The following is a 72,089-nucleotide window of genomic DNA, read 5'->3' on the forward strand; positions in this document are numbered from 1 at the left end:
AATGTAGTGTCAAACTTGACTGATTTGGATCAAACTGGTTTATTAAACTTCAGTCCCAGACTCCTTCCTGGTTCAGGTTAAATCACAGTCTCCCAGCATTGCAGCCTTGGGCTGGGCTGTGCTGTCTGCTCCAGAGAACAAGGCTGGCCCCACTCCTCTGCTCCCTAGCTGGAGCAGTGAGGGCTGGCTGACAAGGGGGTAAGGGAGGGGGAAACCTGACTGGGGATGCAGCCCAGTCTGCAGTGGGGGGACTGCCACTCCCCCCAGGAAAACCCCATCCAGGGTCTGGGAGGGAGGTTAAACACCCTTGCCCCTGCTCACATTTACTGCTGGCTGCAACTGTGGACTACAAATCCCAAAGGCACCTGGAAGCACGAAGGGGAAGTGATGAGCAACCCTGACGAGTCCTGCTGCTATAATTCTGGACTGCAAATCCCAAAGACCTTCCAGGGCAGCAGGAAGAGGAAGTAAACACGCAGCCAGAGAGAGCTGTGCTCTAGCATCTCCTGGCTTCTGGCCTGAGCCACTACAGGCATGTGACTGCATTTCCTGAATCAAAGGTAAATGTGTGTTCACTTCTGTTTCATTTTAATTTGTGCAGTTTAGACTAACCCGCAAAAACTGAATTGATTCAGCCTCAGGCTTTTTGACTGTCTGTACTTAGACATGCACATGCACACGCACATGTGCACAATCAAGTATGCATGGAAGTGAACGGAGAGAAAAGGAAACAAATCTGTCTCCTCTAGCCATGAAATGGAACCGCTATGACATACTAGCATTTGCAGTGGCAGAGGGACTTTTAATAGCGTGTCCTCTGAGCTATGCATCCCGGGTGCACTGAGCAAGAGAGAGATTTTCTCTGCCTGCCTGCCTGAGTATCCTGACGTCAAACCTGTGCAGGTGCAGTAATAATGACACCACGTAAGCAGAAAGCCTTTACCTTTTTTCTGAGCTGTGTGTACTCAGGCCTATTGTCATTACTACTGCTCCCCTCACATGGCTATGACACAGGAAAGGAAATAAAACCTGGTGAGATCAGACTGTAAATCAACCCCTTAAACCTCTCTTTGAGTCTAAATGAAGGTCAATAAAGGACAACAAGACTGCTGATGCCCTCAGACATGCAGCTAACAGCAGCTCTATGTGAAGCAATACACAGAAAGCCGGCAAAGTCTCATAGACAACAAACTCGACCCTGGAGTCTGTAGCATAATCCCTTTGATCAGCAAGACTGGGGTTACTGTAGGGTCAGCGTCGACATAAAACCAACCAATCAAGCAAGACCACCTACGTATTTAAATTAATCTTTTTCTTTGGGGGAATACAATTTTCTTCAAGCTATTTTTTCCTGCATGGAGCTCCATGTGCTCTGTGTTTGCTTCCTCTCATATTGCTGCTGCTACAGAGGCAGGCATTGTTATTCAGGTACTTTAGTTCTCTAATATCCTATGCAACAAAAAAGTGAGGTGCTCATTGTTTTTAAATTTACCAAAAGCTTCTCAACCAAGAAAACTTTCTGATGGTCAGTATATGCTGCTCTTGATTTTTTTTTAACCGACTACGTTTAAATCTTACATGTGGTTAAAAATCCACAAATATTCTTTCATTTCTTTTTGCAGAGGGGTAGCAGAATCAATTTGCCATGGTTATGCCTCCTGCCAATTGTTTAGAATTTCCAGGATTTAATCTTTCATCCGTGTGTGTATCCACTATTTACCTTTGAATGAGAGAATGCATAATACATTGGGCTTTATGGAAATGAACCATGAAAGCCTACTTTTTGAAGACCAGAAAGTTGCGCTGTCTCTTTATGGCCTAGAAAAATAAGTACCCATGTTACAGCAACTTCCACCAATGACAAAGCCGGTAGAGTGTAGAGGCTAGTTTAGAGGGGGTAGGAGTTTTCCCCACCAGGCCCAGAGCAGGTTCCTAATAATGGCTCGGAGTCCTGTCTGGCCTCGTGGATTAGTGCCAGTGATGCTGCACCATTGCTGTAATACAGGTATTAATTTTTCAAGTACAGAGGCACCCTTTTTTGTTACAAAGAATGAGGAGGAGCTGTACTATCACTAAAACACCTTTGTGCTACAAGCGCGTTGTGTTGTAAGGAAGAAGCTGTAAGACGGGACAGCTGAAACCTTTACGCTTTCATTAGTATAGCATTTCCCACTCTGCTGGTTTGGCTTTAGCAGTGCCAGAATCAGTGAGAGCTTCAGTATAGACAAGGTTCTGTGCAGCACCTGGCATTTTAAGGAGTCTCATCTAACCCACTTGAGAGTTGGCCTCCCCAGACCAATGGGAGACAGGCCAGTGGCTACTGATACTTTGTTAACACAAGTATTCCTGGTCTTGGAGAACTGGGGGGGATAACAGCTTGTGGCATGGTGGTGAAACTCCTGAGCTTTTCACTGTGGTGAAAACTCTCTCTAAACTAGCATTTGCACCTCAGGCAGCACTGGAAGTCATATGGATACTAATTTGTCTAGGCTGTAAAGAAAGATTGCAAAATTCTAGGCTGGACTTTGAAGGCATTAGAATGAAAAACAAGACACTTTAGAAGCAAGACCACGGTATGGGAAACAGCGACACCAGACACAGATAAACTGGAAACCTGTAGCTGGTAGTTTTCTGGACTTTTATCCTTTTAATAAACATGCCTCCTATGTTGAATACCCATGTGCTTTGGTGGAAGTAAATATGCAAGGTCATTATCATTCCTATGCATGCTAACCAGCTATAATAAAAGTAACATTTGGCAGCACATGCTTGTTTTTTCCCTCTCTGACATGGATTATTCAATGTACTCCAGTTCTAAACTGGGCTAGATGCTTACCAACATTTAAGGACTGCAAATAACATGATAGCAATGTAGGAGGAGGGTGAAGAAGGCTGCAAATAAAGAACTGATGTCAGTAATAGAGCAGAGGCATTGTGAGTTAGCATGAGGTTGTAAAATGTGATAGGATCAGCTTGAACTACAAGGAGCCATATGCATTTTCTGGCTATGGTTATCCTCTGGCTGAATGCAATTTTCTGCTGTACCTACAGAATTAAGTCAGTGAAATGTTTTTTGTAAAGAAGAGGTAACGGTAGCTTTGATGCAAATCCTGCATGATGCTATCTCTTGTTCTGAGTGACAGGTCTGTCTGCAGCTGTTAGTGGAGATACAGCAACACTTCGACAAGCTCCCCCCTACCTCAACACCTCAAAGAACCAGAAGCAGCAGAAGCTTTTTAAGAGGTTTTCCTGTTTAAGGAGTGGTGGGTGCAAGTGATGGCAAGCATATGCTGGGGAGTTTTCTCTCTGCTTTCCTTTCCTCGTGCTACGTTTTTTTTCTGACACTGACTGTTTCTTTCAAAAGCCTTTTGCCAGTGAACGCAGGTGTTGGACCCTTAGCAAAACCTGTCCATAAGAAAATTGTTAACCTCTGCCCTACCTGGTGATATGTTGACTAATTGTGATAGAAGCACAAAGGAAAAACAAACAGGTCAAGGACAGGAAACAGTGCACAGAATAAACTAAAACCTAGCATGTTGCAGTGAATGCAGGTATGAAAACACATTAGTGATATGCCTCCAATATTTTTAAAATGGGGTTCTTAGCCACTTATCCCCATTCCCCTGGGATAATGCTAAACCTGTCCTATTTATTCATGCAAGGACATTGCTGGCCCCAGGGAACCTGATTTCTCTGTTTTCACATTTTAACAACTTCACTTTCTAATAGCCAGAATGGAGGAAAAAGGCCCTCATCCATCCTGCAGTGAGAACCACTTGGGCCCAGAAAGACATCTTCCTGGCTCTCACTGTAAAATCAAGGATGCATTTTGTTTACTTTGCTGGACATTTTACTCTTTTGTTCCTTAAAAAGTACAGTCTGCTTGGCCTCTTACCCTAGTGTCAATCAGGGGTAACTATTCAAGACCTTGGAGGTACATGGTGGTAAAAATGGTGTCAAGGAAACTTCAGACAGAGTGAATTAATAGTTGTGGAGTGTGGGAGTACCATCCATTGAGAAATCAGTTGTTAAAAAATATAGTAGGTTTTACTTAATGCCATCCAGTCTCTTCCAAATGTGAAGACACTCCATTCAAAGTTTTTCTGGATTCCCAGTGGTAAGTGACCCGCAGCAAGATTCAGAGGGGAGAGGGGATTTCACAAGAAGCAGGGAAGTCACCCCATCCCTGCTCAGTGATCTTAGGCAAGTCACTCTGCCTCTCCTATTTCCCTTCCTATCTATAAAAGGGGAATTCCAGTCCCCAGAGCAAGCCAACAAAACCTATGAACAAGGAGAGATCAACTATATGACAGCATGTAAAAAGAGAACAATCCAAAATCTACCACAAACCCCTTAGCTCCTCTGTACTACCACCCAAAGGTTGTGCTGCTCAACTGATAGACTCCAGGCTCTAAGCATGATCCATTGGTCCACTGGTCAGGGCATACATAGATTCATAGATTCATAGGTGTTAGGGTCAGAAGGGACCTCAATAGATCATCAAGTCCGACCCCCTGCATAAGCAGGAAAGAGTGCTGGGTCTAGATGACCCCAGCTAGATACACATCTAACCTCCTCTTGAAGACCCCCAGGGTAGGGGAGAGCACCACCTCCCTTGGGAGCCCGTTCCAGACCTTGGCCACTTGAACTGTGAAGAATTTCTTCCTAATGTCCAATCTAAATCTGCTCTCTGCTAGCTTGTGGCCATTATTTCTTGTAACCCCCGGGGGCGCCTTGGTGAATAAATACTCACCAATTCCCTTCTGTGCCCCCGTGATGAACTTATAGGCAGCCACAAGGTCGCCTCTCAACCTTCTCTTGCGGAGGCTGAAAAGGTCCAGTTTCTCTAGTCTCTCCTCGTAGGGCTTGGTCTGCAGGCCCTTGACCATACGAGTTGCCCTTCTCTGGACCCTCTCCAGGTTATCCGCATCCTTCTTGAAGTGTGGCGTCCAGAATTGCACGCAGTACTCCAACTGTAGACCTCAGTCATCACAATGTATGTATGGGTTTGGGTATTACCCAGTCCTATCCAAAGGAACCCCTGAAACAAATCAAAACCAACTATGTATTATATGCCAGATCATATGATACAAGGTGTTACAATACCTATACAATATGTATAACTGAGACTAGACTAAGCTGTTTGTACATAGACACGTACACACATTTTAGTTGTATATTTATGTAGATGTTTATAAACCCAGTCATTAAATGTATACATTGTATCAGATTAAAATGTGTGTGTCTGCCAACATGTTAGAAAACTGTGCATCTGATCTACACCCGCTTTGGGGAGGTGTTCTTGGCACTCGGAGACAGGTATCGTACACTAGGGAACAATGACTGGGGGGAACATTGTGCATAGACAAACAGAAGTAGGTGGCACAAGATTAATTGCTAATGTAGGGGGAACAAGGCCATTTGCAGCATGGCTGGACCCATCTACATGAAAGAATTTTTAAAAAATATCCCTCTGTTGCTGACACTGGTAAAGTTCCACTGATAACAAAACTGGGAGCCAGTGGGTGGAAAAGATGCCAACTCCAGGCACAGTCACTGCAGTGTTGTGTGATATATCTAAGCTATCTCTATACAAGCCAACTTGGCTAGTAAGAGCAGCCTAGCTGCAGAAGCATGGAGCTCAGCATGTGCTGCAAAACCCATCCAGAAATGAGGGTAAATTAGCCCACACTGCTGAATTAGCGTATGCTGCTGCAGCTGTATTGCTACGGATACTGAGCTCACTCATGTAAAACCAACTTGAGTATGTCTTCTCTACACTGCAGTCGCACAGACCTATATCCACAATTATTACAACGGTGGCAGCTGCCAGCAACCTTTGTAAACAAGGCTTCTCAAAGCCCTTGGAACATAATCATTGCCAGCAATGACAGTCAGGAGATAGGGAGAAGAGGGGAGAGGAGATTTTTTGCAAAATTTTACTGTGCAGACAGAGCTTTAAAAGAAAACATGATTGTGACCATGATCCATCTGGTCTCTACCCAGCTTCCCATACCAGTGTTGAAAACATTTTTATTTAAAGAGTTCTGTCAGCCCAATCACTTTTCAGCACGAGCAGCCATAGGTCAGTTGCCAGTTAAAGAAAAGTCCTGTACCCAAACTTCTTTCAAGAGTGAAGTCCCCCAGTTTTGGTCTACTGCCTGAAATCTGTGGTACAAATCTAAGGTTTGTCCTGCATTGGCCAGGAAATATGTGTTATCACCTCTTCAGCCAGCCAAACTTAGACAGTCCTTGCTAGAAAGAAGATAGTACATGTAGTAAACTACTAGACTGATGTTTAAACCTCTCTTTAAAATGGTAAAACTGTCTTATACCAACAATTTTAAAGCAGATTTGGGTCTTGTCTACAGCATCCAAGAGAAATGGTTATCATCTCTCTGGCAAGAAAAGTGTTTATAAGCAGGGTTTCCTTGAAAGGTGTTAACACTGATGCCTTGGCTAATGTAGACAGAGTGTCTGGGCTGAATTTGGCACTGTTTTAAAATGATGGTGTTAGCTTGGATGCTGGTAGAGTCTGACGTGCCCCTTCTCCTCTCCCCTTTAAAACAAAACAAAACAAAACAAAACAAACAGTGATATTTTTCCATTAACCAGAATGTACAGGGACATCAATGCATATCTAGGATTCTTAAGTAATAGTAAGTAAGCAAGCAAGCTGTTGTGGCTGTGATGGAAGGTTGTTGGCCATAAGTATACTGTACTGGTGCATTGTTAATCTTCTTTAGCACTCTAAAATTACTATATGAGAGGAAGCTCACTTCAGCATTAAATCGCTCAATGGTATCTGTTGATTAAGCAGAATCTTTTTTTTTTTTTTTAAAAAGGAAGAAAATGCAAAGGAGAGCAACTCATATCCTGATTCTGGGTCAGTGGGTATAGGGTGATTCAAATTCAGTACCTTCCTCCCAGCTACGTGGTACACAAGGGACAATATCTTACTCTGCTCCTTCCTATCACTCCATGCACTTGTAGGGGCTTATGGTATTACTGCAAAACACTCTGGACATGCACAGCATGAAGAAACAAGTTGAAAGGTACATTTGGATGCACCAGACTCAAATCAGATAAACTCGCAGGCTTCACGGGGCCTCTGACACCAGGTGATTGCAAATGGGAATAAATACAATCCAAATTTAGGTTGGCACATGCTTTCCTATCAAGGGGAAAAATAACTGAATTTTAACAGACTAAGTGGTTAGAGAACTTTGTTAATTCAGACATAAACCTGTTAGCATAAAATATTGCCAGAGGTCTGAAATGGCCTCAGACAGTTTACATTTTTCATCAGCATAGCAGCACGAGACAACTAACCCTTTCCTTCCCTAGAACAGTATTGCTGTTTCACACATCAGCACAGAAACCAGTCTCTTTGTATGGGAGAGGTGCCTCTAATCTAGGCTTTATTAGACTGATAATTATAGAATGGCTTTAGAAGCTCTGGACAAAATAAAGCATTGGGTTTAGCTGACAGTCATGTCAAATCCATGTCAATAAACTCCAGAAGATACAAATGTATAACCCTTTTCTCCTTAATTTTTGAATATTTAATTTAATCTTATATTGTTAATAAGGTTTATTGCTACTCAAAGAACTGATATCACATGACTTCCTCTTTCTGAATCACAACAAAACCAGAAGCATTGCAATGTGGACTAAGAAATTCACCGCCTGTCATGTCTTGTTGTTTAATGATAATGTGTAGCACACCGTTTTCTGTTCCCTTCTGACTGTATTTCTTTATCTGGAGTTCTCATCAAATTCAGTAAAAAAAGAAAAGAAAAGAAAAGAAAGGCCAAGAGGCTGTGGAAATCTGGGGCTTTGGCACATGGGGCACAAAAATAGGTACTAATTTTAAGACGGAATTTGATGAATTTAAGGATTACAGTATGCAGTTGCCTGCAATAGCAGAGGCCTGGACTGGATCAGATGATTCAGGAAGTTCTTTCCAATTTTCTGCATAAATACTCCTAATCTTAGGAAGCAACCGCTTGAACCTGGTGAAAGACAAATGCAATTATTAATATCCACCTCCCCTGGAACAAAATGAGCCCCATCCAAGTACATTTAAGACAGGTTGGAATCAAAGCTAAACAAACAGACCTGGCACACCCTCTGGGACTGACTGAGCCAGGCCCTCACAGTCAAAAACTGCTTGCTTTGGATCCAGATTTGAACGGTGCTCAGACACCCTTTTGTCTGAGGGCAGAGGTGAAGGGGAAAGTGTAAGAACTTGGATTAGACGGAGACAGGGAAATCAGTTTGATTCAGGTGCCTTGGCTATGGCTGTGCAGTCCCTTGTGCAGGCTAACTGGACCTTGAGTTCAAACACACAGGAGGAAATGCAGTACCTAAAGCCCTGGCCAGCTCAGCTGACAGAGGGTGAAAGAGGGTGTGCTAATGCAGGACTGTCTAACTGGTGGCCTGTGGGCCACAGGGATCAATCTGCAGCCCAAGGGCTCCTACTCAGTCACCTCTCCCCCTATTGCTTTATCTACAGCAGTGACCAGGGTCTCTAGGCTACTTCCTACATTGACCTAGGAGGCAGAGCTGTGGTACTGGAGAAACCTGCAGTGTGATGCTGTGGGGGAGTCCTAAGCTGGTGCCCAAGTGCATGATGCAGCAGTGCTGGGGAAGGGGCTTTCTTTCCCTGGGAGGGTGTAGCTTATGCATCAACACTTGGTCAGGGCTGTGCTGAAAGGGGCAAGCTAGCCCAGTTTGTTCTTGGTTCAGTGCCTAATATAAATAGGAATCTGGACAGGACTAAGAGACCATTGTCACTACCCTTCCAAAAAAGTAAGTGTGGGTGGGAAATATACCACTAGGAACACAAAAACCAAAAACAACCTCCATAAAACTTTCATGCATTTTCCCATGACATTAGAGGCCAGACTCTGAAACCAGTATAAATACAGAGTTCTTCCATTGGAATGAGCAGGACTAATTGTGGAGTAAGGTACTAGTCATAAGGCTCAAGAGAAAGGGCAGAATCTGGCCCTAGCTTTGCACTGGTATGTTGACGATGGATGTAATACAAAGCCCCCTAAGTCCTGTCTGTGCCGGAAGTTTCTGAACACAAGTATTTTATACCCATGTGAAACAGGGAAAGGAAGTACTGTAATAGTAATTTTTTATTTTGTTACACATTTCAGCAGAGTGTGCCAGCTCTCTACATATCCAAGACCATTCACTTTTGCAGGTTTGTTAAGGAGACCTGTGGGAATGAGGTTTCGGTTTTCCACTGTGTTAAGTGGACTGTGGGAAAAAAATCACCAAAGGGAAAAGCTATTTGCAGACTACTACTTTATCTTTTAAATTTTTTTTAATGCAAAATGGAAATGTGGAATAGACAACTGCTTTGAAGATCAGACATTCTGGGTTCTTGACAGGGTCCGGCAGAGATTCTAGAACTTGTGTGGTTAATTTCATGTATACTTGTGTTTCTGTTTTTTCACAGGTTTTTTTTTAACACAGTGTTTTATGTGATCAAAATAACAAACAAGCCGATCTCCTGCTGGCATTTCAGTTTCTGAGCAGTAAAAAAATTATGATGCTTTGTTTTTCACTCAGTGACACACTAGCAAAATGAGTCTTACAAAATACCTGTGAGCTAGATACAGTTACCCCTATTCTGGTAATGTCAAAACTAAGTCCTGGTCTATAATCAGTTTTCTGGCAATGAAACTATTTTGATTATGGCTGTGATGTTTTATTGGCTAGTTAAAACAGTACAGCACCCTGTGTGGAAGCAGTTATACTTATTATAAAGGTAACTTATATTCATGTGGCTATTCCCCAAATAGCCATACTGGTATAAGCATCTTTACTCTGGTAGACCAGGCCTCACACCAGGGCAGACCAGGCCTTCAATTTCCCATTCATCACAAAATGTAGTTCAATATCATATGTAGATGCTCTGAGATGAAGTGGGTAAAACCTTGGCTCCAATGAAATCAACATTCCCATGAAATGAAACAGGGGAAAGATTTTGTTTGTAGAGATTTTGATTCCACGTACAATATACAGACAGGGGCCCAGTAACAACAGGATCATTCTCTTGACCTAGGAACAAGATGGTCAAAAGTTTTCACTCAGACACTGCCTAATCATGCCTTTAGCTTAAAACTTTACATTGTAGTTTCAAACTTTTTCATGTGGTGGGCAGAACAGAAGAGTTGTCTCAGGACCACCACTGCTATTATTTATGACCCCACAAGCCTCCTCTTTTTCTCATTTGTAATCCCATTTACGGCCACCACTTAAATGAGCAAGTGTTTGATGTAATTTAGCATTTTTTAATGTGGTCTAGCTACTAGAAAGGAGGAGAGCTAGTACCTCCTTAGTGTTCTGTTTGGCTCTTTGCAGACTGTCAAGCAAATATGATGTGTACCATAGACTTCAAGAGCCCTTGCTCAATACTGCCTAGGGTTTTAACCTGGCAGCCAGTCCAAAGTAATCATATGCTAATTACATTGGGGTGCTCAACTTCTGTCTCACGCTCCAAATCTGACCCATGGAGACATGTGGCCTCCCATGAGTCTGGAAATTTGCTGGTAGGGGAGCAATAGCTATTAACAATTCCACTGCTCCCTCCCTGACAAATTTTCAAGCCATGTGCACCTGCATGAGGCCCTGGGCCAGGTCCATCCTGCATACCCAAATCAGGCCCATGGACCAGATCCAGCTCACGGATGGATCTGGCACTACTTATCTGGTCTGCTGGGCAGAAAGTTGGGCACCACTGCACTACACCATTTTGTGTACATGTTGTATGCATGTTATAACTGGACTAAAAAATTGCCTGTCAAGAATGATGGCGAGGGTGGGGCAGCCAGGGATGGAGTGCCGTCACCCACCACCCCGTGCTGTGAATTGCCATCAAGAGTGACAGCGGGGATGGAGGGGATGGGGGGGAGAAGGGAGCAGGCGAGGCCAGTGCTATGCTGCCATCACCCTGTGCCACCGCCACTGTTGGCCTCACCCCCTGCTCCATCCCCCCTGTCTCCACCATCATGGTGGCGCTCTATCCCCACCGTCATTTTCCCCTCTGCTCCATGTCCGGCCCCATTCCACCCCCCACCCCCAGCTCTGTCCCCTCCATCCCTGCCATCGTGGCAGTGCTCCGTCCCCACCATCATTCTTGATGGGCAATTTGCTCCGCGTGCAGCACTGGCTGGAGCTACGACCTGCCAGGAGCCATGCCCCCAGTAGTGTTAGGGACAGACAGAAACACACACAGACAGATGGAATAAGCCCTTTATATATATATAGAATCATGGGCAACCATGTTGTAATCACAGCCCTTCATTCAGAGTTGAATGCAAGATCCGTAGGACCTCACTGATTTAAGGACACCAAGGAAGGCTGCTGCAGAGGTGAAAGTAAAACCCTCTCCCTCTTTTGTACTTCCATTTGAAGGCCAACAATGGGTATGTCTACACTGCACAGACACTCCTGCAGACCTAGATACCAGCAGCAGTCTAGCTAGGGCAAAAGAAAACTCTGAGGCCATAGGCAGATGTGCAGGCACGTTCAGTCTGTGACACTGGAAACCTCTTTGTGGCACTACAAACTGCACGTTACACCTTAAAAACCATGCTCAGCACTGCTGATTTGCTACCAAGATTTCCTGGGAGCAAAAAAAAAAAAACCCTGGAGAAAAAAAAGCAGTGCAAAGCATGCCAAAGTGCCATGTGCCAGGACAAATTTGGAGATCGGGGAGCAGGCAGTCCAGGGCTGCCTGCTCCCCTATTTCAAGGCACACTGTGGCCCAGTCAGCCAGGGAGCAGCTGGCTGGTGTGCCGGGTGTCTCAGTCCAGGGGCTTTGCAGCATGCAGAGATAGGGCAGGAAGCAGCCCTGGGCCACCTGCTCCCCCTTCTCCATGTGCCACTCCCCAGCTGGCTGGGGCACAGGGTGCCTCACAACAGGGGTTGCCTGCCAGCTAGACCTATGCTGAGGCACCCTGTGCCCCAGCCAATGCCCCCCTACAGCAGGGTGTGCACTGCCGCACAAAGTAGTAGCATAAATTTGTGCCACTACTATTTGTGCCGCTGCAGATGCATGCCCCTACTCATGTGGATGCAGCCTGTGAGGGCTAATTTCGCCTGTTTCTCAGCTGAACTCTGTGCTGGTGCAGCTGCACAGCCTCTAATATCTGGCTAGTTTGCTCTTAGCTAGCTTGGGTATGTCAATTATCTGCAGTACAGGCATGAATGTACTCTCCCACACCCTACCTGCCATGATTACCCATGCTATTACAACAAACCTACCAAGCCAATGAAGCACAATGACAGACACCTAGGTGTTTAGTTCAATTAAGTTTTCGTAAGGATCTGAATGCACAGCCTTACTCTAAGTAACACCTTACTCCTCAGTCAGTCCTCTACATTTCAATGGGAGCGTACACATGACTGAACATACAGCAATATGAATACAGGTTTCCCTTGCTTTATGCTGTACATGCATTCCTGGAAAACGGCACATAACTCAAATTCACATAAAGGGAACCCACTTAACAATGTAACAAATAGGGATATGTTCCAAGACCTCAACTGTACTGACCTCCAGATCCATTTCTACCTCTTTTACAAGACAATTTTGGTAATCACCAACAGCAGACAGTACACATAAACACAGGGTGGTGGTGAATGCTATCATAATGGGGATGGCAACTACAGAAACATGTCACAGACGAGCGAGGAGCACAGATCCACACAGGAGACTATATTTTGGTGCACATCACTACCACAATGCACTGCACAAAGCAGCTGACTGCGGGCTTCCACCACACTGATCGCATAAGAGTGAATTTACCTCACATATAACAAATTTTGGTATAAAAAAAGGGTCAGCACATGAGAGTGAATTTGCACATACAGAACCCACATAAAGAGCGGGAAACCTGTAGAGGTTGCACAGTCCAACTCCAGGGTTTTTCAGAGGCACTCATTAGCAATGATGATTTCTGGTAAATAAGGGAAAGAAGAAAACACTGAAACAGAGAGATCTGAATTTCCTGGTAAGCGGGGCATCAGCAAAGCATATGCATTTCAATACAATCAAACATTAAGTTGCACATCTAGAAATAATGCACACAGGCATATGCAAAGGATGGGAGACTGTCCAGGGAGGCAGTGACTCTAGAAAAGAGTTTTGGGGGTCACATTGCATAATCAGGTGAACATGAGCATCTAGTATGATGCTGTGGTCATAATGGCCAATGTGCCCTGTAGGTAGATCCAGCAGGAGACTCTTGAGCCAAGGTTATCCAATTACCTCATAACGACCATGAGTGCAACTGCTGTTGAAATACTCTGTTCAGTTCTTGGGTTCACAATTCAAGAAGGACATGGGAAAGTTGGAGAGTGTTTAGAAGAGAGCCATGAGAATGATGAATAGTTTTAAAAACAAGCCTCCAGGAGCTCAGTTTGCTCAGTTTAACAAAAAAGAAAGTCAAGAGGGCTGCTTGATCAAGGAAAGATAGGATAATAGAAAGCTTTTCAGTATAGCTGACAACAGTATAACAAAACTGAGTTGGAAGTTTTAAGCTAGACAAATTTAAACTAACGCTTGTTTAAGTTTAATCATCTTTGCCTTGATCTTGGTTGGTGTATTATTTAAAAGCAATTCAGCATGACCACGGTGTTTAACCTATTGGCCAAAATGGGGATGCATTGGCAGGGCCATGTGGGGAATGTCTCACTATAGCTGCAGTGCAACCAGAAGCCCAGGACTGTCTAATCATAGAATTATAGAAAATTAGGGTTGAAAGGGACCTCAAGAGGTCATCTAGTCCAACCCCCTGCTCAAAGCAGGACCAGCCCCAGTCATATTGTCCCAGCCATGGCTTTGTTAGCCAGATCTTAAAAACCTCCAAGGATGGAGATTCCACCACCTCTCTGGTGATCCTGTTCCAGTGCTTTATTACCCTCCTAGTGAGAAAATTTTTCCTAATATCTGACCTAAACTTCCCTTGCTGTAAACTTGAGGCCATTGCTCCTTGCTCTGTCATCTGCCACCACTGAGAACAGTCCAGCTCCATCCTCTTTGTAACCACCTTCAGATAGTTGAAAGCTACTATTAAATCCCGCCTCAGTCTTCTGTTCTGCAGGCTAATAAGGCCAGTTCCCTCAGCCTCTTTTCGGAAGATGTAAGTCAAGACTTAGACCCTGGGTTAGATGATTCATGGAGCCAGACCTCTGCTTATTGTAGCTGAAGCAAGGGATGTGAATTACTGTGTGTGGGCCAGTTAGCCTCTGGAATAATTTAGGGAGTACAGAAAAGGGGCCATAGAATAAGACAGAATACAGATCTCAGTGAAGTGACGTAAGGTAGCACCGACTGTGTTTAGTTTGGGAACTAGAGAGCCAGAGCCTGCTCAGAGGTTCTGCCTGTGCCCAGAAGCTTGAATAAAGCTCTCTCTCTTAATTCATTATAAGACAGATGTCTCTTCTGTACCACACCTTTACTGCCTCTCCTCAGTTTATACTGCAGCAATAGGGTATTCTGTCTTACTTCTAAGACCATAAGCCCTACCCACCTGAATTAGACATGTTGACCCCACAGATGAGATGGTGAGGACACCAAATGAGACTGAACTGTCTGCTACCAAGATGCCCCACTGATATCCAGTTGTAGTGCTACAGCTATTTGGTTTCAGTCAGTCGGATACAACCCTTATCATCATGTGCATTAAACTAGAAAATGTTAAGAGAAAAAGAATAAAAAGTGGCTTGTGCTTTTGTTTAGAAACTGTTTTCCATCACTACCCATTAAGATGAAATGTCAGAGAGCAGCGTATGAAGAAAATCACGTGATTGGTCTTGTGGTATCTCCTGGAGGTCGTGGCATCATTGTGCTAAACACTGTACAAACATAACCCACAGGTGGACCTTGCCTGAAAGAGCCCCTCTCCCCCTCCTTCCTGCTACACTCTCTCTCTCTCTCTTCCAAGCTTCTAATCTTAACACAGATTTAGCCATGGTGTGAACCTCTTATAGACAGATGGGCTGAGTCCACATGACCAGGGGCATGCCCACAAATAGTAGCTGCACAAATTTGTGCTGCTACTTTGTGCTGCAGCGCACTTCCCTTCCTGTGTGCTTTGCAGTGGGAAATATTGTCCCTGGGTCTGCCTGCTCCCCCACCTTTCATAGATTTCATAGAAATTAGGGCTGGAAGGGACCTCGGAAGATCATCGAGTCCAGCCCCCTGCCCAAAGGGCAGGAAGTCAGCTGGGGTCATAGGATCCCAGCAAGATAAGCATCCAGTTTGCTCTTGAAGGTATTCAATGTAGGAGGAATCTTCACGTTCAATGTAGGAGCAATCTTCACGTTCTGCAGAGCCCACATGCTGAGGCACCCTGCACCCCAGCTAGCCACTCCCTGCCTGGTTGGGGCACAGTGTGGCTTGACATGGGGGAGCAGGCAGCCTTGGGCTGGGTGCTCCCCTGTCTCTATGCCTCAGCATGGGAGCTTCACTGTGGAGCCCCTGCACTGAGGCATGTGTAGCCTCCATGCTGGGGTGCAGTGTGCCTTGAGACAAGGAAGCAGGCAGCCTGCTCCCCTATCTCAAGGGACACTGTGCCCCAGCCAGGCAGGGAGCGGTGGCTGTGGCGCAGGGTGCCTCAGTGCAGGGGCTCCATGTGCCTCATACCAGTGGAGACCCCATGCTGAGGCATGTGGAGACAGGAGAGTAGACAGCCCAGGGCATCCTGCTTCCCCGTCTTGAGGCACCCTGTGCCCCAACCAGCCTGAGCTGCCTGTTCTCCTGTGTTTGCATTTGTTCTGGTGCTCACCACTTTGGAATGGGTTGCACTGCTTTGTTTCCAGGACTTTTTTTTGTTACCGGGAAATCCCGGTAGCAAAATTTGCCCTGGCCTGCAAATTGGCAGTGCTGTGCATTGATTAATGTGCAACTTGTACCGTTTGTAACACTGCAAAGAGGTTTACAGTACCACAACCCATGTGTCTGCATGTCTGGGCTGCATCCAGATGTGCAGGCACATGTGGTTTGTGTGTCAAATATCTCTTTGTGGCACCAAAAACTGCACGCCTGAAACTTTAAAGCATGCCCCGCACTGCGTATTGAAAGTGCAGGGGCAAATTTTGCTACCGGGAAATCCTGGTAACAAAAAAACACGATGAGAAAAGGAGTAGTGTGGCGCACGCAATAGAAGAATGAGCCAGCAGACAAAAAGGCTTGGTCCTGCAGGGAGATGCTTTGGTTGCTGGCCAGAGTGTCTCCACTCCTTCAGTTACCCCCTGGCTCCTTCAGCATGCTGGGAGTCAGCAGGAGTGGCGAAAGGGCAGTTTGCTTGAAGTGGGGCAATTTGCAACCACAGCAAAGTGCACATGCAGGGGCACGTACTATGGCAAAAAGTAGTGGCACAAATTTGTTTAGCTACTATTTTTGCTGCTGCAAATGCACACCCCTGCATGTGGGGACGTGCCATAAAGGGCCACCTCAAGAGCCGATTCTTTTATCCCCTTCTGTGTGGAAGGAGAAGTCCACAGCCTCTGGTGAAAGTTAATATATCACCTGTAAAAAGAAATGGGTGAACAGATTTTCTACAAAACCCCACCTCCCTCCAGACTTCACCAGGTGTTGGGACTCATCAAGTCATAAGTTTAAAGAGGCCTTAACCTGCCCTCTGCTGGGTGAAAGTGATTGGAGAAGGGGGGGAGAGTAAAGCACAGCTTGTTGTCAGCCTTCTACCTGCTTTCACCTGCTATTTATTGCAACTGCGGTGAGCTGTACAGAACAGAACTTGGACTGAGACACCCTTCAGAATCTAACCTTGTGAGTTTCATTCCCAAGAAAAACTGGTTTCTGTATGTTTGTTAAATGAATAAGTCCATGCTGCCTTTTTTGGTGTGTGGCAGTGGGGGGGTTTTTTAACCCTTTTTTAAAAGCAAGACTCAGGTTTTTCTGCTCAGTAACTCTGTAGAGGTTGATTTTTAAAACTCTGGTTTTAGTGCATGGTCTGTTCTCAGTTGAGGAACCTTTCATAGAAAAATAAATGCTTAAGCCAGGGCTGTCCAACTTCCAGGAAGCTGGGGGCCACATGCTTCACCTGGACCAGGTGAGACATGGGCTGCAGACTGCACCCCCCAGGCTTTCACCCACTGTGTGGGCAGCCTAGCATGCTCAGCCTCCCATTGCCCCCCACCACACATACAATATGGACATCCTGATGCCCCCAACAGCAGAGGAAGTCCAGTTCCTACATGCTGCACACAGAGCAGCCCCCTCTCCTCCCAGCCATATGCATCACCCACCTGCATTGTGGGTAGCCTTAGTTGCATGCAGCATGAGACATCCCTGGCCTACTGCCAATCACTTAGCTCAGGCACGGCAACCTTCTCCTGCTGTGTTGCCCTGCCCCCAGGAGTGAGGGCAAGAAGTAGAAGCCAGAGGAGGGAGGGGGACCCTAAGGAACCTGGCTCCAGTTCAGGAGTAAAGGTGAAGGGGGTGATGGCAGTCAGATGGGAGCCTGCAGGCTGTATTCTAACCCTTTGGGGGCTGTGTGTGGCCCATGAGCTGCCAGTTGGAGAGCCCCTGTACAGCCTGGACCACTCCTTATTGATCAGATACAAAACACCTCTGGGAAGATGCTTAGTGCTGTCAGAGCCATGTGACTTCAGCAGCACTTGGGAAGGTTCATAATGTCAGAGGATCATGTCCTTACCTCAATGGGGATAAATAGGGTCCATGGGTATAATTTCAGGGCTGGATTGTGACTCAGACCACATGGTTGTGCTAGGGAATGAAGGGGGAGAACCACCTTACACTGTCCCTGAGTCTGGGCAGGTGGGAGGAAGCAGGACACTTACTTGCTTCCTTTCCCCCCCACAGCAGATAGGCAAGGGGCAGGTGGGTGAGCTGGGAATAGGTGAAGCCTTGGCTTCACCTTCCTTCCTCCTTGCCAGAGGAGCAGAGCAAGCCTGACTCAGGGAATAGTTGGGGGTGGGTGTCAGTCAGCAGCGAATTTCTGCCCTACAGAGGGAGGAGGAAGCAGGTGAGGGAACCTGACTAAGAGGAGTGTCTCTGCATCACAGTGTCTCCTGTGGGGTGACTCATGGAGGGTGTAGGACTGACTGTGCCAGTAGTTACACCCCACACACAATGAGTCCTTTGCAGGGCATTTAAGCAGCATGCATTTTTATTGATATTATGACCACTTTATAAAAATCCTTAACTTAATAGGCAGAAGCGTTCTTTTTTCCCCTGGGTCATGGGGAACATAGCCTGCATGCCATGATAGACATCTCCTGTCCAGAAGCCAGGCATATTTTCCCTTTCTGAGATTTGGATTCTTACAATTGTAATTCTTTTTTTGTCTCCTCTTATCCCAGTTCATTTCCTTATTTGCTACTAGCAGTGCGATAGCACATAGAGCCCCTCTCAGGGACTGGGACTCCTTGTGCCAAGGGCTGTACACACACAAACATTTTGTTGTGTACAAACACCTTTTTTCATCATGCATTTCATTCCCTGAACCTTTTGGTCAGCTTTTCCTGGCCATTTTTTCTCTGGCAACAAGCCTCTGGTCCTTTCCTCCTCCATTTCCCTCCTTTCCCTTGTTTCTCACTCATCCTTACCCATTTTAACTGATTTTTATTAAAACCTCCAGTCTAAAGAGGCTGCTGCTGCCCCAAGCCTGATGGTCTTTAGCACTGCAGAATCAGTCCTTCTGAAGGTAGAGCAGCCCTCTAAGTGACTGACAGAAGGCGCTGATTCTGGCTGCACTGATTCAATAGCGTGTGTGGGATACAGCAGCAACCGTATTAAGAGGATTTAGAAAAAAGATAAGACACAGCACTGTGCTTCGCTTGGTAATCACACGGCATACAATTCGGGGCTGTACTGGGAATTTCAGGCCAGTTGACAGGTACACAGCTCTGATTCAATTGTCCTTATAGCCCCTTATTAGCTAAAATAAGGGGCAACTGGAATTACAGATGATTTCTGGGTAAATGCTTAGCTCTGATTTTGAATGATCTCTCAGCAATAATCCAAACCTAATCCTCAATATAAAGAGGATGTTTTAAAGACAGCTCCATTTTGAGCAGGCCTCAATAATACATGGAGGTCCTGATTCACAAAATAGAGGAGAAGGGCAAAAAAAGCCATATGGCTCTGCAGTGTCTTTTCAGGGATGAATAAAATTAGGGAAAGTACCTGATCACATGCGTGTAGTTTCTTACGAGAAGATTAGCTACTTGGTAATTATTTCTTGAGGAGAATAATTTTACACTACGCTGACCAAACCATATATGAAAGTTTCCAACAGGTTTGATGTATCTCGAAATTAAACAAATCAAAAAAAAAAAAATCCTTATTATGAATCAGGTCATGTGATATTTAGTTAAAAAAAAAAACAATATTTTTTTCCCTAGAAGAAAAAGGTGCAAACTGGGGAGCAATGGGAGGGAGTTTAGAAGCAAGGAAGCAAGCTAAGAGCTAGTGCCTTCACAGTTATGTGTGTGTGTGTGTGTGTGTGTGTGTATGTGTGTATCTCTCTGTGAAGGTACTAGTTCTTAGCTTGCTTACTTCCTTGCTTATTTCCTTCCTTCATATATATAGTTATCATAGGCAACTGGTAGGGAGGGCATGGGGGGGGGCATGTGCCCCCCCTTGATAGGGCCATCCTCACCACTGGTGGTGTTTGTGGGTGCTCGCCATCTCGACCGCCATCGCCACTGCTGGCGGGTGCCCCCCAGACTCAGGAGGCACCAGTCACCCATCCATCCATCTATCCATCTATCTTAATTTTTACCATCCATTGGGGTACTCAGATGTCCCCTACAGTGCAGCTCTAAGTGCATCCCAATCTATGATGGATATATCTTCACAGCACTGTTGTGAAAGAAGAAAGTACTATTTTCCCTCCGAGCTCAAATGGGAAACTGAGGCACAGAGATACTGAGGGTTTATAGAGTACAAGTCTATAGGGTACAGGCTAATGGTATGCAGGGAGAACCCCCTGCCATGTCTGAGCTCCAGAATTGGCAGTGGTATAAGCTGTGTCAGCACAGCACAGCACAGCACAGCACAGCACTGTACAAGTATATTAGCTTTGCTGAGAATCGTGGCATATTAGCTCAGTGCAGCACAGTGCTAATGCAGATATATTGCTTCCAGTTCCAGAGCTAGCATAGGTGTCAATGTAGCCACTGGCTCTGTGGCATATATACCTGGCTCAGATTATCACTGCACAACACTGACTTGAGTCACAGGGTCACAAAGGAAGGCTGTGCTGAAACAGAAAAGTGAACCCAAGTCTCTTGAATTCCAGGCTTCCACCTTTACTACAGTCCTGCTTTTCCTCAGAGTTCAGCATTATGAGAGCCAACATATTAACACTTGCACTTCCCAACCCAAAATTCTCATGTTCTTTATATAAATGAGTCAATTAAACCTCCCAATTCCCATGTGAGACAGTTAGGTATCATGATTACCATGTTACAGATTGAATAACATGCATACTGCATCTAATTCTGGTCTTATTTCCAGAAGTGGTTATCTTAAAGTAACTTCATTGAATTACTTCTAATAAGTGAGACCAGAGATGTTCAGGGACACTAAGGCCAATTGTGCTCAAAAGAGTCCAGCTGAATTCTGGGTGTCTCATTTTGGTATGAGACCTACAGCCGGATTTTCAGGGGCTGATCACTCCTAGCATCTACTTTGTCTAATGAGCACTCAGGTTTCACAATTTATCTCCTTCTACTAGTGCTTCAAATATGGGGACTTCATAATCAGAGAGAACACATGAGAGTTCAATCCTGCAAAAATTCCTTGTGGTAGTAATCCTTATATAAGACTATTGAGGTCTTACTCTTCTAAATGAGGAAACTCAGGGGAGTGAGGGCTACATCACCTTGCCCTTCAATACACTGTATGAAAATATGTTTATAGGTCTGATCCTTTCTTTTTAACTTAAAAAAGAAAAGGGTCAGGCCCTATCTTTTTGGACATTTGCTACTATCTCACAGCTACACCTTACTTAACTGCTCTGAAACTTACAGGGATAGGGATTTTTTTAGCTATGCAGTGGAAAAATGTGTGAAGTATAATGTTATTTGTGGATCATAATCAAGTTTTTCCAAACTACCAGGCAGAAATGGACCTGCTGCCAGGTGCCACTAAGGAAAATGTAATCCTCTTTCCCAGCAAATTCTGAGAAATCAAATAGAATTTCCATAGTTTTTTTACTCATTTGTTCCTTAAAAGAGGCAAAGGAATCTGTGAATCAAAAGGATTTCCATCTCAAAATTGCTTTGGCAACCGGTGGTTTGTAATTTAAGATTAAGTGATTGAATTTCATGCAGTCTTACTTAAAATTTACTACCCCTCGTGCCATCACCACATGGTTGCTTTTTTTTTTTAATTTGAACATCTTTAACATCAAGTACAAGTCAGTTAAAATGCCCAATCAGCTAGGAGGTCACAAAATGTACTTAATAAAGACGTCTTCACAACAACTAGATTTTCTTCTCATAGCCTCAGGAAGCTACCAGGGAATTTCAGCTTCTATGCAATGCCAGTGCCTAAGCTCATACTTCCATCAAGCTGTACAACTGACTGGAGCCAAAATGCCTCTTTTTCTCAGTCACCTGAAGCCAGTGCTGATTCACCTGCTCAAACCAACATTGTCTCTCTCTTATCTGAAACTACCTATTGCAGAATCAGAGTAGTTTGAAAGCTGTCATCTCGCCCCCTCCTTTACTAAATGTCTCATATGGAATGTGGTAAAATCAGATTTCACAATTCTAGCTCAACAGGAATATGGAAATTAACAGAGCTAAGCAGTAAATGACCTTTACAAACATCTGGAGTATATTAGAGGTTTCTCATCCACCTGAGGTGTAATGCGACCACTTTTTCATAATATCATTATACTAGAACTTTGAGCAATCATCTCTTTCTCAGTGTCACACAACCACAGATACTATCAGCAGGGGTACTCAAGCTGGAATCCTCTTCACTGTTAGATTAGAAAGGGGGTAGCTGCCACTATGGATGTCAGGGAGGGCTCCAGGAACTCAAACTTGTGGTCCTCACTTTATCTGAAATAGCCCAAATTTGGTGACTTCTTGTGCATGCTGCAAATAACATCTGCTTGTCAGGACTTTTGAAACTGCTGAGGGTATGCTTCCTCTAACGTAACAGAATTCCTGTTGAAACAAAAACGTTGCTGCAGCTGGAATTTTAGCAGTATTAAACACCAAGAACTTAATCCAGAGAGGTGTTTAGGTGCCTAATTCCCATGGGCTTCAAAATGGGTTCTCTTTAGAGGCTTCCTACTCCTATTCAGTGATTTCATTGTGAAGTTGCCCCCTTTATCTGTGAAGTTGCCCCACTTATCTGTTGCTGCCCCAGCTGTTATTGTAGTAATTATTCAGTGACCCAGGTGTAACACTGTAGAAGAGAGAGGCCTTGTCCCAAGGAGCTTACCAGCTCAATAGAAAAGACAGACACAGGGCATAAGAAAGAAAGTATTAGCTTCATTTTAGAGATGAAGTGCACACCAGGGAAATCATTTGTGCTAGGCCATACAAGAAGCCCATGGCAGAGCTAGGGACAGAACCCAGTTGTGAAGCCACAGCTCAGTTGTCTAACCCCAAAGCCAGCTCTTCTCATTATATCGCCTGAAGTCAGTGTCAGTTCCACTCCCTGGTGTCCCTAGGCTCTTTCACATGTGGAATCAAACCAAGCACCTAGCACAAGTGGGCCCTGGTCCTTGTGTTGGCCTCCTAGACAATACAGGACAATCATAAGTCACTAGTGAAAATTATAAATCAGATACATTGGTACTGTAGCATCATTCATAGGGACAATATGAGAAACCCTTCTTACTGGACATTGAAACCCAATAAGAGTCTTTTCTTCCCGTTCGAATCAATTACTCCAAGAACCACTAAGGCTTAAACTTTGGAAAATTCAAGGATGGAGAATCATATCATGATATTTTCATTCTAATGTGATTTACTCTAAAGTTAGAATGCAAGCCTATACATACTCCCCTCCAAGTAATTTCCATGACAGTATCTATTAACCATAAAAATACCATTTGCTAGGAAGTATCAGCCTTCTTATATGCTCTGCAGTCATTGCTACCAGATGCACACTTACTGTACTGAATAAATAATAGTAGTTTATAATTAGCAATGGATACAGGACATGGTCTGTCTGTCTCAGAGACAGAGTGAATTTCTCAAACTGAGACACATATGCATATAGGTATGAGATCTATTGTGATTATTTGTCTTCTGAAGTTGGAATTCACTAACACTTCACAGAAAGAAGAACAGAGCTGTTATTAGGCTAATGGGTTCATTGTATGCCTTATTAGAGACTGCAGTAAGTCTAAAAAGAGATAAAATATCAGTTTTCTTTTGCTGTGATCCAATAGAAAATACTTTGTGTCTATTCTGTGGTTTATAATGGATTTTGAAGTACATTGTTGGTACCGTGGAATTTCCTGCCATTATAGAATCACAGAAAACCTTGCACTTTGTGTACATTCCCACCTCTGCAAGGAAATAACATGTTCACCTCCTTTAACCAGATCACTGCTGATGACTACAGACTCCTGTGGGACAAGGTGGCAGCATTCAGATGTGGAACATGTTTAGTTTGGGGGTGCAGGTCTGAGGCTGAATCAATTGTAGCTTTTCAATTTTCAATCAGCTGCAGCACAAACTTCACATGGTAAAAACAGACATAGCATTTGAGTTGGTTCTGACTGATCCAAGTCAAGACCTGGAAGCAACATAGCTTTTAGATTCAAAACAGATGTTGGATTTCTCCCAGGACAAAGCCTTTAATTCTGAGATCCTACAGACATAGAAACTTACTCTCCCATTTTAAGTATCTGTGAAGTGCTGAGATAGCACTGTCCACTTCCCCTCCAAGACTAATTTGTGTTAATTGTCACTCAAGCTGCATTTGTAACTGTCCCGTGACTGTTTTGATGTGAATTAAGGTCCCGGACAATCACACCCAGGATAAACTTGATGTCTATTTTGGGTATTTCACTGGTATTTAAAGTGGGACAATGGGCTTGTACCTCTTTAGGATCCTAGAATAAAAGACTTTGTTTTAGGAGAAATTTGGCCTATGTTTTGACCTACAAGCTTCTCTCAAGAGACTTCTTATTTTGGTAGGATACTCTACTTGACCACTGGAAATGGTGTCAGGCCACCTGTTCCTATGAAATATTCACCATTTAAGCCACATCAGAAACAGAACTGGAAAGAAGCATGCACCCAGAACTGCAGGGCTCTATTGGGTTTATGGATCTGCTGCTATAGTTTGATGAGGTTCAGAGGTTTGGGCTGTACCACCTCTCTATTTTTGCGTGTATATGTCTGCTGGATTCACAATGCTACAGATGAAAGTAGAATGTGGTCATCTGTCTTTTACTTTCCTATGACACTTGGTCATACTTGCTCTCAATTACAGCACTGTAACTCTGTTGAAGTTAACAGAGTGACTGTGGACTTTCAGAAACTGGAGCGAACAAAGTCAGAAATTGGTGAAGCAGTCATAAAGACCAGTGCTACAGAACAATCTGGATCATTTGGTAGGCCGGGCTGATCTAAACAGAGCATGCTAACAAGGCCAAATAAAGAACAAAGAATATATGTCCCACTTATAGGGTGGTGGGAGAAGAGCATATTTTAGAAAGCAGTGGCTCTGAATTGGACTAAGGGTTTATGATGGATAACCAACTTCACACAAGCTTGGAATGGGACGTGGTAGCTAAGGCAGCAGATGTAACTCTTGGATGTATATTGAGGTGACTAGCAGGTGGGCATAAGAAGGCATTATTCTTACCATTGCACGTGGCATTAGTGATTCAAAGACTGGAACACTGCATCCACTTCAAACAGGATGCAACTCTACTGACTTTGATAGAGCTACAGCAGTGTAACAGAGCAGAATATGGCCCCATGTTCATACTTTAACAGGGATGTCAAACTGGAGAAGGCTCAGAAAGAGGATAGAAGTATGACTGGAGACTGAAAAACCTGTCTTACAATAAGAAACTGAAGAAGTAAATTTTAGTCACAGAAGCTTAAGGTATGATGTAATTACAGTCTAAAAGTACTTATAAAGAGAAAGTATTTCTGACAGTACAGAGCTCATTGTCTTTAAACAAAGGGTATTAAAAGATTCAAAAACTGGAAGCCACTGTGTGTATGTGCGTCTCCCTCCCCCATACCTTCACACTGGCCTGGGGCATTGCAAGTTCTGACTTTTAAATACTGCCATGTTATTTTAAATGAGTGCATGGGATGAGTTTGTTTATGATTAAGGGATCTGTGATTAGCAGGCAGATTTCCAGCTTCCTAGTAACACTTTAATTTTTTGATGTGGTAAAATTGGAATGAAGTAATCTCACTAAATCTTAAAGGCCTGCAAAAGTAGATAGGTTACATTAGTGGCAAAAGAGCATCAGTGTCTATATTTGTCTAAAGGTGGAAGAGGTCTAATGCATTGGCAACAGTGTATGGGATGAGGTCACTGTCCCAGGGGAGCTGGGGTTGCAGGAGGGCCCCAGGCCAAAGGAGAGCCCCACTTACCTCCCGCAGAGCCCAAAGAGCCGGAGGAGATGTGCGCGGCAAAACCGCCATCACGGATGATTAGCCGCATGTATATTCAGCTGCGGCCGAGCAGCGTGGGCGGGAGACGCTGCCCGGCGGAGATAAAAAGCTGCCCCGAGGATGTGGCAGGGTGGCAGACGAGCAGAGGCTTGGGGAGAGAGCCCTCACCCGGAGGGGCTCAGCTGCTGCGTCAGGCAGCAAGGGAAGTCGGGGGCGGAGTCAGGAGAGGCTCCGACAGTAGAGCCGACAGGGTCGGCAGTGACGCCAACAACAGAGCCAGCAGGAAAGCTGGCAGTAATGCCGGCAGAGAAGCCGGCAGTGAGGCCGGCCACAGAGCTGATGGAGCCAGCAGTGACGCTGTCAGTAGAGGTGGCAGCAAAGCTGGGAGCGACGCCAGCAGAGGAGCTGGCGGAGACGTCTGCAGCAGGGATGACTGCAGAGCCGAGAGAGAGGTCGGTAGCAGTACCTGCAGCAGAACTGGCAGCGGCACTGGTGAAGGAGCCGGTTACAGACACGGAGAAAGCAGCGTCGAAGCACGCCAGCACGGGGAACAAAGACTGAGCCAGCGTTAAAGCTGTGGAAAGGAGGTAATGGGCATGCCCGACGGGGTCCCATCAGGTTTCGCCAGAGGGCGGCCGAAGACCCAAGGAGGGACTGAGCAAGGGATGGACGTGGCCCACTATAGCCCTTGGATAAAAGGCTGGGACTCAATACCCGAGGAGGGCAACCCGCCAGGGCTGTGGAACCTGGGCTCCGGGGAATCCATGAGGCCCATAGACCAGAAGCACCCTTCGGGGCCTCCTGGCCCAGTAGCTTAGTACTTTAGTTATTATGGTGGTGGGATTGGCACGTCAAGTCACAGGGTGATTAGTATAGGGTGCTAGGGATTCGGATCGGAGGAACCAGGTCCGAGGACTTCGAGGTCCATACATCAGGGCCCAAAGACTCTGACATGTAGCTGGCAAGCCGTGGGAAGAGGTTGGGTAAAACTAAGAATGCCTAAGGGGCCCGAAGACCGGCAACCCAAGGTGGCGAGTGGCCGGGGTGTAGGGGAGGTCGGAGTTCTGTGAGTGCCCGCTGGGAGGCGCGACAACCCTGGAGACTGCCTCGAAGGGGAGCCCCTCCACTGAGGTAACATTCAAAGTCGTGGCAGGCGAGTCAAGGGGATCCCCTGATGTCAGCTGGGGTAGTCTTTGGGGTGCACCCGCAAGCCCAGGAGAGGCATGATCAATAGTCCGGGCTAAGGCTGCACAAGAGCGCCTAATCGAACAGAGGCGGGCACAGTCACTTTCCTTAGGCTGAAGTTTACACATGCTCTCATCTCAGCCAGCACCACAGCATGTTCTAGCGTAGCATAGATGGCTTATGAATAAACACATAATTACTTATTCAGCTGCATGTAATATTGAAATCCATGTAATTTTTGTGATCACCTACCAGTTAAACAGATTCATAGGCATATTCTTGCCGAAAATTTGATATATGGTGCTAGTGAACTCAGTTATGCTTCTTGTTTGGGAATATTAAGGATCATTTCCAACCTGACCAACTGAAAGAAGGAATAAATATGATCTTGGTACATTTTTATCCTGAGTACATGTGCTAGGACTCTTGAATTTGAATAAAAATTGATGGCCTTCTGTTGACTGCAGATGATGTCCAATTTCAAAATTGGGATCTATACTGTACTCATCAGGGTGCATCAAAGAACTGACCAAATAGCCTGATTCCACTTCAGTAGAAGCTTGGAAAATAATTGATCAGTCTGTGGGCATATCCAAACATTCATTATTGCACTGTAATTATGGAGCATTAAGTTTAGTACCTGTAATAACAGGTACTAACTTAATGTGCTCTAATCGGTGCTACTGCACAGTAGCACTGGTTTATGTCTTTTAGCTGAAGCTAATGCGCAGTAGACTAATTCCACTGCACATTAGCTCATTAGCATGGTTTTTGCCACAATGCTCTAATGTGCTGTAGAATTAGTCTACTGCGCTTCTAGCATCTTATGCAGACGTGTCCAGTGACTGGCTTGTTACAAGCTTCAGCATTATATTGGACTACCGTGTGCAGGGTGGATCTGCCAGATCACTTTAGCATGGAGTATAACAGCATTATGTTATGAAAATTAAAGTCAAGTTAGCGTCCACGAAATGTGTCCAGCGGACAGAAATGGACAGCGAAGTCTTTTGTTCAAAGAACAGATTTAGCAAAGATACAGAGAACATGAGCTTCCATACCATCAACATGACATGACAGTTGAGTTTTGTGGTAACATGCTTTTCTATGAGCATGGAGAGGAGGGATAGCTCACAGTTGGTATAGCAACAAATGAATGATCTCAGTTATTTTTGTGAGTGAAGGTTAGTGTCAGTATGTATTAGATTCCCTATATAAAAAAATTAAGTTGTGATTAAGGATATAAATGGATATCAATTACACCAGATAATTTTGTTCAGAGAATTACCGCATAGTAATAAAAATGAAAACACTTGAAAGCCTGGAAAGCTCAAGGTGATTGGTTTTGTGTGTGCATGTGTGTGTTTTAGACATTTTTGAAATCAGGAATTTCATAACTAGTGTTCCAAAAAGCAACCTGAACTTAGACACCATTCCAGTATTCCTTCCCACTGGATTGATGCTAAGAATGGAAAATTGCAATTCACAAGGGAATAGAGATTTCAGTTTTAAACATCTGTCTTTGCAAGCTAGATCCTTTTTGAATTTGTGAAAGTAGAAATTTTCAGGTGAGATTTTCTGTGCTTGGGCCCTGCCAAAAAGTGGATATTGTCAGGAAGTTTGGAGCTCTGAGAAAGTGTATAATAGAAGCTGAGTTGTTAATTTGACTACAGTATTTGCTTCCATGTATGTAATGTACCGCCCTGCTTCTGCAAATATAAAGCCCTACTCAGAAGTGGAAGTCCACTGACTTTTTGGATAGGTTTCAGGGTCAGGACCTGTATCTGAACACATGCTTATGTTTGAATAGTACCTAACACACTGAGCCCACAATCCTCATGACAGCCTTTGGACATTGCCACTATGAAAGCTATAAATAATAAAATAATACCATAATTTAAATAATTCCTATAGACAATAATCACATGGGCTGGTAGTGGTGCATGACTGACATATCAAGGATTATATTACATTTCCCTAGAAATGTTAATTTTAACCACTTGATTTTGCATGCTAAATATAGTTTCAATTTATAAAATGTCAGGTGAGATTTTCTATCTTTGGCTTTGGCCCCCAAAATAGTAATTTATACAATGATATATGCATGGCTGAAAGACAAAACATTGATACTATTGGCATTAACAGGTGAATCCAAACTGGCTGATAGCACACAATTGATGTTAGATTCATTTATTTATTTATTTTTGAGCCAGAGGTAGGTGAGATAAGACAGAAAACTATGGAGTTTATTTCTGCCTTGAAGGCACACCTGAACCAGGAACGAGCTTTATTGCTTTGCAGTGCATGGAAAGTACACTTGAACTAATGCTGAAAACCTGACTGATACATACTTCATAGTTAATCTGGTTACTCAGGGTTTATTTCACAGTCAGAAGTTCTTATGGTGGAAGGGCGTCCTGCTGGGTTTTACTAAGCACATGACTGAATTAATGAATGAATGAATTCAACCTACCAGACCAGATTTAAACTGCTTACTAAAACAAAATCTGCTTTTCTCCCTCTCTTTCTTTTCTTTTATTTATTTATTGAAACAGACAAGAAAGAAGAAAGCTCAGGTGGGTGTGTTGAAGGAAATTAATCCAGAAGAATGACCTTTTGGAATGCCTACTTGAAACAAACCTTAGACTCTTAGAAAGGCCGAGATCTCTGGTAGAACCTGGAGGTACAGTGCGGGCTTGCTTACATGACATGCCTCCTACTGCCTGTTAAGAACTGAGAGCATGGACCTAATTTTGTGCTGAACATTCACAACTCCAGCATGCATCGGTGGGAACTGAAGGACACATCTCACCTCTGCAAATCAGACCCAAGGTATCTCACCACCAAGTCAGCTCTGGTGCTTCAGAGGGGAACAAAAAAAAATGAATTCCATGAGTCAGAAAAATAATAAATTAACAGCAGCAACCAATTTCCTACTTTTAAATGGAAGGAAATAAACCTGTATTGCTCTGCTGGAGGAATTGCATTGTTTCTAACTTTTTAAATCTAGGTTGCCTTTGATACTTAATGGTTGTCAGATTTTAATGGGTGCTTGTTAACAGGAACTCTGAAATATTTTGATTTATTTGACCATCAGGCAGATTTCCAGCCTGCTGTTGTGACTGTGGGTTTTGTATCTTAATAAGAGTTCTAACAATGCACGGCAAGGGATATTTAAGGTAGTCCATAGATTTTTACTTATACTGTCCTTGTCTGGTTGAAACCATAGCACTAAGGAGATGTAGGAGCAGATTTATAAAAAAGTAGAGAGAGAAAGAAGGAAGAACCATGTAAATGCATGACCCCAAATGTCCTCCGTGAACCTGTTTTAAATCATTGAGATAATTTAATAATATCTTTTGTATCTCCTTTTGTGTCCAAATGTCTGGACTCCTTAACAGCACTGTCTAACATCTGTTGGGAAAGGCTAGGATTTAAACAGTCATCTGTTCTTTCAGAGACTTTGAGCTGTCTCTGATTGAGCATCATGCTCCACCTTAAAGAGCACAGGCAGGGCAACACAAAAAAGCTTATTTGTCAGTCCTCTTCTCACCCCCTCGCTAACCACTACTATAACAGAAATGAACATCTCGCTTGGAGCCCTGCTGGAATTCAGACTCATTGCAATGGGTTAACATATTAATACACTAAGCTTTAAGGCAGCAAGACACCTCACCAGCCTTCAGAGTGCACATCGATGAGAAAACTAAATATGAGACAAATTTCACTACCCCAAGGTTAAGACCTGTGGTAGTAACACAAAAACATGCTTCATTCTTTGCCAAAGATAGACAACATCCTTGTAGATTCATTGCAGTCCAATTTTTTTAAAGACATATTTCTGTGTGAATTTTATAGCTCAACAAAGCAAGAGACTTTGCTGACTCGGTCCACATATAGCACAACCAGGTGCTGTATAAGCTTCTCCCATAGAGTTCTACCAACCCAATCCAGTCTTCCTGACCTTTAATGCACCTACTTAAGGCCAGTCCTCCTTGCCTCTGCTATTCCAGTCCTCAGCATATCCTGACCAGAGACTGGTAGTTACGGAGCATTCTGCAGCGCTTTCATGCAGAGGTCAGATGCTTACTAGTACAGTATTTGCCAGATTCATTTTCTTGCCTTGAGACTTGGTCCAGAATTTGAATCCAGGTGTCCAGAGGTGAGTGCATAGTAAATTAAAACATTGCAGTGCTTCATGGTTTAACTCTTGCCTGCTTGAACTTTACTCCCTGGGGAAGACAAGGTAGAGTCAATAAGAGCTTATATTTATATAGCCCTTCATCACACCAGAGAGACCCAAAGCACATTAGAAACGAAAATCTGATTTGACATGAAGGTTTCAGCTACCTAGTGAAATGAGCAACTGAAGAAGTTATCTGTTTGGACCCTGAGAAGGTCACGGTAGGGGTTATTTAATGTTCCTTGGCAGGGAAATTCAGCACAAAGGAGATATTAAAAGACTGACCGAACAAGCTCCCCAAATGACATGTGTGGAAGCTACTAAAGCAAGGCTGTCCACAGTGGATAATTTTAACTGGTATCTTGGGGCAGGACTTCAGTAAATTAAACAACCATAGGTTTCTAGGTTTTACAGTGTCCCAGCTATCAGCAGGAGGCAGTATTTGAGAACATAGGGCTGTGAATATTTCTTGCCTTCATATCTCATATGTTACATCCCTGGGGCATAAATACAACTTGTATACACACAGGTGAAGAGCAGTATACAGCCTAAAGGTGAGCCAGAGCTGGAAGCCCAAGTAGCTGCACCAACTTTGGAGGATGTACTTAGAATCTTTCCAGCTGGGATTTTGTATTCAAAATGACAGCAGCTACACGCTGTATTAGTAGCAGCTTCCCACCTGTATAGAGATGAGGTTTAGTTATAAAGTATTACGTTAATCCAAATAGAAGGAAGTAAAGGCAGGGACAAGAACTATGATTCCATGAAAAGAGACATAATGACCAGTGCAGGAAATGTTTTAGAAGCAGCAAAAGATGTAACCACAGGGGGAAAGAAAGTCTCTACAGGGAGACAACATTCTGTTGTGACCCCCAAAATTCTTCAGCTAGTTGCAGAAATTATAATAGAAATGCTAATTAAAATGAGCTGAAGATGTGGAAGTCTAATAAAAGAAACTCAGTTTGTCCAGGTCTGGGTAACAAACAGGTAAAAGACAGTGTTGCACTATAATAGCATTTATCAGTCTGACTTACTTAAAAACATTGTTTATTTGTGAAAATGGCACAAAATAGAACGAGAACTTTAATTAGGACAAGAACTATGGCCTAGCCATACAGCTGAAACAGAAAAACACAACATCCTGTCATATATAAATAAATAATGGCCTGAAACGAAAGCTAATTAACTTGCAATAAACCAACTTAACCACTTAGGGGCAGCGTTAACACAGAGTTAACATGCAAAACAAACCTGTATTTTATCACCTGGTTAATTTAATATGCACTGTGAATATTCATAGTGTATCAAATACTGATACATCAATGCTGAATGATGCAATCTGTCAAATCCACGAACAGATGATAATAGGAAAAATTTAGAAGCTGCCCATGCAGTGCTGACTTTGATCATTCAGTGTTGCTAAACACATTTATAGACATAGTGCCTTGCTTCCTTTACTCTCTCAGGGTCATAGAGTATGTTCCATACCAAGATTAAAACATAAAAAAGGAAATAGAAAAAAGGCTTCACTTAAAACATAGAAAAAAGATGAAATAGAAAAATTTGTTTTTAAGAGATGCTGCTCTTGCATGCAGGAGTTGAAAAATGCATTTTATCTCTATGGACACATTCAGAGTTCATAGATTCATCGATTGTAAGGGGCTAGAAGGGACCTTGGAAGATCATTGGGTCCAGTCCCCCTTCATGAAGCAGGAAAGACAACTGGGGGTCAGATGACCCCAGCAAGGTGACTGTCTAGTCTCTTTTTAAAGATTTCCAGGGTAGACGATTGCAACACCTTTGCTTTGCATAAAATTATTTCCCTTCCACCACACACACACACACACACACGCATGCACACACAAACAAACCAGTTTTCCTGAATTCTTCCAAAATATGCCTTGCATTATGAAATTGCCAGTGCTGTGTGGGGCATGCCTATCCTGAAAAAATGTATGTTCTTTACTTGGGTTGAATAATCCAAGTTAGCTATTTTAAATTAAAATAGCCTTCGTGACAAGGTAAGAGGCTGTTAGCATGGGTGAGTTAAATCCCAGCATCCTTTATAGGAATGAACTCGTTTGACTTGCTAACCTTAGTTATAACTCAAATTACGATGTCTTCACAGCTCTGTTAACTTGAATTAAGAGTGCACATTTTTTTTCCACTGTAGACTTCCCCATAAGGTTTACTGATAATTATGTGCCTCTCATTAGCATTTGGATAGAGAACTTCTCCTGAGCTTGTCTGTAGAGCTAAAATGGGTGGGAAGACCTGTTCTTTTATGGGAGCAGGGCTAGTGGGATCTAGAAAATTGCTCTTGTGGGATGCTGTCTCTGCAACATGCTTCAAGTGAGCTGGGCAATTGGCTCACCTCCTAGAAGCTGCAGGAATGTGCTGAGAAGAGGCCCAAGGGAAGGACGCGGGACTGGAATGCAGGAAAGTACACATCCCCACTGCCTCCCTTCCTCACCCAATAGTCTGGGCAGACAGGCCTTGGCCTTAGACAGATACAAAGGCAGAGGAACAGGCAATGTGTACCCTACGTAGTACACAGGGGCCCTGGTTCCTGACTGGTGTCTCAGAATCTACGGCAAACCAGATAATACATCATAATTAGCTTGCCTCACAAATCGAGCTCCAGTCCCTTCACATTAGGGTTGATGCTCTGACAGACTGGCATGAGAAACTCATACTGCCTCTGCCAATACTATGCCCTCTGAGGAGGGGAATGCAGTCTCTGAAGCAGCCAGCCTGCCACGAGCATTCAGTCTATTGAAACAAACCCAGGCCAAACAGCCTGAGAGTAAAAGCAAAGCTCCTAGGATTCCATATCCTTGGATATGTTCAAATGTCTGTCTCTCCCCCTCCCCCCCCCCCCGACCTTGTCCCCCAAATGTGAGTTTGTTAAAAAGAAGTCAGTTGTGTTAATTTAGTTATTTTGCCTTTGCAACATGTTCAGCATGGCGCGGGGAGATTCACCTCAACTCTTGATAACGGTAACAAAAGTCACAGGGCTCAGTTGTATGTTGAGCTGAATATTTATCCCTAATGCATGCTATTTTATTTTAAATCTAGCGTGTAATATGCTTTGCATCTAGCATGTTGCTATTGTGTGTTTTCCCCTTGCCCTGTCTGTCTCTTGCTGGCAGCTGCCATTGTGGGACAAAAGGCAGCTGCCAGTTTGAGTGAACATCTCTCTCTCTGGAGCTGCTGCAGTACTGCTTCACAGATTGGGTGGCAGGGATGGATGTAAGTGAGGTGTGCAACCTCCTGGGAAGCTCAAGCATGTCGTGTCTGAGAGACTCAATGCCAGAATTTGAAGCCTGAGTATTTAAGCTCTTGAACCTGGCTCAGTGCTGGCTGGGAGAGAATGTGCTGTCATCACGCCAACACACCAGCTCCAGCTCACTTCACAAGGGTGGCTGTCCATTTGACGGGATTTAACGTTGCTACTCTTGGCAAAGAAGATCGTTTATTAAATACAATCTTGGTCTCCTGCCCTGAGATGCGTAATCAAATGTAGGGAAGCCACAATTCTTACTCAGTCAAGGTTCTGTGTTCTAAATCAAATTAAAACTCCAAAAGGAGACAGATTGAACTGTGCCAGTGGTTGGGAGAGTATGCTTAACAGAAAGCTAATACAGAGAGAGGGCAAGAGGAAGAGAGAAAAACAGGGAAGAGAATACTTTTTGCAATGTGTGGGTTGCTGGTGCTCTGATTCTTGAGTAGGAGCCCACTTTCTAGTCAGTCCCTTTGGTTGTGCCAGAGTAAATTAATACTCGGTGGCCGTGTCTACACAAGATGCTGACTGTGCAGTAGCCCAAGACTACTGTGCAGTAGCGTTGCATGGCAGAAACCATGATGCAATGCTACTGTGCAGTAGTCTTTGGAGCCCATACTATGTTTTCATTGAAGAGGCAGGCAGGGGATAGAAGCTGAAGAGGACAGGTCTGGATTCCAGATGGGCTGAGCAGCTTTCAGGGCAAGAGAGGAAACTGCAAAGGAAGGTAAGAGGTTTGGGCTTCTTATAACCAAGGAGATAATTAAAAAGTCAGATACCTTTCTGTCTAAATGCATTGGGGTTCTTGATTAGGGAAATGCACAAGCAAAGAAAGAACAAATATAAATCTTCATGAGCAAGACAAGCATAGATTATTCACCGTTTACTCGACATCTTGGTGCTGATTCACAATTCTGCCTGTAGGAGGAATAGAATGCCTCATATTTAACAGGTACCATGCATAGAGAGCAAAATCCACATCTCCCCCTAAATTGACATAATTCTATTGACTTCACAGTCTGGAAGATGACAACAGATTATTTGTGGCCTTAGTGATGGCACACAGTATTCAGAAAGCTTTTTATGGAAGCGGCTTTTGTCTGATTTATCTAAGCTACCTAGTATTGAATGAAGACGACTGTAACATGATAGTAACAGGAGTGGCATTATAAAGTGTACCAAGTAGCTAGTTTGACCATATCCCCTGTTTTCCTGAGACTATATTGTAGGATAGTGAATGATTCCAATTGCAAGGACTTCAGTTGCTGTGACAGCACAGTGGGCCAAAAGACTTTGTCAGGTAGACTAACTGCATACTTAGTGAAGTGTGGCTCTGCTGTAGAAACCTGTGAAATGATTATGAAAAGCATGCCTTTCTTAGATCTGCTGTATGTAGAATCTGGACCAGATCTTGCTTTATTGACTGAAATAAATTTTCCCCCTTTTTATACTCCCGTTAACATTGATGAATCCACATAGTTCTGGGAAAGGAAGAGGTGGACTCTGCTCCTTTGCCACAGCCAACAGATTTGTAGGTGTCGATAAGTTCCAAATGAAGTGCTAAATCCTGCTTTCAGTTACACCCAGATGATTCCTCTGCCTCAACTTCTCCTTCTTACCCAGCTAAAAAGATTTCAGAGTATGGGCAATTTTCTCAATAAAGCTTTTCTTTTGAGGAAGTAGTTTAGAAATAATGCTTCTTTTTCACACTGGAAAGAGGTCACTAGGGTATTTCTCCAGTGTCTTGGGAGTCCTTGCCAAACACTCAGCCTTGCAGTCCCCTTGACTAAATCAGATGAGCGCTGAGCTGTCTTAAATGGATTGCAGCCACTTTCTGCCTTGTGGTCTCCCTCAACCCCCCCCCCCCCCCTCAGCTCAGGCTGGGAAAACCCCAGCCAACAGCTCGCTCCCCCTTCCTCCTCCTCCCTCCCTTCCTGCTGACAGCCCCAGAGTTGGGGGGCCCTGGGGAGAGGGGTGGCTCCTCAGCTTCAGGCAGGCTTCTTGGGCTCCTGCTGTCAGGCTCGATTCCTTCTTCTCACCCCCAACTCAACAGGTGAACCATCTGTTGGGTTGTGGGCGGGGGTGTGTTCTAACTCATGGCACTTTATATTAAGTGCCAAAAGTTAGAGCAGGGGCTGGCACAACTCTCAGCGCCTGAACAGCTCCTTCAGAAACTGACAAATCATCTCCTGCTAAAAGGGAGAAGGAAGAGAAAGGGAACATTTCTTGTTGCTGTTGGCCTGCCAGCTGAAATTCCTGCTGCTGTTGTATCAGGGACATGCCTGGTACTGCTTCAGGTCCATCTGAAATTTTTCTAATCCTCCCCTCCCCCATCACAATCCAGTTAGGTCACAGAGGAGATTTAGCCCCTGGCTAGATGACACAAATTCAGTTCTTTCAGAGTTCAAACCAGCATTTACCCAACAAGTTTTCTACCCTAAGTGTAGGTTTTGTTGTAGCGTTCTTCACTGGAGTAGTCTCTAGCTTCCCTGGGTTTCTCGATTTCTGGCTCCCGTCAGTCTCTTCTTCTTAACAGAGGGAGTGGTACCTCTTCACAAGGTAGGGATATGAGGGAAACTCAGTCCCATCTTTACCTATGGATTCCCATCTCATGATGCTCCAGCCAGGTCCCTGAGGACTGGAAAAGGGCCAATGTGGTGCCCATTTTTAAGAAGGGGAGAAGGTATGAGCTGGGTAACTTTAGGCCAGTCAGTCTTACTTTTATCCTCAGGAAAACACTGGAAAAAATCATCAAAGAGCACATTTGTGAAGGCCCAGCAGGGGAAACGATGCTGAAAGGAAACCAGCACAGGTTTGTCACAGGTAGATCCTGCCTGACAAACTGTATAGCCTTTTATGACCAGGTCACACACTGCCTTGACACAGGAGCTGAGGATGATGTTATCTACCTGGATTTTAAGAAGGCCTTTGACACAATTTCACATCCTATTCTCATAGGGAAGCTAGCAGACTGTGGGGTGGATGCTTGCACAGTCAGGTGGGTGGCCAACTGGCTTAGGGACCGCACCCAGAGAGTGGTGGTGAACGGGTTATTCTCGGCCGGGAAGCAGGTGGGCAGTGGGGTCCTGCAGGGTTCAGTCCTTGGACTGGTGTTATTTAATATCTTCATCAGTGATTTGGATGAGGGTATGGAGAGCACCCTCTCTAAGTTCGCACATGATACCAAGTTATGGGGCAAAGTTAACACACTGGAGGGCAGGGAGCAGATACAGGCTGATCTGGACAGGTTGCATCAATGAGCAGAATGAAATAGGATGCAATTCAAGAAAGATAAATGTAAGGTACTCCACGTATGGAGGAGGAATCCCCAGCACACCTGCAGGTTGGGGGAAGACCTCTTCAGCAGCTCAGCGGCTGAGAGGGATCTTGGAATCATAGTTGACTCCAAGATGAACATGAGCCGGCAGTGTAATGAGGCCATCAACAAGGCCAATCGCACCTTGTCGTGCATTAGCAGATGCATGACCAACAGATCGAGGGAGGTGATGCTCCCCCTCTATGCGGCATTGGTCAGGCCGCAGTTGGAGTACTGTGTCCAGTTTTGGGCACCGCACTTCAAGAGGGACACGGAGAATCTGGAGAGGGGTCAGAGGAGGGCCACTCGCATGATTAGTGACCTCCGTGAAAGACCCTACGAGGGGAGGTTGAGGGATCTGGAGCTCTTTGGCCTTCACAAGAGATGGCTGAGGGGAGACCTTGTAGCCATCTATAAATTTATCAAGGGGGGACAACAGGGAATTGGAGAAGCACTATTTACCAGAGTGCCCCTAGGAGTAACTAGGAATAATGGGTACAAAGTAGTGGAGAGTAGATTCAGGTTAGACATTAGGAAGAAATTTTTTACAGTGAGGGTGGCCAGAATCTGGAATAGGCTTCTAAGAGAGGTGGCACTATCACCTAAATTCAAGAGGAGGTTTGATAGACACCTGGCTGGGGTCATCTGTCCTCGGTCCTCTTTCCTGCCAGGGGTGGGGGTCGGACACAAAGATCCTTTGTGGTCCCTTCTGACTCTACAATCTATGAATCTATGAATCTATGGAAACCTAAACATTTAGTCTCTCTGTCCTACAGAACTAAGCTCCTCTGCCTCTCCCTCTCAGGGCCTTGTCCCTGGCTGGTCTGTTCCTTGATACCAGCATAGCAGCTTCAACTATTCTCTTTAGATTCTTCATCTTGAATGGTGCAAACTTCCCTTTTAGCTTATATCAGGCCTAGTTGCTAGTCTTATCTATCTATGCATACTCTGGGGTGGTGCATTTTGATGAAAGCAGCTCTCAGGAATTGCTTTAATTAATACACTGCAGCGTCTCATGTACTCAGCATCCCATGTTTCAAAATGGTGGCAGGGGTGCTTTAATTATAGCTTATCAAATGAGCTTTAGTGAGTTAAACCAAGGGTTCCCAAGCCCTGGGCTACAGCCCAATGCTGGGCCGTGAAGGGTTTGCTGCCGGTCCGCAGGAGGGTTGGCTGCCAGACTAGAAGTGACCACAGACTGGCAAACCGCGGACCGGAAAACTGAGGACTGGAAGTGACTGGCATACTGCAGACAGGCAGCCAACCCTTTTTTATACTGAGTGGACCTGTAGCTATTATAGAGACACTGTCAAATAACCAGAATAGAGGATTCATGCTGTCTCTTGTACTCTCTCCCTCTCCCCTCCCCTTTTCTCTGGCATCCATTGCTTTGTGAGATAAACTAGCTCAAAGTATGACTGATTCTCTTGGTAACGGAGATAGAAAATCACTTGCAGAACTCAGACAACAAGACAGGAGAGACAGAATATGGATGGATCTGGCTTTCAGCACCTGGAACAACTCTGCTGGGAGATTCGTCACTGTGTCTGCAGTCAAGGCACAGTACTTCTATACCAGATGCTCCGTTGAAGCCAGAGGAGATGCAGGCCAACTTAAAAGTGGAGGTAGTGAAAAAAAAAGGTCTTTTCCCTTCCCTGATCTTCAGGGCTTCTTTAAGCTGCACTGACTGCCAACAGTCCCCTGGAGTGAGACACGGCAGCTAGGGTCAGTGGGACATAGGAACGTCACAGACATGTCCTCTTTCCCCCAGTCATATCCTCTTGTTAGCGTCTTTGGGGTGGGAGCGACATAGGAGTGGCCATGCTGACTCATTGTCAGTTGACTTTCTCGCTACACTGGGGGATCGTCCAGTTACTCCAGCTCTGTACCCAGATCCTGTCAGCACAACTCAGTCCCACAGGATTTGGGCCTCAGGTACAGCTTGAATCCATATGTGCACAACCTTCCTCCGCCACGTACTTTTCTTGTGCTCCACTTTAAACCATGATAAACTCTGGATGTCCCTGAGAACATAGGATGACACACTCAGGGGCTAGGCTAGGAGTATCATAAAGCAGCAGGCTTCCTCACAAATCTTCAAGAACTTTGAGGAGAATGTAAACCACACACCACATGGCCTCCAGTTTTGGGGGCTTTTGCTGCGTGGACAATCTCCTCGGACTATCCCCCACTGCATGGGCAGCCCAGCCACTCCTTCCTTGCTATGTGTGTAGCCTTATTCACCCCCACTCTAGCCATGCATGCCACGTGGGGAGCCTACCCCCATCTCTTGCCCTGCTGTACCCTCTTCTCCCAGCCACCACGCACCTCAGCCCCCTCCTGCTGTTCTGCCTGGCCCCAAGGAGCAGGGGCAGAAAGTAGAAGTTGGAGGTGGGAGGGGAAATTCAGAGAACCAGGCTGCCAAGGTGGCAGCAGTAGCAGCAGGGAAGGGGAGTGGTGGCCACATTGGAGCCTTTGGTCATGCTAACCCTTCTGGGGCTACTTGTGGCCCGTGGGCCACCAGTTGGACAGCCTGTGAAACTAGACTAGCTGTTGGCCAGCTGTGTTGGTGGGTCAACACCAGGCTCCTTCCTTCTGTGTTAAGATTTGTTTTCAAGACTGAAGCCAACATATAACCTCAGTTATGTGTGTTCTCTGTAATTACCTGGGTAAGCATGCCCTGAAACCTGCCACTGCATTGGGAAGTGCACAGGAGTTTGTGCTGTGCGTGGCCCCTGGAATCCCTCCCTCCCGGGGATTCCAGAGGGATGTAGCCTTGCTATAAAAAAGGCTTTGCAACAGGCATCTTTTCTCTATGGCTCTAACTTTTCCATTGCAACCACCTTCCCTGACCTGACAGTAACCCTGTGTAGTGGGCTGCTTCAAAAGCCCCTTCAAGATCCTGCATAACTTCTAAGAAAAATGGAGTCATGTCCCATTAGTCATGTCAATCAGTGAAAATTCCCCTTCTTTGCCAGTGAAAGAACTTTATGTGTCTCGGAGACGACACACAGACGAAATTTCACTTTTAAAAGGTGAATGCTCTTGAACATTATTGTTTTTCCCCTGGCCTATGAAGCCTATACCTGTCATAGCCAGGCAGAAGCATCATTGAATTCCAAGATCTTGACTTTCTAAATACCATTAGATATTTATTTACCCCCCAGGAGTAAAACAGAATATTTGGCATAGATAGGAAAACAGAAGAAAATACAAGTGCACATTCAGCAGGGTGGCGTGAGGGGAGGGCTAATTAAATTATTTCCTTCTTCAGGCTATACTGGGCACTCGCTGGTGCAATTTGTAGATGTGGGGCCAAATCCAGAGATCCTTTTCAGCTCTGACTTACTGGCCATGTACACAAGAAGCTGACTGCAAAGTCATTACTGTGCAGTCATTTAGTACTTAATGTTTATACTAGTACTGAACATTTTAGTACTAACTGCTTATACAAGTACTAAATGACTGCGTGGTAAGAAGTTATACCAAGGAATGGCTTTTTTTGTGACGCTGACTGCACAGTAGCTTGTGACTACTGCACAGTAGCATTGTGTCATGCTTCCTGCCATGTGCTATTACTGCGCAGTAATCACAGGCTACTGGACAGTCAGTATCTCATGTAGATGCAGCTGCTCAGCCTGTCACTAATCTCAATATAGTTTATGGGGTTAATGCAGGACTTAACCTAGGATTTTTTTTTCTTAACATAAAATGAATTAGAAAAACGCACAGCAATTTGAAAGGCAATGTAACAGAAGTCCTTTCAGAAGTCAGCAGCATGCAGGGCGATGGTAACCACAGGATGGGGGCAGTAGAACAGAGGACAGGCCCTGGTCTCTGTGGGCATCCCCCATATAGCCCTTCTAAAAAGCCATCGCACTGTCGGAGTGGTAGGTGCCTGACAGAGGGCTGACTCAGCGGGAGGCAGCGGTTTATGTAACCTATAGCAATCCATTATTACAAAGGGGCTTTCAGGAACTCCTCTGTGCCAGGCACAGCTAGGGTTATTGATTGAGGAGACAGTGTAAATGCACAGAGAGGCTCCATCCATTAGGGCCGCTGCTCTCCACCAATTAGAAAAAAATCATTACTCAGCAGCCATCAATGGGCTATGTGCAGCACTGAAGTGCATGCATTCAATCTATCTTCTCCCACCTCCCTGAAAACTTAATGACAACTATTAGAGCTGCTTCCCCGCACCGAATGCCCGGTGTGTACAGAAGCAAAAGATTCATTTGGTAATCTTTGTAATTATGACGCTGTAGGAGAATGCATACTAAATTCAAACAAGGGAGGAGGAGATATTGAATTCCTGTATAATAAAACTGTAGCTGCACTCAGAGTTTCAGCTCTTTTCCCACGTGCCCTCCCCCTCATCAAAGGACCTGTAGGGTGGATTCTGGTTGGGTGTTCCATTTTTTTTTGTTAAAGAGGAAAAGCCGTTTCATGAAAGTAAATTGAAATGGGATTACTTGGGAAATATTCAGAACAGCTGGATGAGGCACAATTCCAGCAATGCTGTTTGACAGCGCTGCCCTGAATGATCAAGGGTATGATTTCCTATTTACAAGAGCCAGGAGAACCCTGCTGAAGTCTCAATGGCATAATTCATGCAGTATGTAATTTATTTACTCGGCTGCCCTCCCTCACCCCTGTTAATTTACAAATGGCAGAACCTGGCCTCACAGAGGCCTGCATCTCCCTCCGTGACAACACATTGTCACTCCTGTTTACAGAAAATGCAAAGTCCCAGGAGAGAATTTTTGGAGAACTCTGCGATGGATGCAATGTGTCATTAAAACTGAAAGCCGTGGTTACATATAAGTAATGGTGATTTTCACAGGCCTCCTCTTCATCAACTGAGGAAGAGGTAAGTCGTCGTTACCCAGGGGGAAGTGACTCTATTCATCAGCTGTAAAAAGAGTGCTGTCAGTCCCCCAGGTACATAATCCTACACCTCCCAGTGAAAAGGATCTATCACAGTATAAAGGAAAGATTTATTTGATAGCTTTAATGGGGATAAAGGGCAACAGGAAATAGCAACTCTTCAATTCTGCGTCATCTTTAATTGCTTCCTTCTTCACCAATCTGGGAGCCACTGAATTCATCACTGAGCAATATGGGTACACCCAAAACACCATAAGAAAACCTGCACCATAAGACAGAACCTGGGCTCTTTCAGTGGAAGTTCACAGATTCATCTTGAATTGTATAAGGACGCTGTGTCATAGCATTCATGTAGCTGACCTGCATGTTTCTAGCATGGAAAGTAATGTCTACACGATACGATGAAGAGCTATGTGAGGATTCCTGAGCTACTTCTGACTGAGCTAATTCCAGAACCAGAAGCAACATGGCTGTGTCAGAACAGTGTTGCACCTAGGCTAACATACTCTACTGAGAAGCAGCTGCACTGTACTGCACAGAGCTTTATGGGTTCATGACTTGAACTAGTGTGGGGTCAAGGACTTGAACTGTGTGTTACTCTACACCATAAAGATGCTAACTGCAAGGTGATAAGATGACTATGAGCCTCAAGAGAGCCATCAAGAGTATTTGTGTTCTTAGCCCCTTCCTTGTGTGGTTTCTTGGACTAATGGAAAACTGTGCATGCATCAGTGTAGGAAAACTATGAAAGTTTCAGAAATGTCTAGTGAGTGGAACTTATACCACAGAAGAAGGAAAAGGTCTGAGACAGATGCGGGAAAACTTGAAACCATGAAACCAATGTCCTGAAACCATGAAATCCAAATGTCTGGACTCAATGTTCATTTAGGATTTACTCAGCAAACATGCCATTAAATTCAGAGGGACTTAGTAAATGTTGGGTAAGGATCTCAACATTTGGCTGATTGTTAAGGCAAAATCTAGGGGAAAAATACAAAAGCATTTTTTTCAGGGAAAACAAGAATATTAAAATCGACGAGTGGTGGAACTCCCTATCTCCTCTGCGAATTAGGAGTGTGATGAATGGGAATGCTGGTGAGGGAGGGGTCATTGTTACCTGGATCATTGCATGGCATAAGGAAGTATTACAAAGATCATACCTTTGACGCATCCAAATGTCCATTGGCTTCAGTAGTGACTTGTATGCCTTGTGCTAATGACCTGCCCAACAGCTACCATAGAGCATCTTCAACAAGAAATAAGACCACTGAATCAATGCATATGGATCTACTTTTGTTATTACAGCCAGCACCTGATGGCAGCCAGATTTCCTCTGAGCATATTTTCTTATTCTGTGTTCAGACACCACTCTTTTTGACAGGAGCAGCATAACACCAGGCACACCAACATGTTGCTGCTAAAAAGCATGGATTGTCTTTGTTCTGTGTAGTGGTGAGTCACTGGTAGCAGTAAGACTAAATGGAAGTCTCTGTATGGACTGGAGTCCAACCAGTGAATTGCCAGGTTGGGGAGAGAGATCCTCCCCTAATTCCTCTGGTGGGTGTGGAGTGTTACTCATACCACAGTGAGACAGGGAGGGACCACCTGGGTCACTGAGGTCCAGTCCCCTTTGAGTGACTCAGCAGAATAAAAGAGATGTAGTCAGCAAAGTCTTCTTCTCAAGGGCCAGTGATTACAACTAAAGAATAAAACAGTCTGTCCTCATCAGCAAAATCCATCCATCACCTTGGAGCCATGAGTGGTAGGTGTTGCGCCTTCCATTCCTAAAGCAGATTTGTAGATCTCCTAAAAATACCCTTGTTAGCCTGTCCCTGAGCACTGAGCAAAGGGAAAGGGAGAAACTATGAAATGTATTTGTCATTGACCAGTGGCCTATGTAGTTCACATGCACCCTGTCACAGTAGACTACAGGTCAGACGAAAGCAAACTCTGTGTGACAGTTCTGTGGTTGTCTTATTTGTCTGATATGTGATGTTGAAAGTGTTTTTTTTCAGTGGGTTTTATTTTGGCAGGGAATGGGTTAGAGGTTGGATTGCAGAGGGGCTGGGTGTGGCCTGTCTGATTGCATTCTGCCCTTTGGATGGCACTAGAACGGTAGTGCTCAACTTTTTAGTCCAGCAGGCCAGATGGTCATCGTCCCATTGCTCTGCAGGCCAGATCTGGCTGCTGGACCCAACCTAGTGCCTGGGGCAGGCACAGTGGGGCCCTACATGGCTATGCGGAGGGAGGCAGGAGGCAGCCTGGCTACAATTCAGCCCTGTGGGGGAAAGAGGCTTGACCTGGCCCCAGCCCAGGGGGAGGGAGGGGCATGATGCAGCTCTCATCCAACCCTGTGTGGGGAGGGGGCATGGGAGAAAGGAGGTGTGCCCCAGCTCTGAGCTGGCTGGGTGGGAGGAATGGGGGCATGGCCTCTAACCCATTCCCTTCCCCGCAGGGGAAAGGGGGCATGGCCTAGCTCTAACCTGGCTATGCGGAAGGAAGAGGTGCGGTGTAGCTCTGATTTGTCCATGTGGGGGAAGTCATGGCCTGTCTCCAACGCACTGCATGGGGCTTGGGATTTTGGCAGCAGGATGGGCTGGCAGTATTAACTGCCAAATTTTAGGGCCCTTGGGGAGCCCCACAGACTAGATTTCAAGACTCTGCAGGCCATGTTTTGCCTGTGGGCCAGAGGTTGAGCATCTCTGTGCTAGAAGGATCCCTTTCCTGACAACTCTGGCTCTTTCTAGAAGTGAGGGGTGGGGAGAAGGAGATATAAGCCAGGAAGTCGGAGTGTGCATGTCCCTATGCATGCCTGCATGTGCCTGTGTAAATGCCTGCCAGCCTGCAGCCTGCTGAAGTCCATGGAGCCTGCTGGCGTGAAGCTGGAGAGAGTGGGGATGGAGAGGACTGAAGCAGAGAAGCCTGGAGCAGTGGGGCAGACGCAGACTGCTGAGAAGCAGAGAAGTCAAGACCTCCAGGAACAAGGATGAGTTTGCTGCAGAGACAGTGATGATTCCTGCCTACTGCTGGAACCAACTGTGGACTGTGAAGTAAGCCCTAGCCAGGAGTGAGTGAAAAGTGTTAGGAGATAGTGGGTTTTAAACATTTATTTTGTGTTTGGTCTTCCCCAGTTCCATGGTAGTGTTTTTCCCTAATTATTAAAGGGGGGGGGGAGGGGTGTTATCTCTAAATTTGCCTGTCCTGTAATTGAGTATTTAACCTTACAGGGAGTTTGTACCCTCACGGCCATGGCCGACTTGGAATCCCATCACACTCTGTAATGTATGGCAACAAATACAAAGAACGTAGCAGCTGAAACACACGAGGAAGAGTCAGTCGACTTGATCAGAAACTACATGAAGTCTTTTGACCCTCTGTTCTCACAGCAGCACTGCCAAGAAGCATGGCCTGGCTGTCTCCATCATAACTCTGCTTTTGTCTGGGGAGGACTCTGGAGACAGGGAGCTTGGCAGGAAAAAGACCACGTCAACTAGATCAAAGGAGTATCACCTTTATGACCCAAAGGCTGCTAGGAGAATGATTTCTGTTCAGTCATCCCTGACCTTGAAGAGTCCATTTTAAATCAATGCCAGGGAGGGCAATATGTAAGTATCTTTCTGATCTCCAGTTCATGGGGAAGGTGCCGGCTGCCAGCGCATGTACCGTAGATCTGGCCATCTGGTGCAGACACAGGACAGCTATGCGAAGGCCCAGCTGGCAAACAGACTGATAGCTGGCTATCCCAGTTAAACAATGAGCTAGAGCTGCAGGTTCATCATGGATAGCCCCAGGAGACTGCTTCAGTTACTGTAACAGTTTGCTAAGGCAGTGGATTGGGCCTGTATGTAGAGAATATAACAGAGAAATAGTTTAAAGTTAATGTTGGCTCAACGTTAACATGCCTTGTAAACAAAGTATGAGAAAACAGGCACAATGGATAACTGAGATGCCTCTTTCTGGCCGTGCTGCTATTTCTGACCCTGGGACAGACTGGCCGTGAGGATGAGCTACAGGACCACCACTTGACTGTCGCAGTCATTAGTCATAGAGATACATTCCTTGATGAACTGAGATATGTGAGTATTTAAATCCACATGTCTTGTCTTGGCTCCCAGAGTATACACAAACTTGTTTAATCTGCAAAGCCCTGAATACCATCCTGGAAGATTCCTCATAAAGACCTTGGCAACTTGGAGAGGGGAAAAGGGCAGGGTATTCAATTGATGGCATTGCCTCTTTACTGCAAACTGTAGACATAAGCTTTGGAGAACAAAGCAGGATATATTAGATCCTTCATACGATGGGGCACTTACTGAATTTCTCAAACATTGCCGCTTAGAGAATGGTGTAAGGGATTTTTGTCTATAAATACATTTGCTAGGTTATTTGTTTAAACTACAGAGCCACTTGGGCATTGTAAGGCAAGAAGAAAATGATGAGCTCTTCTGCTAAGAGAGTACAGATATTGCACTTGAAGAGAGATTTTGAAGCTGTAGGACCATTTGCTGACCATCCGTCTGAATTAAGCAAGATTATTTTTTTCAAGGGGTAAGATAGTAGGGTTTATGGGGATAGGTTAAATAAATAATGAAAACCCAACATTGGAATTTGAGAAGTGGGGTGGTTCCTATAACATACATACAAAACATGTTCAGTATACAGGTTTTGCAGAGCAGAAAAATGTTTTTGCTGACCTCCCAGCTGGAAAGAGACTCCAAGATGTCTGAATGGAATGAATTCAAGTAAGGAGTTTTCCAGTGCTAGGACATGGTGTGGTGTCTGTGTGCGCATGTGTGTGAGAGGGGATCATCTCTTCAAGGCTTTTAAATCAAGTAAAAATAAAGCAACGAGTAGGCAGGCAGATAGTCTAACATCCTTTGATGAGAGGCAGTTTCCTAGAATTTTCTTTCTGTTATTCTTCAGCAGTTCAAAGGAGCAGGACAGACTAGTCTACAGCTTCCAAGAACATTTCTACAAACCTGAAAAGGTGTTTTGAAAATGCATGGTACTTTTACTGTTGTGTGTTATGTGTTGTTAAACTTACATGATTTATATTCAGCATTGCTATTTAGATTTGTAAAAATCTTCCCCAGAGTTGCATCCTTTCCCTTGGAAAGTGCCTCAACAGAAGCATAGCAGGGCTTCTTTTTGAGTGTGTTCTTGTTTTTCATTTTTTAAAAGAATGTGTCAAGAATTTTCTTGAATGTTTCTTGCATGGTTAGGGAATTTAGCTGCCACTTCTAGACAGCTGAACTGGTTTGGTTAGAGAGGAAGCATTTCTTCTCTGACTGACTGAGGCATTATTTTTGGTGGGATCACCACTTGGGACTTTTTTCTTTGCCTCTCTTGCTGCTCCCTCAGTTTTTACTCCTTTGTATCCTTTTGCCCATGGCCATGTCCTTTTCCCTATTTTATTTGTCTCTTCATATTTATTCCCTATTTTCCACAGGTCATTTCTCACTTGATCGCTCCTTTTTACCCTGCACCCTCTCCGCATTCTCTCTCTTTCTGCTCTGTCTTATTCTTGCTTGCTCATCAGTCATCGTCTTGTCCCTTTGTCTCCTCTGTCTTCCCCAGGTTTGTTTGTCTGTTTCTCCATTGTCTTCAGATTCTTCTGCTACGGTGTCTCCCTCATCCTCTATCACAGCCTCTCCCTATTCCCCACATTGTTCCTATACTTCTCCCCCTCAGAACACTTTGCTCAACATTCGCTAGTCTTTAAAATGACCTGATAACTTGAGTGAAGGCCCTATGCTGTCATGGCTTTCCTACATTTTTCTCTTGTGTAGCTAGCTGAAACCTTTCTTTAGAGGAGATGAAAGAAGGCTGCCTCTTGTGATGGCAATACTTCTTTATGTAACAATAGCTACTGACTCCAGGCGCAGACTGAAGGGAAAAGTAAGAGTTTCTCTCCAACTTGTTGGACTGGAGTGCTCTAGCTTTGAAGTCATCATAGGGTTGTTATCTTACAGGCATTAGGATAAGCGTGAAGCCTTTTGCCAGAGGATAAATCTGCTTTACCTAGCTGATTTGAGAAGATGGGAGGTGGGACAGACATGTTCAGGGACCAACTGGAGGTCAAAAAATTAGGTCAAAGTAGGCCTCAGTGAGCAGTAGGAGCTTTCATAAGACCAAAGGGTCTTATTGATTCAGGCAACCTTTGTCTGATGTGTATTGCTTCAAGCATATGCAATGCAGAAAGGGAAAAATCTCTGACTAGCTGGAGATGCTCCATATCTTCACAAGTGATAAGCATTTGCCTGGCAAGCCTCCAGGAAGACATAAGAAAAACAGAACATATGTCCAGCAAGATATTTCCTACTGTGGATGACTGCACCACTGGTGAGCAACACAACAAATTAATCAGACTGAAGGCCGAAGTCTTGGTGTCCTCAGATGACTGCAAATGTCAAGAGCACAGGAAAGGTCACACAGGAGTCAGGACGCAGTCAGCCATGCCTGGGATTATAATGCAGTGCTTTCAGCTGTCAAGGGGAAATCAGCTTTTCCAGCAAATGGTCCAAATACCCCCAGAGTCAAGGATCTGCTTTCTGACGTGGTTAGATCACTTTCGGGAAGAGGCCTCTTTTTCCTGCAAAGAGATTTTTACTCTTGTAAAAGAGAATGACAGACCAGACATGAAATTTTTGGAAGTGCTTCAAACATGCCTACCCAATGTAACATTTGATATAGCATTTTTCATTAGGTTTCTCCCTAGACAAAGCTGCATTTAATTTGCAGGAAAAATATGTGTTATACAGTGTACAGATTAAACAGGTTAGCATTTATCTTATTTATTGTTAGATGAGCTCATAGAAAGGTCACCAGTTGGGGAACAGCCTACACACCACAGTGATGAGTTGAGCTGGTCACAAGTTTGACAAAAGTTTGAGTTTGACAAAAGTTTTATTGATGTTCTGAGGGAAAACATTGACCAATTTCTCATCAATCCTCCTCCAACTAAAGAACAGGGTGACATTTTTGGAGTCCTCACAAATGCTCTGGAGGAAAATTTCAAACCATTTAACATATTCTTCCCCCCTGTTTTTTTGGCCAGGTGGAAAGGGGAGAATTTTCCATCCTACCTGCTAAGATAAAGTTCAACTCTTTAGTCAAATTATTATTTAATCTGTTGATGAAGTTTGTAAAGTTCTGGGGGGATACCTCTGGATGAAAGACCCCATATAAATGTCAGATCATTAGGAATTTGTACTTCAAAATGGTTTACAGAGTTCACTAAGAGCACTACACAGTTCTACAATAGCAGGAAGTGAAAGGAATTAAGAAGGCCATGCAAGAGAACAATAATGTTTTGGCTCCTGAGGTTTAAAAAAAGTCATAGAGTTAGTCAGGCGCACAGAAATGGTGGTAGGAGCTGTAGGAGAGAAGGCCCTTGAATGACATAGTAATGTAATGTTAGGACACCCAATGAATACTTGGTAGAGAATGAAGAGGCAAAGTGTTGCGTGGGTCACAAAAGTCTGCATATCTCCTAGTTAGAACTGGGATCAAAGTATGTACCAGGAATTGTTATTATGATATGCTGTTGCTGTTGTGGTAATGCCCAAAAACCTAAACCTGGTTGATATCTCCAATATGCTGAGCAGCGTGCAAATGCAACCTGAATCGCAATTTCTGCCCCAGAGGGCTCCCAGTCTCTGATGATTGAGGAAATGTTGAAGTGACCTCATTTTTTGCTTTCTGCTACATGTAGATAAAGCTGCAGATAAAGCCTTGCTGCACCTTCATTTGGATAGGTGGAGAAGGGGGGGGAAGATGAAAATTACTGTTATTGGAATCATTCAGGTTGAATAATAGGCTTAAAAAAAGAAAAGAAAGCTGTAATGTTTTACAAACCATTTCACCTGCCTGATGAGCAGTCTATGGTCAGCTGCAATGAGTAGTTGTTAACTTTCTACTAATTTCTTTCCAGGGACCTGCTTCGAGAAGGCAATTCTTTCTGCAGGCCATGTAGAGATCGGAATAACAGAGCTCCACATTTAGTGTAGTTCTGGGCTCCTGTGCTTATATGCAGGTTCAATAGTCATTTCTCCTGTGCCTATTCAGCTGATTTAAAGTCATTTTTTTAAAAAGCCACCAGCATGTGAGCCACAAGGATCTGTTCATTATTGCTCAGCCGTGCTGTGAGATGCTATATAAAGGTAATTAATTTAGCGAATCTTTGGAAGTGGGGTGGGGGGAGGAGGATTTTGAGGGAAAATAAGTAATGCAGGAGGAGAGGAGGGGAAGATACATTTTTCTTTTGAAAAGGACAGTGCATTGTATGCTGAAAGGGATGGAGGCAAGACCAGAGAAATAAACCCGTTTGTTATTTTACAATGTTATTCTTCACAGCTGGATGGATGTAACTTTAGTCTGTTATTTCCTCTCCTTTCTAAAATAATGACATAAGCAGGACTTTGTTGGCAAGAGTCTGTTGTTGGGTATTTTTATTTTTGATGATAGGGAAGCCTGTACATATTCCAGATCCTTCCTGTTAGTTGCATACTCTTCTACCCAGGGAGGAATTGGAAAGGCTGAGTCTCGATGAATCGAGGGTGTTTAGTGTCATTAGCAGAACATCTGCTTTTTTCCAGCTAAACCTCAAATAATACCAAACCTAACAGGAACCACAAGTTCATGCAAGGAAAAAAGGGTGGAGATCTAGCAGCTGTCAAGGCAGTCCTTCTGTGGCCTATTTATATCCACATTATTTGATTTCAGTGATGTCATAAATTCCCCGGCGGGTTTCTCACCCAGCTGAACGTCAGATGCACTCTGCTGTTTAGCCCAGTACTGGATTAAGCAGCATGAAAACTAAAACAACGTATTTTTTACGTGGTCAATCAGGCAAAACTGCTTTTAAAAAAAGCGATGAAAACACTATTTAGGCCTTTCAGAACACACTTTCCTGTCCCCTCAAGTCAGTCAGTAGGACTGTCAGCTTCTTTAGACCAGGAATCTGCACACCCACCAAATTGGACAGTTCAGAGAGTAGCGTGGGGATGAGACCTGTCAGAACTGGAGGAGGGTGAAGGGGGAACAGCGGTGGAGAGAAGGTATATGGGTTGTACTCCAGTGGGGAATCCAAGGAGTGGTGCAGGGAAGTCCTTGTGGGGATAGAGAGAGCAGGTGGGAAAATCCATGTGCAAATCAGACTGTGTATTTAAATATGCAAATATAGGCATTGCATGTTTAGCATACAAACTCCAGGTTTTTGGTCTAACAAGCATGTGACAGGGTGACTTATTTTAGAATAAGGAAAGCAACTGCCAGAGCACAGACAATTACTAAATCTTCCTGGGAACCAAAGCAGAGAGTGTGCCTTATTCTGCAAAGACCTCTGTCCTGAATTACCTCCCAGCTCCCACCTCACTCTCAACACAGAGACAGCACACATTTAAAGGTGCAGAACATAGAAACTGCCTTTACAGAGGGATTCCATGTGCAGCATTAGGTTTTGCAATAGTGCATGCAAATAATATTATTGTATCAGATCAGAGTCCATCCAGCCACCCTGCTGCTGGCAGTGGCTAGCCCCAAACACTTTAGAGAAAGGCTCAAGTAGCCCTGTAGTGGGCAAGATACAGGTTCCCAAAACCTCTCAGTTAAGTAGTTGTAAATATTAGAGTTGCCCCATAAGCTTGATATTTAGATATGCCAAACTCTTGTTGCACCATCCCCTAGAAGCATATCAGGTGTGCTTGGAAATCTGGTAACACTTCATTTTGGCATAGGATATGGAATGCCATAAAAAAAAGAATAGCTTAGCAGCAGAGAGAGTAATTAAAGTTTAAAGAGTCATGAAGCTGGAGTAAGAGTGCTTTTGTTCATGAACGTATCATTTTAAAGCATCTTCAGCATCTCTAGACCAGAGGGCTTGTCCACATCCTTTTAGACTTAGTACAGACATTCAAAAAGCCCGAGCCTGAATCGATTCACTCTTTGCAGGTTAGTCTAACCTGAGTAGATTGACCAATTTACAAGTGAATAAACATTCACTTTTGCTTCCAGAAATGCAGCCACATGCCTGCAGTGGCTCAGGCTGGAAGCTGGAAGGGGAGGGGGGAGCGCTAGAACAAGTCCTCCCTTCCATTTGGCAGCAGCTAGAGGGCTGGAGGGAAGCAAAGCTGGGGGGGAGGGCATGGCCAGGCCCCAGCAAGCCTACTTATGATTGGGGAGGGTTCAAGCCCCCACCCTGGTCTGCTGGGGTATGCCTGGAGGAAGAGAGGGGAAGAACTTTTTTGGGGTGGAGAGCAGGAAGGAAGTATGGCCAGACCCTGGTTCCCGGTTGGCACTGAAAGGTTAAGCAGTGAGAGTAGGGGCATGGCCAGACCCTGGCCTCAGGCCTGAGGTGGACAGGGGAGGGAGGCGGGAATCACAGACAAGTGGGTCTGGCAGGGACTTCCAGAGGTCCTCTAGTGTCTAGTCCAGCCCCTGCCTGAACCCTGGCCAGACCCTCCCATACAAGCACAATCTAAAGAGCAGAGGGTTTACTCTCAGTGCCCACCACTGAGAACACCCACTAGGTGGGCTCTGTACTGCTGGGGAAAAATGCCACCAAGGGCTTCCTGTGGTTGGTTTCTCCCCCTGCCCCACAGCAGGGATAAGTGTTGTACGTTTCCAGCCCTGAGGCACAGAGCCTCCCCACTCCCCTGGCCCCATGTCAGGGAAGGAGGATGAAGGGGCATGAGCCCTGCCCACCACTGTGGATCCATGACAGCCTGGCCCAGCATGGGTGCAGGGAACTGGAAGCAATCTGGGTGCACAGCTCCCACGGCCTCAGCCTGAGCCACAGCCAGCTGGGATTCCCCGCTTCCTCTGTGATTCCCCCCTTCCTCCTTCCCTTTATCTCATGCCTGGGGCCAGGGTCTGGCCATGCCCCTGCTCTTGCTGCTCAAGCAGCGAGCAGGGGTGGGGTGTGTGTGGGGGGGGAGCAGGCAGACTTTGGTTGGGGTCCTGCCCTAGTGGGAGATGGGAGAGAGGGGGGATTAAACCCCCCTTCCCCTCAGGCTACTGGCATCTGGCCATGCCCCCTGCTCCTACAGAGCGGGGCACTCCGGATCACGGTTTCCCACTTTTACCCCCGTCTCAGCCAGCCGGAGCAGAGATAGTGCGCTGGTTAGGAGACAGAGGGGTGGGGCCAACCCTGTTCCACTGGAGCAGACTCTGTGCAGCACTGCCCAGCCCAGCCCAGCCCAGCCCAGGGCTGTAAAGCATCCTGGGATGCTGCAGGACTGCGAGCTAACTTAAACCAGGAATTGGTCTGGGACAGAACTTCTGTAAACCAGTTTGACTTAAATCAGTTAAGTCTGATACTATATTCAACCAGGTTTATCTTAACTCAGTTCCAGCCATTTTGAAAGCAGTTTATGTGCACTGAATTTCTGTTCTGTTACAGGTTTAAACTAGTTTCTGATCTTAAACCGGTTTATGTGTAACTTCTGTCCCTAGCCTTAAGGTTTAAAGTTCTTTTCAGGTTTGTCTTCAGATTATGCTTAATGAAGAGCTTGCATAATACAGTCAGGTTATTTTAAGCAAGTGTGTTATTTCACCCACATTACATGCAGTAAGTACAGGTTCTGAGAAATACCAATATATGAGTGTACTGTAGAATTGCTGGGCAAGTTTCCTAAAATACCTAGGGAAGGAATGGGGGAGTTTCCCCTAACCAGGTTGTTTGCCCCTGCCTCTTCCTCCCTCCCACCTTTTTTGAGAGTGGGTATTTTGGCAGTGATGTATATCAGAAAAGGCAGTTCAGTGAACTGGCAAAGATACTTGATTCTAAGGTCATTCTGGGATCCCCAGGCCTCAGGCCAACCAAAAGAGACTGCAGTGAATAGCTGATGACATTCAGTCTCCCACCCTCTCAGCTAGAGAAACAGAGTTGTGAAGCAGCTCACTGTGATTTGGTGAAAAGAGAATAATAGGGTAAAGAGAAGGCAAAAAAGCAATGCCGCAGGAGATGGTAGAGGCAGATAGCACAGGCAGGTTTAAAAAAGGGACTGGATAAATTTATGGATGATAGATCTATTAAAGACTATTGAGCAGAATGGTTGGAGATGTTTCCTCTGGCATCTCTAACCCAATAAATGGGGGATGCCGGGGGGTATTGACAGATCACTCTAGAGATATCTGGTCCAATGCTCTCCTTGTATAACATTCACTCTTGCTCCTGTCAGAGACAGAATACTGGGCTAGATAGACCACTTCTTATGCTCTTACATGCACAAAAGATCACAAGGCATGGAATAACACTTGGGAGTGTTGTTGTAGTGTCCTTTGGACCCTTTTGGAAGCTGTCTCAGACAAAGCTAAACTAGCCAACAGGGTTGGGTCTGAGAGGATTATGCTCACTAGCTATTTGTCTGCCCTGCCAGGAGACACAAACACAAAGTTTATTACATCAGAACCAGTGTTATCAGAATAACTTTAAAAAGCAGGCAACTTTAGCTGCCCTGTTATCGTTAGAATGTATAGTTAATCACTGGCTGTGAAAACGCTCACCATTTAGTTGCTTACTCCTACAGCTACCCTTTTCTCTTAGTCTCACAAACAAATGCCTTATGCAGCTGGTCCACCCCCCACAATCAAATAACTCCATATGGATGCCACCCACTCTGCTTGGATTAACCTTAGGTGGTCACTGCATTTGGGTTTCTTAAAAAGGCACTGCTCCTCAGGAGCCTTTTTACTTTTTAGGTTTTAAAATCTCTCTGTATCTGGAACCAGCAAGATTCTTCCCTCACCGGCTCTGCTAGCAGTTTAGTCACCTCTTGCTTCTCTTGCCTCATAGCACTGAGAGTACTCACCCTTGTTGGTATGAAATGCATAAAAAGGACTGCTGGGGAGGCAGATGCATGTGCTGGGTATCCTCTTCTACACCTGGAAGGTACCAGGTCCTCCACCACTCTGCGAACTGATCTCCTTTCCTGAAAATCTGTACTTACCATAGCCCTCTTTAGTTTCTGCCCCATCCCATCAGAGGCCAGAAATTACTTTTATAAGATCTGTCTTCTATTCCATAACTGCCATACACACAGCCTAGTCTCAAAGTAGAAGAGAGGGTCACGATGACAGGGATAGGACATCTTTTCTTGATCTATTTCTCAATCTGCTGTTGGAGCTACAGTTACCTTTGTGTAGACATTTTTGCTTCCTAACACTTTATGCCCTTTGGCTACAAGCCTAATAATTGCAAGACTCTTAAGGAATGCCCACATTGTTTCTTTAGTGCCCTCAGGGAATGATGCTGTGTGCTTACCTGCTTCTGCTTGCCAAACCCAGAAGGGTGGTGGTGACGCCAGTGTGCTTGTGAGCAACTGAGGGTTGCCTTAGGCTTGGCTTCACCACCACCTGTTTCTTCTGGGTTTGGTGCACGTTAGACCCTCCTTCCCTGACAGCATTGGGCAAGCCAGGTAGACATAGCCTTCAGTCCCAATTCTCTGGCTTCCAAAGGCACTTTTTAGTCCCAATTCTTTGGCTCCCAAGGGCACAGCATCTGAACACAATCACAGCTGGAGATAACTCAGATCTGATGTTCCATTTCTGTCTTATGCCTACTCCCATCCTCACAAAAGCTCTACTCTATACCGCGACAGCTGGGATGAGCTGGGAATATAAGACTGCTCATGCCATGTGTCTTGTTACCCCTGCGTATCCTCAGTAGTGCAGACTAGTGCAGGGAACAGAGTAGAGCTGGCAATGCCAGCTGTGCATCCGGTGGAGAAATCCCTGTTGGTGAAAAGTGGTTTTAAGGCAGGGTTGAATTTTCCATTGCAGCTTTTGAGGCCATGTTTGAAGCCATTTTTAAACATGGTTTGCATTCACAACTGACACGGCTAAGCACTGAGCTCAGAAACTATGTGATCGACCACACAGTGGGGTCGTTTATGTCCTGGTTTGGGCTTGAATGTAAGAATATCCCTTGCAGACTGAGCAGGGAATTCATGCTACAGCTGTGCTGGAAAACTGTTAAACACAGTTCTGGCAGAATTGTTTTTCTTTGCCAAGCGTTTCTGAACACAGCTGCTGCTAGCATGGATCAAATTGTACTGTAGATGGGACACTGATCCACTGAGTTAGCAGTGCAGTTACAGCTTTCATGCAGAATTTCTTTGAGTTAGGGGGATTTTAGTAATAATTTTAACACTATTTGAACATGTTAATTTTTCTTAATATGTGTTATGAAACACTTATTCAAAATTTCATGTTACTTGCAAAAATGAGCTCCTGAATCCTGAAGTTCAAGAGAGATCACAGGGTAGTTTTGCAAGGGTGAAGACATTTGCCTCTGCTTCCTAATCCCTGTTAACAAATTATACTCTCTAAAATGTCTCTCATGATGTAGACCGGATGAACTATGCCAGTATATCACCTCCTAACACCACTGTGCTGCTGGCACAGAATGACTCCTGGCTTGCTACCACTTCAGAAGCAGATACTTGTCAGTGAAGGATGAAATGATGCAGACACAGTCCAGGCAAGCCTCACTCAGTGCTGGATCATGTAGTGTGAAAATGGACAGACTTCTCTAAAACACTTCCCTGCTACCTGGCCACTGAGAGCTGGTTTGATCTGTGGCATAAACTAAAACAGCCTGATGACTGCTTTAATCTGTATCCAGCTGCCCATGACCCCAAGAGCTTTGTCAACCAGAGTAGCAGCATCCCAGCCTCAGTCCCTTTTCTCCAGCCATATCACCTCTGGCAGAGCCTGGGATGAATTGCTACAGCAGGTCTAGGGTTTCTCAAGGAAGTGGAATTCTCCAGTGCTCATGTTCACTGGGTCTGCAGGCTGCTCCCTGCTGGTTAAACAGAGCAAAATAGTCCCTGTAGGGCCTAGGATCTGAACCTCAATCTTTGTACTGGGTTTTGACTAGGGTTACCATATTTCCAGCTTAAAAAAAGAGGACATTTGTTGGGGAGGTGGTGGGGGAAATGATTGTGGTGGGGCAGTGATATGCCTGTGGGCCTCACCCCGAGCCACAGCCCCCCAGCCCTTCTGCTGTGCCTCACTCCCAATCCATAGTATTCCGTCCTCAAGACCATGCTGGTGACCCTCACTTCCAACCCACAGTCCCCCATCCCTGCAGATACACCTCTCTCTCGACCCGCAGTCCCGTGGCACTGCCTGTGCCCCATGCTCCCAACTCACAGTCCCTGGAACCCCTGGTGCCCCTCACTCCCAAGCTACAGTCCCTCCAGTCCTGCCAGTTCCCTTCACTCCCAACCTGCAGACCCCTGCTCCTCCCAGTCCTGCAGTGTCTCCGGGCTCCCCCATTCCTGTGAGCACAGGCACCGACCACAAGGCCAACCATGCAGCTCCCTGCTGCCCCTGAAGAGCCCCCTGCCCCCTTGTCCTGTCTCCCCTGCCCTGCTGCAGCCCCCATGCCTGGACATCTTCTCCCTGCACCAGCAGGCACCTACCCCCTCCACACAACCATCCCATCCACACACCCCTGGCCATCCCCAGCCTTCCAACCTCTGCCCCCCCCCCATAGACTTACCTGCATGCAGCTGCCAGGGCTGCTCCCACCACTCTGCTTGGCTGCATGCTGACCATGTGCATGTGTGCGTGCACAAACATGATGCCCCTGCCTCCAATTACCCTCCCCCAGCTCCCCCCTGGCCCCAAGCAGCTGGGGGAAACTTCAATGCTGAGCAGAGCAAAATCCCGGACATTAAAAAGCTGCCCAGATGGAGATGGGAGGGCCCAAAAAGAGGACATATCTGAGACAACACGGACATATGGTAACCCTAGCATGACCCTTTCAGGGGTGAGATGCTTCATACATGCAAGATATGCGTGGTTATGCATCAGTATCTATATATACAACATGAACAGTAAACACAGCTGCAAACTTTTTGCTGAAAATTGGAGAGTTGCAGAAGTGCCACCTCAAAAACAGACAGTTCCTCTCTTTTCCCAATTCATTCTGTCTTAGCTGGGACTAATCCACAGTACACTGGCTGAACTTGTTTCAAGCATTCTGGAGAAGGAGCACTTATGATAAATATTGACATCACCTATTCTTACCCAGCCTAACCTTAAACAGTTTGGACAGATGTGTTAAGCCTCATACTCAGTCAGGTTGCACTGGAATTTGTGCAGATTCTTTCATGCCTGATTTTAGCCTTGGTGTTCAGGGAGCCATGAAAGGAGAATCCCAGAGCACTGCGAATTCAGGATGAAAATGTAGGTGTTCCTCTTTGACAGATTTTAAAACTCTGGGAAGAAGAGATACCAAGCAACAAAATGAGAAACTCTTAGAGATTGGAATGTTAATTGAATGACCTTTACATCCGTACAATTTTCAATAGATTTATTTTCCTGAGGTTGATAAGTTCATCAGTGACGATGTCAAAGAAATGGAACAGCACTCATCAAAATGCAAAAACTAGGTCCCTGAATTTATTCATGTCCCAAGTCAAAGGGGCACGTAGGAAGTGAGACTGGAGTTAATTGTAAAAAAAAATCTATGCTGCCTTGGGAATAATTTTTAAATATATGTTTTGTTGTTGTTTTTCACGGGGAAATGACTTAAATTGGGCTGTGGGAATAATCAAACAAAGGAGCACAAACTTCAAAGGGAGTGATGTGTCTCGTCAAAATTGAAAAAGTTGAAAAGAAAAAGAAATGAAAGTCAGCCATTAATTCTGATCTGTGATTGTTCATGCATGGGTATGACATGGGTTTCCCTCAGCTTCCTATAGGCAAACATCTATAAACACAGTCTAGACACAGTATTGGCAGAGCCTCCCTGTGTAACGTATGCCCCATGAAGGATACGCTTTCCCCTTTTGAGGTCTAATTAGCCTGTGCCAACAGCAGTTTGCACTGGAGGTGGGGGAAGGGGGGGCGGGGGTGGTAATATATAAACTTTAAAGAGAGCTCATCCACAACGTGCAATTTGTATTTTACACCTCATGAATTTTAACAGCCAAAGTTATAACTTCATGGTTAACCCTGTGTGTACTAACAGTCATCATTTTAATATCTAAATGCAGCAGCACATTTCACTCAGCTTTGACTCGGTTTCAGCACAACATGATAGTGGAAGCCTTTTCTACCCACAGAGAATTTCATTGCTTCCTTCAGTGAGCAGAGTGGATCGAAGGTGCAGATTTCACCCTTTTCTTCCCAAAACACAGGTAGAACAGTTGTTTAAAGGGACACAGCTGTTAAAACCCTCCATTTCAGTGCATTGAGCCTATATATTAGAGAAATGAATTCACTTCTTCTTTTTTCTTAAAAAAAAAAATCACTTGTCCTGTGTTAAAAAAAATCAGCACAATTATAGAAGGTCCTATACATACCCAGAGTTCAAGGATGGGCTGATTATTAGTGTAGGCATAGCCATGGAGGTTAGAGGGAATCTAAGATGTTTTATTATCTACGATGAATGTCTCAGAAGGAGGTATAGGTTCGACCAATTTACACAAACTCCCTCTGGACTTAGATTTACCTATGGATTTGGCCACATGCCTCATGTTTCATAGACATGGACAAATCCCTTCAAGGAGCTGCAGATAGAAAAACTGATAACTCATAGGCTTTTCATTCAGTGTTTTCATCCCTCCATGGCAAGAGAAACAGAGTAAATTATCCCACTGATATACCCGCTCTTGAGCAGAATGTTGTGAGGAGACTGCTACCAATATCAGAGCTAGCTAGCTTAAAGTTAGTTCAGTATCTCTACCCTGCAGTCTGTAGAATAGACATACCCCAAGAGTGAGCAAAGACATTACACAAGCAATGCTTTTATAACTTAGGGATCAATACTCAGTTATATTTATTTGCTGCTGATGCTTCACCTGAGTATTTGTAGGTCCAAAATTGTTAATTGAACAAATTAATTAGCTACTGGTAGTGTGATTTTCCATTTTTCTTTCTAGAGTGCTTAGCGGGCAAGAGACATTTAAGAGAGACCAGTGATTGTTACTAGTGCATGGTTGTGCTCTACATTTTAATTGCTGTTGAGTAATACAGGGAGGTCTCCTCTGGCATGGAAATCCTTGAATTTACAGTTAGCTGCCTTAGCAAGCTAGCAGCATCTCTAATTGTTGTGTTGTTCCTTTGGCTGCCAGTGGCTTTACATCTTTGTTCTTTTGGTACTTATTCACTTCCAAGGGACTACTACAGGCACAGGAACTTTTTAATCCATGATATATTTTGGCACTGATTTAAAGTGGTCATTCTGTTACTCACCTTCTGCTGTACTTAGCTGTAATCTCCCCACGCAATGGGGCTCTCACTTAATGATTGTCAGTCTTCTCCTGGCTGACCAAAAGACACAAGGTTTCTTCTTCAAAGTACCAATGATATCACCATTCGTTTCCTCTCTCAGCGTTTAAACTATTCCAATTAATGACTCACATGGAGGAGTATTCTTCCTCAGCAACAAATTGTTTAATGATAGGTTTATATGTGTACTTACTAATTATTGTTACTCCACAGGGTGAATGTTTACATGTGACCGTTAATGCACATGAATAAACTCTGGTGCTTATTGTTCTGGAGTTATTGCTCCCGGGTGCCGCGTTTACACATGCACCCAGGAGCGTGGCATCTTGAGCCGAGTTGGAGCATCCCTGGCTGACAGGGGGCCTGGGAAGTCAGCCTGCCAGCCCAGGGCTGCTTCCCCTGGCTCAATGTGCTGTGGAAGGGCTGGCTGTTCTAGCTGTCAGGCAAGCTCCCACACTGAAACACTTTCTTGCCCCAACCTGCTGGGACAGCATCTACATGTGTGCTGTTGCGGAGTTTTTTTTACTTTGCAGCAGAATGCTACTTATTTACAAATGCTATCCTGCTGCAGAGTAAGTTAAATTTACTCCTGCCTCATAGGGGTGCACATGTAGCCATACGTTTACTGCATGCCTAATTAGTCTACTGAGCAGTAAATGCCTTGTGTAGATGCACCCAGGAACTAGTAAATGCTATTTTCCTATGTATTTTCTTCCTGGTTTATAATTTGATTTCAGCAGTAAACTCTCTAATCTACCCTTTTGTGTCCATTCTGTAAGAACCTAGTCATTATTTATTTCAGGAGATTTATATTTAGAATCACATCCACAGAACTGTATATTCTGCAAGGTCACTGAAAGCGTATTTGTCTTTGAAGTGGTATGAACAATGATTTGAAGCAGATTATTGTCAATAAGCTCTTATCTATGAGTGCTTATGTATATATTATATAAATTTGTTTTGCTATCGCTTAATCTGGAAAAAAGTTGAAATAAAATATTACTATTTCCTGAAAGTGAATTTTGAATGATTTGACTGTAATTCACATTGTTGGTTAGTTATAGAAGGTAACCAATCAAGCAACAGAAACAACATCAGCGTGGTATGCAGCAAAGCAATATCATACACGTAATATACAGTTAGTTATGAAATATTCACAATGCCCTGTTTCCTACCTATTCAGAGAGGAGAAATAAGCTTAAATAATTTCAAACAAGTAAACGAGGGACTTCCGTAATCTGCTCATGAACACTTTGCAAATATGAAGAAAAAGAAAATTTAGCTACTAAATTGTTTCTTCAGAATGATCCACATAGTTTTAAAAGCTATTTACCAGTCAATACAGATTTTTTGGCTCTTGCAGGAAGTACTTCCGATTTGTAAAGGCCCTCAGCTAGAAAAATTGCTATCATCCCTTGAAGTCCATAGAGTGTGTGGGACTAAAACAGAAGAGATTCATCATGGAATCTACAGGGACACTTTTACCACTTGAAAAGAAAATGGGCTTACCTTAAAGAGTCAATCAATAAAAAATAAAATACAGCAAAAAAGGGAAAAGAATATCTCTTTGATCTTCTACGAAAACCACTGAGAACATTTGCAGCCTTTTTGTCTTTCCTGGAGAATATTAATGCTCATCACAAAAGCAATGGAGCTGGAATACATGGAAATCAATGCTACATTTTCCATTTTCCTGCATCTCTGATAGGGAAGCTTGTCTGTTATGAAAAATGGGCCATGAACTTATCACAGGGAGGCTGGCAGTCTGGATGGCTCTAAAGACCGGAAATAGCATATACAGGGTTTTTTAAATGTAGGTTACTGGTTCACATTAATGTTGTGAAAACATCAAAATGATCACATAGTAACCGAAAAGTTAACATGCTTATCTAGAGCTTTGAAACTTTTGGAACTGCCAAGCTAAATTGGATTTTTCAAAACAGGATCACCCATGCTTTTTCTGACGCTTCCTTTCAGTGAATGAAACTGACATTTTGCCTCTTACCCTAAAGAGAAAAACAGTGTTTTGTCATTGACTTCAAAGGAAATTGAACTGGATTCTCAATTATCTTCGTTCAGTCGCTACTGGACTTCATAGTCTACTGCCACCCCCACACTTAGTATGGGAATGTACTTTACTTCTACTGTATACCAGAATGAAGGAAAGCTGGGGCAGGGAGTTGTGCAGAACCCTACAGCTTCTACTAGGCTAACTGTAGGAATTGCTACAGGACTCAAATTTGAAATACTTGCATTTGGCATCTTTTACCAGCACTTGAGAGAGAGAGAGAGAGAGAGAGAGAGAGAGAGAGAGAGAAGCACTGAAGCAATTTAATCTGAGTATATTTCCTTTATGGGGAAATTATTGCCCTTGTGTGAGGTTTCAAAATTACAAAATAACAAGCTTTGTAAAGGCAAGGCTTGTCTCAAATATCAGTGTATTTTAGTCAGTAAGGCAAAGTTCTCTCTATGGAAGAAAGGAGAGGGTTTCCACTGATAGGGTTTCATTGAGCTGCCACTGTTTGAAAACTGGATAAAGGAAAACATCTAAGAGAAGAGAAAGTAAAGGTACACTTTTAATCCCTTTGAAATGGACTGATTAAGGACTGATCCCATTACACTCTATGGGAATCCTTCCTTTGACTTCAGTGAGCCTTGGATCAAACCCGGAAAAAGATGACCACTAAGGTTCTGTACCTAAGTGTTTTTCTGTTATACAGGGTATGCAGCGTGCACAGAGCCTAGGTGGGGGATTAACTGCACCCTGCTGTATGCATGCGTTTGGGCTACAGAGGTGAATCATAGAAAATGAGGGCTGGAAAGGACCTCAGGAGGTCTTCTAGTCCAACCCCCTGCTCAAAGCAGGACCAGCTCCAACAAGATCATCCCAGCTAAGGCTTTGTCCAGCCGGGTCTTTAAACCTCCAAGGACGAAGATTCCACAACCCCCCTGGGTATCCTGTTCCAGTGTTTTACAACCCTCCTAGTGAGAAAATCCTTCCTAATCTCTAACCTAAACTTCCCTCACTGCAACTTGAGCCCACTGCTCCTTGTTCTGTCATCTGCCACCACTGAGAACAGTTTAGCTCCAACATCTTTTGAACACCCTTGCAGGTAGTTGAAGGCTGCTATTAAATCCCCTCTCAGTCTTCTCTGTTAAGGCTTCTCTGTTCAGGCCCAGGCCCAGCAATCACGCAGATAGCAACACTCCCAGCTTCTCAAAGCACATGCCCAGAACACACACAGCCCACCAAACAAACAGCAGACCAAAGGCACAGGCAGCTCTGGATCACTTCCCTTCCCTGGGCAGGATCTGGTGCTTAGTTTCTCTGGGGACCAGGAGTGGCTTGCAGAGGAACTGAACTACTGGATCTCAACTGGTCCCTAAACCCCAATCCCCCACCAAAGGGAGACCCAGCAGTTCCTGGGGCCACTGTAATTGTGCATCATATAAACGGAGATGTTCTGGGAGACATTCTGGGGTTGCTTCATGGCCTGGCTGATTCTGTCTCCTCACAAACCCTGTGCATTACTGATGACTCGTGCTGTCTGTTGGATTCAGGGTTTCCCCCCCAGCCAGGAAAACTCTCTAGAGGAAAATTATGGAGAAACGCTGAATATTTTGCAAAACAATGGAAACTTTTCCTTCTAAATGGGGACTATTGGCAGGGTGCATTATTAAGCATTTACATAGCATGTGTTCCCTACGTTAATTCTGAGCTGTACCACTCAGTTGTAGCAGATGATATGGCAAACTTGTGGTCTGCTGAGAGTCATTTAGAATGCCTGAGCTTATCAATTTCTCTTGCTAATTGTGTTTTGCGTAGTCCAAAACTTCATGTGTTGTTAGCCTGGGGAAGGCTTGTTTGGACCACTCTTCTATGAAATGATCACCTTAAAAATCCTCTTATCCTAATACAGCACAAAGAGCCTTTGGAATAATATAAAAATGACTGATAGAATATAATGAATATTCAAACATATGGTAAAAATGATATTAATATTGAGTTGCTGTTCACTATGCCATTTTCTGCTTTCATTTTCCCTAGTGAGCTTGTCTTCTGGCATTATTGAATCTTGATTCAGAGAGACAGCCAAGTAGCTTCCTAGAAAGCCAATATCCCAGCCTAGAGTTGGCCAACAATTTAGCAACATGTTGTTTCATTTCCATCTGGCTAGGAGTCTCCATCCTATTCTGATGGGTGATGACCTGGCTTCATTTGTATACACCTTCACCACTTTCCACCTGGGATGAAGCTGTCAGCCATGAAGGCAGTCTAGCTAACACACCATTCATGAGCAGGTCTCTGCAACAATATGGGCTACGATGAGTGTACCAAATGAGTGTTCTACTCAGAATTTTTGCTTCTCATACAATATATGGAGTCAAGTCTAAAATATCAGTCCTTATTGTCAAGGAACTCAATAGTTTCTGTCACAGATTCCTGAAATATCACCCTAAACTTTCTGAACGATGGCTATGGTTGATAGCTCTGCTGTTCATTAACAAATCCACTGCATGAACTGTCCACTACAAAGGCAAAGCTTACCTGGCAGAAGACAGCTTTTAGGGGCCAGTTTAGGATTACAAGACAAACTCTCATGGTAATGAAGAACCACTTAGGCCTATCAAGAGCAAGTGGCCTTTCAAGAAGAGCCTTATTACTGAAAAAAAATCACATAGCCCAACAGATAAAAAAAAAAAATCTGTATTTTTAAAATAGCAAAATCTCACATCATTTTCTCCTTTGGAAGAAAAAGAGCATGTGACAGGTGTTAATTGATACATTATTGGAATCTACTCAGGATACTACTGAGATAAGGGCCATATAAGATCCTGAACAGAATGAAATGGAGTAGAAGGTTCTGGGTCTAGGAAGATTGTCTCAAGCCTCTACCTTTTCTTACAGCCTTTCACGCCAATCCCATTTCATCAGTACTGCAACACTCACCCTCACAACAACAACCATGCATTTCTGCTGTGTCCTTAGTTGAAAGCATTATCAAGTTAAATTAATTTTGCAAGATGTACAAACTATAAAATATGAAAGACTGAGTGTAAGACAACTGCTATTTGGCAGACAAATAGCAGTTATGACTTGTCTACCCATGGAGTTGTTCACAAACAGCTGTTCCAGAAGAGTTGTTTTGGAGTAATCCAGAATAGCTATTCCTGAAGAACGCTCTTATTCTGGGATCAGTGTTCACACATGAACTTAACTGGGACTAGTTATTGTATCTTAGCCAATGTACCTTAAAATCACACTCTACCTTTAGGCAAGACAACTTGCAAATGTTAGCAAGTCCTTAGTTCTTTTATTTTTTGGCACATAATTCAATCTCTTACAAAACAAAAATCTAGTAGTCTCGGATTTCAATACCCTCACTCCATCAGCAATCCTACTGAAGTCAGTGGTATTAAGTCCAGAGCAAGGTGGCAGAATACGTCCCCAGAAAACACCCACCATTGTAGTCATCATTAGCCACCTCCTCTGAGCTAGGTTGGCTGCTAGGACAAAGTTGGACAAGAGGAGCTCCCATATTGTCCAGACAGAGGTCCCTTGGAGGAAGGTTGTTTCTGGCCCAAAGGCTGGCTGCACTAGGGTCACCTCCCCCCTGGATCTTCACAACAGGTACGAACCCCTCGCAGCACCAGTAGAGCCAGCAGACTTGCCAGCTCCTGTACTTGAGGAAGAAACGCTATCAGCTACCATCCTTAAGAAGAAACGCAGAGTGGTTGTCATGGGAGACTTCCTCTTGAGGGGGCAGAGGGAGCGACCTGTAGCCCTGACCCCTTAGCCCATGAGGTCTACTGTCTCCCAGGGGCCCATATTCAGGATGTAGCTGAGAGGATCCCAAAACATATCTGGCCCTCTGACGACTACCCCATTCTCCTAATCCATGTGGGCACAAATGACACAGCTTGGAGCAATCCCAAGGTTATGAATGAGAATGGGACTCAAAGAGTTGGGAGTACAGGTGGTTTTCTCCTCAATCCTTCTGGTTATGGGTCACGGGCTAAGGAGGGAGAGACGAATTGAAATAGTGAACAGAAGACTGTGGCACTGGTGCCACTGTGAAGGCTGTGGCTTCTACAACCAAGGTCTGCACTTCAGAGAGAGAGGCAGCGGTTTGTTGGGAAGGGACAGCCTCCACCTCACTCCACTGGGGAAGAAGCTGTTCCCAGCCACAATGGCTGACCTGCTTGACCAGGCTTTAAACTAAGTTCACCGGGGGATGGGGAAAAACCACCAGTGCAAGCCCACCAAGTGTCAACCACAAAATCAGCAGGTCAGGCTGCTCAAGGGAACCCACTCCTATCCCAGCCCAGGGATGGGGCTTTTCTAGGAGTGCAGGGAAGCCTAGGACCTCCAATGGCAGACTCACTTGCCCATTCACAAATGCCAGGAGCCTGGGAAACAAACAGGAGGAACTGGCCCTTTTGCTAAACAGAAATGACTATGATCTTATAGGGATAATGGAGACCTGGTGGGACTCCACCTATGACTGGACCACAGGTATAGATGGCTATATCTTGTACAGGAGAGACTGTGTTGAAATAAAGGGTAGGGGGTGTAGCTCTCTATGTGAAGGAGCACTTCCCTACAAGCAGAGATTGCCACCCAAGGGGCGCGACTTGAGACCCTCTAGGTTAGAATATGAGGGGAACATGGTGAAGGGGGATATAATGATAGAAGTCTACTACAGACCTCCAAATCAGGAGCTAGAGGTTGACCACAAATTCACTAGTGAACTGGCTGAGGCTGCATGTTCTTGGTGCATGGTATCGTAGGAGACTTCAACTACCCTGACATCTCATGGGAAGAGCACTCAGTCAATCCGATTGATCGCAGAGCTTCCTCACATGCATGGATGAGCTCTACCTGTCTCAAGAAGTTTTCAGGCCAACAAGAGGTAAGATGCTGCTGGACCTGGTACCGGCCAAAGAAGATGATGTAGTCGGTGACCTAAGAATTGACAGGAAGCTGGGAGATAGTGACCATGAGTTGATTGCTTTCACTATCCATCGCAAAGCTGGCAAGTCAGTTGGCAATGCAGAAGTCCTGGACTTTAGGAAAGCTGACTTTCACAAGCTCAGGAGGCTAGTTGTCGAGGCCCTGAGAGGCCATGATCTAACAGGGAGAGGAGTGTGGCAGAAGGCCATCTCCGTTTCTTCCCCAAAAATCTGTTCTGTGACAATTTGGTTAGGATGGGCCCCGCAGAGAATACACACCTTACCCTATCTCTTTAGGTAACCTGAGCTGCATATATTCCCGAGAGAGGGGGGGAACCTGCTCCCCTGTGCCTACGTGACTGGCATCACATACCTGGGTGAGGGACTTGGGCACCCTGGTGGGCTACAGACGCCAGTCAGCCCAGCAACTAGTGATGCATTTCAAATTGGTTGGCTGACAGCCAACAGGTGCTGGCCTCCATTGGACCAGGTACATGAGGTCATAAGGGCTATGTAAGTTAAGGACTGCCCAGGAAGAAGGAGCAGCAGCCATGAGGAAAACTCAGAGAGAGAGAGGAGTTGGACCATCTGAAACTTGCTCTCTCTCTCAAAACTCATGATCAAGGAACTGCCTGCTTCCAGAGGAAATCTCTACCTGCCTCTGGATGATACTTGTGAGTAAGCTACCTGAAACCTAACTAGATATATAGCTTGCTGTAACTCAGATGCGTGATCAAAGGCTACTCCAGCCCCCTGTTTGCTCTATGAGATTTCTCTGATACTACTCAATTCTGTACCCTATTCCAACCCTACTCCTTGTAACCAATAAAGTTCTCCATTGTACCTAGTGTGGGAGACTTATTGTGAGTGGGTCTAGATTATGCCTTGGGGTCCCCTTGGTTCGGCTTACTAAGGGAGATCACTACTTGTGCTTCTGACTGAGGGAAGCACCCCAAGTTCTTGAAATGAGTCAAGTACCCTTGAGGGCTACTAGGCCTGTGTTTCCCAGGGGGCGCAGAGCCAGAATCAAGGCCATCCCTGGGTGGTGGCAGCTGTACTCCTAGGCTGGCGGGTGTGCTTCAGGAAGGGGGTCGGCCAGACGTGAGGCGCCCCCAGGGAGGCACTCGGAGCCTGGAAGGTGGTCGGGCACAGTGAGGTGGGTGGCTCAGTGCAGGAGCACTCCCTACTGGCCCACCACAAGGAGTCCATGATGAGCGGTCGCTTCAAAGCAAACAAAACTCTGGCTTTCATCTACCGATCTCAAGTAAAACCGAGGAAGTCATCCTCTCACTGTATTTGGCCTTGGTGAGGCTGCAGCTGGAGTACTGCATCCAATTCTGGGCTCTGCAATTCAGAAAGGCTGTAGAGAAGCTTGTAAGAGTCCAGAGGAGAGCTACATGCATGATCAGAGGGCAAGAGAGCAGGCCTTATGAAGACAGGCTGAGAGCCATGGGACTCTTCAGCCTGGAGAAACGTAGGCTCAGGAGTGTCTTGGTGGCAGCCTATGAGTATATAAGGGGTGTGCATCAGGAAGTGGGAGAACATCTGTTCACCAGGGCACTCCAAGGGAAGAGAAGGTCAAACGGTCACAAACTCCTGGAAGACCGTTTTAGGTTGGACATAAGGAAAAACTTCTTTATTGTTCGAGTCCCCAGGGTCTGGAATAGACTCAGGGTGCAAGCACCTACTCAAGAAATGTTTGGTTGCTTATCTTGCTGGGATCCTTTGAACCCAGCTGACTTCCTGCCCCTTGGCCAGGGGGTTGGACCCAATGATCTTGCGAGGTCCCTTCCAGCCCTAATGTCTATGAAATCTATGAAACTAAAGGTGCATGGTCTGCTCTCAGTCCTTCACTTCACCAAATAAAAAAAGGGTGCCATTCTCCTCTTTTAGCCAAAGCTCTTCACTGAAATCAATGGAGGACACAGTATGACTTTATTCTTGGGCTTTCTGGGAAAAAAATGTTCTCCCAGCTGCATGGTCCAAAGGGCAAGAAACAGTACAAGGTAGAAAAATTATGTTGTGGGCCTCACTCTGCCATTGATATGCTGTGTGATTCTAAGCAAGTCGCTTTTAATGTCCTGGTCCCTCATTTCCCTTCCATCTGTCAGCTGGGTGGTAAAGATACTCACTAATCTTTGCAAAGCCATTTGAAATCAATGGTTGAAAAATATGTACATGCTAAGTAATAGGAATCATTTGGTGATTACTCTCATCATTGTGTAATTAGGGTGCCCAGACTGAGGAGGGAAAAACATTTATTTGCTGCAGGAAGCTGGAATTCTCATAAACATGCTTTCTTCCGTACTAACAGGAGAGTCCCTAAGTGCTCTGTAGTATTTAGGAAACACCTCTGACAGAAATTTTAGTGCCAACACTTTTATTTTGATTTTTTACATATGAAACACTCTTCAGTGAGGCAGCCTATTCCTCCTCTGGCAGCTTGATTCTGTGGTTGTGCTCTGCTTTCACAGGCACACTGCTCAGACCTCCACCATCAGAGATTGGACATGGGAGCAGCTGGGAAACAACAGGGTGCCAAATTAGAGTGGCTCTTCTGTATCTGACTGATCGAGCAGCGATCCTGCCTTTAAAAAACAGGGTTTGTACTGTGACTCACTGGGTCTGAGTCGTCTTGCTTATGCTCTAAGCTGTTTAAATCAGCACACCATGGGAGTCACAGGGCAGTGCGATTTTATTTTCTTCTGGCCAGCCTACCCATTCTTTCCAAAAAAGCCCCATCCAAGCTTATTTCATCCAACTGTGGCAGTGATAGGAGTTGATCCAGCAGCACAGTATCACTTGAACAACTCTGTTTCCCTCTCACCTGGGGCACTAAGCAGCAGACTCTTGCATATATTTACCAGCTCTCTCTCTCTCTCTCATATCAGACTCATGGCTAGATCCTACTCCACCAATTAGGTACCTAGGTGTGATCCTGTTCCACCCTGTTCAAGTCCCTGGCAAACTGTTAATATAAAAGGTAGATGGGTCATAGAATCATAAAATCATAGAGCAGTAGGGCTAGAAGGGACTTCCACGGATCATCTAGTGCAATCCTCTGCCTGAGGTAGGATCATTCCTATCCAAACCTATTGTCTAGCACACTAGTAAAACTATACAGTCAACCCTGACACGACCAACACCCTAACCTGCCACAGGTAAACCAGAGGGACCATGGCAGCCAATGTCCTGCTGCTGCAAAGGTGGTTAAAATATGTTTGAGATATCCTTCTTCTCTTTGTGGCTTTTTTGTGACTTAGGGTGTTGTTACACATTACAATTTGCACATGCTAAATCTATGGACCATTATGCCTTATTAGAGTTAGAATGTGTTCAGAGCAATCACAAGTTAAGGCTTAATACTATCTCTTACTTGCACAGCTCTGACTTGTTGTTAGAGGGCTTATGAACAGGTGTGTGGCTAGGAGCCAGGACACTTGGGTTCTATCCCTGGTCTTGGATGGATGGGTTAGAGGAGTGGGGAGTCAGGAGGCCTAGGTTTGATTTCCAGCACTGGGAAGCTGGCGGGGAGGAGGCAGGGCTTACCTATGCTGGGGGAGAACTAAAGGGGCACAGGGCTATTAACTATGAAGAACAGCTGAGAATCTCCCTCTCTCTCACTATTAACTGTGAGAGAACAACCATTAAACCGTTCTCTTGCAGTCCCTGCCCAGCTGTGCTGCCATCTGTCTGCTGGAGCTGCTGTCCCCAGCCATGGGCAAGTTCCCTAAGAAGTACAGCAGCCCCAAACAGGCAAACTGCAGCATGGCTGCCCCTTAGCTTCATGCTCCTGTGGCAACAACACCCCTTCCTGCCCAGTCCGTGCTCAGGGGGGAAGCTTGATTTACACTGGGAGGGAGAGAAGCATGCTCTATGCTCCAACCCCCCTGCCAGCAGCTCCATGCTCCATAGGAATCCAGCTTTCCCCATAAGTGTGGAGCCACAGCTGCTGAGAGTGGAGATTTGACACAGTGGGAGCATGGAGTGGTGGGGTGGCTGCACCACCATTTGTCTGCTCAACTTGTGGCTGCTGTGCTGAGCAAGGGGACCCACTGTGGTGGGCCTGCCACTGGTGGGGCTCTGCCTGTCCCTGAGCAGCACCACCCCCTGGGCAGTACTGTTCAGGAGGGTAGATAGATTGTCCATGGAATGGGAGTGAAGGTTGGAGGCGTGCATACTGGGATGCTGGAGGACTGCAAATTGCTCATTTTATCTCCATGGAGCAGACTAACATTAGCCCAGCACATGCTGTGTAACATGAAGCCAGAGATACTCCTGGCCTGAAGTGGCATAACTTTGCAATGGTCTGAGCACAATTAACACTTGGACTGTGCGAAACAGCACCGTTCTGTTTCATCTTGATTTTCGACAGTTCCATGGAACAGCACTCCGTTTCAAAT

The 72,089-nt window shown here is 44.9% G+C and overlaps 1 long non-coding RNA gene across 1 annotated transcript; it reads left to right on the plus strand.

Annotated features, from left to right (window-relative positions):
• Window positions 1-16,633: 16,633 nt before the first annotated feature.
• LOC109282869 (uncharacterized) lies at window positions 16,634-29,794 on the plus strand. The gene is made up of 2 exons (XR_002089901.2): window positions 16,634-16,819; window positions 29,373-29,794. It is a non-coding gene; the product is annotated as an uncharacterized LOC109282869 (long non-coding RNA).
• The last annotated feature ends 42,295 nt before the right edge of the window (window positions 29,795-72,089 follow it).

This window comes from Alligator mississippiensis, chromosome 1 (assembly GCF_030867095.1).
Source record: "Alligator mississippiensis isolate rAllMis1 chromosome 1, rAllMis1, whole genome shotgun sequence".
NCBI classification, from domain to species: Eukaryota; Metazoa; Chordata; order Crocodylia; family Alligatoridae; genus Alligator; species Alligator mississippiensis.